This window comes from Ochotona princeps, chromosome 4 (assembly GCF_030435755.1).
Source record: "Ochotona princeps isolate mOchPri1 chromosome 4, mOchPri1.hap1, whole genome shotgun sequence".
Classification (NCBI taxonomy): Eukaryota; Metazoa; Chordata; class Mammalia; order Lagomorpha; family Ochotonidae; genus Ochotona; species Ochotona princeps.
The window spans coordinates 45,873,491-45,944,668 of NC_080835.1; the positions used below are offsets into that span (position 1 = coordinate 45,873,491).

The window sequence follows — 71,178 nt, forward strand, 5'->3', positions numbered from 1 at the left end:
TTGGACAGAAGATCTTCCTCTCTGTCTCTCCTCCTCTCGGTATATCTGACTTTATAATAAAAATAAATAATTTTTTTTTAAAAATTAAGAAAAAATTAAAATGTCAGTTCTCCATAAACTGGGTAGTTTTAATGCCCTTCCTATTTTTTTTAAGTCCAGCAAGATATTTTATAGATATAAACAAAATCATTATAAAACTTATATAGAAAGACAATGAAGGGGCCCGGCGCAGTAGCCTAGTGGCTAAAGTCCTCGCCTTGAACGCACCCGGGATCCCATATGGGCGCCGGTTCTAAACTCGGCAGCTCCACTTCCCATCCGGCTCCCTGCTTGTGGCCTGGGAAAGCAGTTGAGGACGGCCCAATGCATTGGGACCTTGCACCCGCGTGGGAAACCTGGAAGAGGTTCCTGGTTCCCGGCTTTGGACTGGCGCGCATCGGCCCGTTGCGGCTCACTTGGGGAGTGAATCATCGGATGGAAGATCTTCCTCTCTGTCTCTCCTCCTCTGTGTATATCTGGCTGTAATAAAATGAATAAATCTTTAAAAAAAAAAAAAAAGAAAGACAATGAAGGTAGAACAAATTAAAAATATTTGGGAAAGCAGGGGAGAGTATGAAAATTAGTTCAACCAATTTCAGTAATAAATAGTGGGTAGCTGTTGAGGGAGGAACAGACACAGAAATCAGTAAGGCAGCATAGAGATTTTATGAATAGACTCACAAAAGAAGCGTCTGCCCAAATGACTTTTGGCAAAGGTTCTAAAGCAACTTAATAGAAGAAAGATATCCCTTCAATACATGGTGCTAGAGCTTTTGGACACAGATGGAGGGGGGAAAAATCTTCACCTAAGTCATACTTTAAATAGAAATGAATTAAAAATATACTACATTCTTTTGTTTTAAAAGACTTATTTGTTTGAATTGCAAGCTTACATAGAGAGGAAGAGACACACAGAGATTGCCCATCTGCTGGCTCATTCCCCAAATGGCTTTAATAATCAGAGCTAGACCAGCCTGAAGCCAGGAGCCTGGTTGGTACTCCATCTAGGTAACAGGTGAGTATGTGGGATACTAGTGATGCCGGCAGGAGCTTAACCCAGTGCATCACCACATTGGTCCCATGAATTACATTCTTCATTGTAAAACCAAAACTTTCACTGAAGAAGAAAAATCATCATGGTCTAGAGTTAGATAAAAAGATCAAAGACATGGTCCACAGAGACTAACAAATTAAAATTTGTTTTAGCCCATTTTTCTGTTAACCTAACAAAATACCACAGCCTAGCTAACTTATTTTTTTTAAGAATTATTAATTTTTATTGCAAAGGCAGATACATAGAGAGGAGAGACAGAAAGGAAGATCTTCCATCCCATGATTCACTCCCTAAGCCGCAACGGCCGGTGCTACGCCGACCCGGAGCCCCAGGAACCTCTTCCGGGTCTCCCACGCGGTGCAGGGTCCCAAGGCCTCGGGCCGTCCTCAACTTCCTTCCCAGGCCGCAAGCAGGGAGCTGGACGGGAAGTGGAGCGCCGGGCTTAGAACCGGCGGCCCTATGGGATTCCGGCGCGTTCAAGGCGAGGACTTGGGTCGCTAGGCCACGCCGCCGCGCCCGGCCTGGCTAACTTATAAGGAATAGAGTCATTGCGAAAAAAAATTGTCAGATATACTACTTTTCTGCCCGGTCGTCTAAATTATACGTCACCAAGCGAGTACGGTATCATATTTAGGCGAGGAGAATTAAAAAAAACTTTCAAGCACCTCCCCCCCACACCAAGTCGGTTCAAATCTGACTGATTGGTAGGCTAGCCAATCAGGACAATTGAGAGTAAATTACCCGGAAGCCAATGGCGTCCGAAGGTTGGAGCCTGCGCAGATCACCCAGACGTGACGTCCTCGAGGATGGCGGCAGCAACCACCAATAAGAAGGGGCGGCTATTTCAACGGTCCAATCAGAGGCGGGCGGCGGCAGAATCTGCCAATGGCGAAGGCGCGGAGGCGGGATTAAAAAAGCGAAACCGGAGGTAGGCAGGCGGATCCGTTGGTTCGTTGTTCCGTTCTGCTCGTGGACGCCGCCGAGGCAGCAGCTTCGCGCTCTCTCTCCTCGCACCGCCGTCATGTCCGAGTGGGAGTTTCCCGAAGAGCCCGAACAGCTGCGGAAGCTCTTCATCGGAGGCCTGAACTTCGAAACGACCGACGAGAGCCTGCGGAGCCATTTTGAGCAATGGGGAACGCTCACGGACTGTGTGGTGATGAGAGACCCGAACACCAAGCGCTCCAGGGGCTTCGGGTTTGTCACCTACTCCACCGTGGAGGAAGTGGATGCGGCCATGAACGCCAAGCCACACAAGGTAGACGGCAGAGTGGTGGAACCCAAGAGGGCTGTCTCCAGACAAGATTCTCAAAGACCCGGTGCCCATCTCACTGTGAAGAAAATCTTCGTGTGGGGTATTAAGGAAGACACCGAAGAGCATCACCTCCGAGATTACTTTGGGCAGTTTGGAAAAATCGAAGTGATTGAGATCCTGACCGATCGCAGCAGCGGCAAGAAGAGGGGCTTCGCTTTTGTGACCTTTGGTGACTACGATTCTGTGGACAAGATTGTCATTCAGAAATACCACACTGTGAACGGCCACAGCTGCAACGTCCGGAAGGCCCTGTCCAAGCAGGAGATGGCCAGCGCTGCTAATGCCCCACGAGGTCGAAGTGGTTCTGGAAACTTTGGTGGTGACTATGGAGGTGGCTTTGGTGGCAATGACAACTTTGGTCGAGGAGGAAACTTCAGTGGTCGTGGTGGCTTTGGTGGCAGCCGAGGTGGTGGTGGTTATGGTGGCAGTGGGGATGGTTACGACGGATTTGGTAATGATGGTGGTTATGGAGGAGGCGGCCCTGGTTACTCTGGAGGAAGCAGAGGCTATGGAAGTGGTGGCCAGGGCAGTGGCTATGGCGGTGGCTATGGCAGGAGTGGCAGCTATGACAGCTATAACAATGGCAGAGGTGGCTTTGGCAGTGGTAGTGGAAGCAACTTTGGAGGTGGTGGAAGCTACAATGACTTCGGCAATTACAACAATCAGTCTTCAAATTTTGGACGCATGAAGGGGCGAAACTACGGTGGCAGAAGCTCTGGCCCCTATGGTGGTGGTGGCCAATATTTTGCCAAACCACGAAACCAAGGTGGCTATGGCGGTTCTAGCAGCAGCAGCAGCAGCTATGGCAGTGGCAGAAGATTTTAGTGACTGCCAGGAAACAAAAGTTAGCAGGAGAGCAGAGCCAGAGAGTGACAGGGAAGCTACAGGTTACAGCAGATTTGTGAACTCAGCCAAGCACAGTGGTGGCAGGGCCTAGCTACTACAAAGAAGACATGTAGAGAATACTCCTGTGTATGGGCAAAAAAAACTCGAGGACTATATTTGTGACTAATTGTATAACAGGTTATCTTAGTTTCTGTTCTGTGGAAAGTGTAAAGCATTCCAACAAAGGGTTTTAAATGTAGTTTTTCTTTGTTTTCTTTTTTTGCACCCATGCTGTTGATTGCTAATTGTAATAGTTTGATCATAACGTTGAATAAATGTTTTTTTTTTTTAATGTGCTGTGTAAAGTTAGTCTACTTTGAAGCCATCTTGGTAACCTTCCCCAAAAGTGTAAAGTCGGAATTCATCAGGGTGATGCCAGGTTCCCATTGGAACCATTACACATGGCTTGGGGGGAGGAGCCGTTGTCCTCATCCTGGCAGTTTTCTGTTGTGACCTCCTGAAGCTCACCATTAAGAGCCACCCAGGCAGAGTCTTGGGATTATTTGGTTATAAAAGTGATTGTTGGTGCATCCTTTGCAGTATATTTAAATTGAATAATGGCACCAAATAAAAGTACAGATGGAAATTTAAAAAAAAAATAGAGACAGATGCCTGGCACAAAATTAAGAGGTTTCTGATGCTTCTTAGGTGCCCACATCCCGTATCAGAGTGCTTAGGTAAGTCCCCATTCCAGCAGCCTGTTAATGCACAGCCTAAGAGATGGGAGGTGACGGATGAAGCGTTCACGTCCCTGCTATCCATGTGAGAACTGCAGATGGAGTTCCAGGTTTCCAGTTTTGGTCTGGTCCGTGGGTCAAGTGGAGGAACTTGGGAAACTCCCCTGGTGGGTCATAGCTCCTGCTGGTGAACACATGGTCCAGACCTGGGGGTTGGACAAGTGGGCAAAGTAGCTCCAATGGCTCGCCAATGTGTGGGTTGGTAATGGAACAAGGTGGACCGGGCAGGTCTGAGCAAACCTTAGCTCACAAGCAAAATTAGAAATCAGGATGGAGCTCAGGTCATGCCAAGCTAGGCTCTTGCACCTGCTGGTCTGCATGAGCCAGGAATGCTAACCCACAGCACCTAAGGCAGGGGCCAGGACAGGTGAGGGGCTGTGCCAAGCTGAGAGAGCAACCAGTGGCATGCGCGTGATCTATAACTGGGGACAGGCCCAGTTGGGGAGCTAAGGGGACACCCTAGCTGGGTTGAGATTCCCACTGGTGAGGGTGGGGGGTGCTTTCTAATCTGGATATGGCTGTAGTCTCCCTTGGCACAAGTGTGGGCTGGGACTGGATGCACCAAGCCAGGCTAGACTCCAACACCATCAGATACTCTGGAGAACTAGGGTAGATGTGAGAGGGACTAAGTAGGTCTCAGCCCCTACTGAGCCACGTGTGAGCTGTGTGTGTGTGTCGATGAGCCATGGCTGGGCTGAAACATCCAACAGTAAGAACCAGATTGGGTTGAAGGCCAGTCAGGAAAGGCCACTCTTCCCACTAGGACAGGAGGTGAACTGAGTAGGGCTAGTATGCGCGAAATCTGGCACTAGGAGAGGTTCTGATGGAGGAGTCTGGGCAATTTTCTGGCAGGACACAGTCCCTGCAGGCAAGCGCAAGAAGCTTATAGGAAACAGCCCACAATAGGCCATGGAAAGTTACCCACCAGCATACATTTGGCACAGGTTGGGGGCAGACCAGGCTGAACCAGTTCACATCACCCACTGCGAATTCGAGCACCAGAACAGAGTGTGGGTCGAGCCACGTTCGGTCGCGACAAAAACCATTGCACATTACGAAATGTCAAGGTGAGGTGACCCATACCAGATGTGGCTGCAGTGCCCAACAGCACACCTGAGAACCAGGGAGGGAGGGGGCGGAGCTGGCAGGGGGAATGTGGTGGGCTCCACTGCTGGACAGCCACTTCCACTGGAGAGCATGGGTTGGGATGGGAGCAGACCAGGCCAGGCAGGGCTGCAACACCTGTGGGCCTCATGTGATCTAGGTTAGGGAAAAGCCAGCTTGGGCAGACTGTTCCGACTGGTGCAAGCAAAAATTCGAGTGGATTGGGCCCAGCGCAATAGCGTAATGCTTAAGGTCCTCGCCCTGAATGCTCTGGGATCCCAGATGGGTGCTGTTTCTAATCCTGGCAGCTCCACTTCCCATCCAGCTCTCTGCTTGTGGCCTGGGAAAGCAGTCGAGGACAGCCCAAAGCCTTGGGACCCTGCACCAGTGTGGGAGACCTGGAAAGAAGTTCCTGGTTCCTGGATAGGCACAGCACCAGGTATTGCAGCCACTTGGGGAGTGAATCATCGGACGGAAGATCTTCCTCTCTGTCTCTCCTCTCTGTACATCTGCCTTTCCAATAAAATAAATGAATCTTAAAAAAAAAATTAGAGTGGGTGAGGGTTGGTTGGGCTTTGCCACAGCATCAACTGGCAGGGGTTGGCACTGGAGGCTAAATCTGTCAAATTAAATCCCAGAACCGGGCCCGACGCGGTAGCACATGCCAGGATCCCATATGAGTGCCAGTCCTAATCCCTGGCAGCCCTGCTTCCCATCCAGCTCCCTGCTTGTGGCCTGGGAAAGCAGTCAAGGATGACCCAAAGCCTTGGGACCCTGCACCTGCGTGGGAGACCCAGAAGAGCTCCTGGCTCCTGGCTTCAGATTGGTGCAGCACCAGCCATTGGGATCACTTGAGGAGTGAACCATCGGACAGAAGACCTGCCTCTCTGTCTCTCCTCTCTGTATTTCTGCCTTTGCAACGAAAATAAACATTTTTTTAAGAAAATTAAGTTCCAGAACCACCTGGAGAGTGCATAATCCGGGAATGGGAGTGGCCTAGAAAGGAAATAGTGGGCTTCTCCCTCTTGGGTTACCACTCATAGTGGAGAGCACAAAAAGCAGGATTGGAGCAGGGGTGGCTGGACAGAATGGCACACACCAGTATGTGTGTGGGCTGGATAGTGGAGCTAGTTAGATTGAATTAGGCTTCAGTGCCATAGACATGTATGAGCGTGGAATGGGATGTGGGACAGACTGGACTAGTCTGCTGTACATACTGGCAAACCAGGGTAGGGAACCCGCCTGGTAGGGGTCATTGTGGGTTGTTCCAACTAGGCTGCAGCTCCCACTGGTTTATGTGAGGGGTGAGTGTGTGGTGGGTAGAATCAGGCTGGACTGCAACATCCATTGGTTCCAGTGGAAGACAGGGATGGAAACAGAACCGACCCAGCAACAGCAACCACCAGCTGATTGAGTCAATGAACTGTACCGGGCCCTGTACTTGCAAGTACATACAAGAATCTGGTCTGGGATCACCTCAGACAAAGTTTCTTTTGTGATCTCCCCAACTGAACTGCCGGACTCAGAACCCATGGTCGGTCATGGAGTGCAAGAAGTGCCAAAGCCGAGCCTCCTCAGAGGCTCAGACAGAGCAGTGGAGAGCATAACCAGGTGCACATAGAGGATATGGCAGTCTATCAGAACCTGCAGAGGATACCTGGCACCACAACAGAGGACAGAACAAATCAATCAACCACCCCAGGCATATGTTAGCAGTGAAAAACTGGGCAAATGGAGATTCTAAGGTGGACTATGTCAATCAGTGGATTCTGCAACAACTTCATCGTGCTTGGAATAGTGAGATTGGCAGCAATTCAAAACTGTTGAACTATCAAAACCACTTGAGCAAGACCCTAGGAGCATGCCCCACATCAGGGACCTGGGGTGGGTGGGAGACTGGGTGGGGCTTCTCCTTTTACTTACCCCTTTACCCCAGATACAGGAAAAAAAAAACAGTGTGGAAATAATAGTCTTACCCACTTTCCTGAAGCCCTTGAACCTTTTTGCCCTAATGAACTATATAAAGATTGTCAAAAATAAAGAAAATTAAGTAAGTAAAAATTTTTAAAAAGTGAACCAGTGAATGGGAACTCTCTGTCTCTGTATTTCAAATAAATTAATTAAAGAAATAATACAATGCATAAAATAAACTCTGAGGCATTCACCTTAGAAAATGGAAACTCATGCACAGCCAAAAAGCTGTACACAAATATTTGTAGAAGTCTAATTTATTATAAACAAATTGTAAATATCAAGAGGCCCTTCAGCAAATGAATGGCTAAACAAACCGTGGTCCACAGTACCATGGCATACTACTCACAATAAAAGGGACAAACTACATAATCTGGGTAAATCTGCAGAGAATGATGCTCAGTGGGGGAAAAAAATCCAAGCTAAAAAATGTTACATAATGTGTGATTCCATTTATAAAACATTGTTAACATTGTTGAAATTGTAAATTTATAGAAACAGAACAGGTTAGTGCTTGCCAAGGTTAAGCAGGGGCAAATGTGGACGAGCTGTAAGTGTGGCTATAAAAGGGCAACCGCAGAGATCCTCGGGTGATACACATACCTAACACAACATTCATAATCGTAACGTTTTAAGATATTTTGTCAATCAATTCAGAGGAAACCAAAGGCGCAGGCATTTGATCTAGTCTGAAGCTTTGGGGACACTTACAGCCCACATCAAAGAGCCTAGCTCTGAAATCTGCTGTGCTCCCAATTCCAGCTTCCTGTTTATGCAAATCCTGGTGATATGCACAGCATGTGATAGCTTAAAGAACCGAGTCCCTGCCACTTGCCTAGAAAACCTTGCTTGAGCTTTAGGCTCTGTCTTTGGCCTGGTCCAGTCCCAGCTGTTGGAGGTATTTAAAGTGCGTGTTAACAGATCAATCTCTTTCTCTCCTCTCCCGCACCCAGTTTCAAACAAATAGAAATGAATAACTTTTTAGAATAATGGAAAGCCATTTATTAGGGAAAATGGAAAAGCCTCAGAACTGGCAGTTGATAAACTTATAAGATGCCCAGCCTCACTGGAAATCAAAGAAGCAAAAATGAAAATGAGTTCTTCATCTATCAAACTGCAAAATTTAAACAGTGGGTTATGCAAAGGAATGCTGGCACAGTTATGGGAGACAGGGACTGCTATTCTTGGAAAGTTAAAAAGTTCCAGGCTTGTTTCCTGCACAATGGCTCAATTGGCTAATCCTCCCCACTCAAGTGCCAGGATTCCATATCTGGAACCAATTCAAGTCCCAGCTGCTCCACTTCCGATTCAACTCCCTGCTTGTGGCCTGGGAAAGCAACAGAGGATGGCCCAAAACCTTGGGCCTCTGCTCCCACATGGGAGAACCAGGAGAGGCTCCTAACTCCTGGTTCCGGATTGGCTCAGCTCCAGTTGTTGTGGCTACTTGGGCAAGGAGGAGAACTGGCAGATGGCAGATCTTTGTCTCTGTCTCTCCTATCTCTGTATATCCGCCTTTCCGATAAAAATAATTCAATCTTTTTTTTTTTTTAATTGGAAAGGCGGATATACAGAAAGGAGGAGAGACAGAGAGAAAGACCTTCCGTCCAATGATTCACTCCCCAAGTGGCCACAATGGCTGGAGCTGAGCCAATCTGAAGCCAGGAGCCTGGAGCCTCTTCCAGGTCTCCCATACTGGTGGAGGGTCCCAAAGCTTTGGGCTGTCCTCGATTGCATTCCCAGGCCACAAGCAGGGAGCTGAATGGGAAGTGGGGCCGCCAGGACTAGAACCAGGGTCCATATGGGATCCCAGCACATTCAAGGCAAGGACTTTCACCGCTATGTTACTGCGCCGGGCCCAAAATAAGTCAATCTTAAAGCAAAAGAAAACAAAACAAAAAACCCTCAAAGATCTCTCTTTCATTCTCTAACTCTGCTTTTTAAATCTTTTATAAATAACAATAACCATATTTGGGCCCGGCGCAGTAGCCTAGTGGCTAAAGGTCTCACTTTGCACACACTGGGATCCCATATGGGTGCCAGTTTTTGTCCCAGCTGCTCCACTTCCCATCCAGCTTCCTGCTTGTGGCCAGGGAAAGCAGTTGAGGACGGCCCAACGCCTTGGAACCTTGTACCTGTGTGATAGACCCAGAAGTTGCTCCTGGCTTCTGGCTTTGTTTTGTCTGAGCTTTGGACATTGCAATCACTTAAGGAGTGAACCAACCAATAGAAAATCTTTCTCTCTCTCCTCTCTGTAAATTTGCCTTTCCAAATTAAAAAAAAAAATTATAGTAAGCAATGGACTATAATGCAAGTTGAGGAGGTTGAAAATGGCCTTACGCATCTGGGACCAAATATCCGTTCTAGGAATTCATTCATACAGTCCTGAAAATCGTACTAAGGGTTGGATTCCTTTCAACAGCTAAGTGATTTTATCTCATTGTCTGGTTCACCCTATCGCCCAAAGAACTACAACAGCCATGGCTGAATTGTGCCAGGCCAAAGCAAGGAGCCCAGAATTCAACCCGGCATTGAACTAGGAAGCAGGAATCCAACCACCAAATTCATCACTCACTGTCTGCCAAGGTGTGCCTTAGCAGGAAGCCAGACCTCAAGCGGAGGCAGGACTGGCTCTCAGGCAAGCACTGTGAATAACAGCCAGCCCCTTGATCACATACACCTGTATAATAAAACAGAAGCTGTCATTGACACAGTACCTGAAAAACGTGATCCAATTTTCATGTAATGATGCTACGAGGCCTTGAAAGGCTAAACATTACAGACAATACTGAACTACATGGGTCTAACATTCAATGCTGCTGATACTTTAATACATCCCCTTCTCCTTAGCTGTTCTGTTATAAAGCTCCCAATGAGGAACTACAATACAAGGGTCTCCCACAAAACGTGTTTTTGAAGACAAGGGAGGACGCAGAACTACAAGCTAAACACCGGCAGGTTGTAGCCCGCGGAAAAGCGGGCGCCATCACGAAGGGCAAGGACAGAAAGCCAATGTTGTGGAGCCACGTGCCCACCTGGGACCCCGTTCAGCCAGGCTCAATCCCGGCCTGGCCAAAGCCCCTGACATGCTGCTACCAGGTGTGGAGAGGGCAAGTTTTCTTCCCCATTTCCAATGGGAATTCAAGGAAAACAGGAGGTATCGGGAAACAAAGGGGTCGAAGGCAACAGCAGCCAAAGTTCGCTCTCTGCACTCTCTTCCGGATACCAGGAATCCATTCAAATCGCCTCCGCCTGGGCACCTTGCCAGAGCTCCAGAAAATGCAGAGTCCTGGATTCCACTCCCGTCCCATAGGACCATCCATTCTATCTGACAGCACCCGGGAATCTGGATTCTAAACAAGGGACCCGGTGAACAGGGACCCGGAGCAGTTTGAGAACAATGGCTTCATCCACCGCAAAGACTGGGCCCAAGCCGCGGCCGCCAAAGCAGCAGGGCTGCGCCTCAGCCGAGCTTGGTCCTCTCCCCAGTCCCGCCCCACTGCTCTGCGCGGATTGGTGGCGGCGAGCAGCTCGGGCGCCGATTGGGTGGCGGCGCAGCCGTTCGTGGCGACTGTACGGTTCGGCTGCTAATTTTAAGTTTAGATCGGGACCGCCCCAGTAGCGCGCGCGATCTCTATGGAGGTGGCTGGGGTGATATCCCCGAGCTGAGAGCATCACCCTGTCCCCGCGCCCCTCTCTCCTCTGTATTGTTTTTCACTCTCCTCTCTGTCCCTGCCCCCTCCAGTCCGCGACGACTGGCTCTTGACCCTGTTCAGGCCTCGGCGCGGGTGAGGGGAGGAGCCGCTGAACAATGCGCCCTGTAATGGCCGCCGCGAGGAGCTGTCTAAAATGGCGGTCGCAGGCTCCGCTGGGCCGGCCAGGCGCGGCCAAGACCGTTCTTTGTTACTGATGGGGACGAAACAGGAAGACGGTGCTGGGTGCTGAAACGTTTCCGTGGGTGGTGCGCGGAGGCGACTGCCCCAGGACACGAGAGGAGTCCCGAGGGAGGGCTGGGCTGTGACAGGAAGCAAGCCTCAGCGAGGACGGTCTGCGGGTGGCGCGCGCATGTTGACAGGGACGCCCTGAGGGATGGCGGGTCCGGGTGGCGCGTCCCGCAGTCAGTCAGGCGCAGGAAGGTGCTGTCTCCACCTCCTGAGCCAGCGGCCTGCATCTCCTGCCCTGCCCTGCCCCCGAGGGTGTCGTGCACAGCTAAGGCCCCCGAGGGCTGGGGAGAAGCGTTGTGTTACCTGTCCGTCTGCCTAGAAAAAGGGACCAGAAGAAATGGGTGGGTTTCCCCTCCTTTTCCGAAAGAACTTGACTCTCAGGAGAGGCCAAATGATTTGGGGAACTACCTTTTCAGGGATAGGAATGAGGCCCTTTCCGGAAACAGAGCTTGGTATAGTCCTTGTCATCCTCTGGCCGCGAAGGAAAGGGTGAACCGGCAGCTGCATCGAGTTCTCTGGTGCTATTCGCCTGGAGACTGAAGGGATGTATATTTGCTGCTCTTGCTCCCCACGAGCAGTGGGGACTTCTGTTGCTGCTAATGTGACGCCCTTGGCTTTCTGGCAGTTGTAACCCATTGTTCATCCGTTTCTGTCTGCACCACCCGACTCCTGGCACCAGACTTTGTTAGTGCTTGGGAATTTACCAAAAAAAAAAAAAAAAATCAGGAAAACAAAAGTATTGGCCTGTAGGCTATGCATTCAAACTTTTTGGCCTCTATACTTAATGTTTCACTTGGGTGACAACCTGTGTCTGTGAAGTTATTAATAGTCCGCCAACTCTTTGGTTTGTTTTGAGATTAAATGAGGAATTTAGCAGTTACTAGCACATGTTAAACAATGACTACTGTAATTATTGGCTTATTGAGGGCACAACAAATAGGCAATAATTTGATGTAACATTAACATATAGGACTCAATATAAATTTAATGTGCTTCTTAGAATTAGATGCTGTGGCCCGGCGGCGTGGCCTAGCGGATAAGGTCCTTGCCTTGAAGGCACCCGGATCCCATATGGGCGCTGGGTGTAATCCTGGCAGCTCCACTTCCCATCCAGCTCCCTGCCTGTAGCCTGGGAAAGCAGTCGACAGAAGATCTTCCTCTCTGTCTCTCCTCCTCTCTGTATATCTGACTTTGTAATAAAAATAAATAAATCTTTAAAAAAAAGAATTAGATGCCATTTTTAAAAAATGTTTCCTCCTTAAAGCCAGGAGTAGGGGAAAACCTTGAAGTTGGATAATTACCAAAGCATTAAACAACATGAAAATACCAGCATTTTAATTGTGCTAGATGATAGGCATCTTTTGTTTCAGACCAAGATCTGCATTGGAGTGAAGAATCATTTACACTGCCTAGATCTAAAATAAACTGTAATGAGCGGTCATCTTGGAAGTTTGTAGTAGATTGTGCTTAATGCAGTGTCTAACATTAATTTTTCTCATTCTAGGCTGTTGGTTACCCCTTTCCCTCCTCATCTTCTCCTTTTATTCTTTTGAAGAGTCTGCATTTCAAGCTGCCATGATGGAGAATATTGCAGGAGGAAGTGCTCCTTATTTCAGGTATCTTCTTTAGATGTTAATAGGAACACACTGATTCAGGATCTAACATGAGATCACAAAACATACTCTGTAACCAGACTATTGTAAGATTTAAATCGAACGGAGCTGTATTTGTATAGTTAGCAATTAAAAAATTGCTGCTAGCCTTGAAGGGAGGAGAATTTAGATATAAATAACATCAACAATAAATACAATAGCAATAGGCATTAAAAAATTTAGAGATTCCAAGATCTGTAGATCTTGATTGGGGTTGGTAAATTATAGCCTATTTTGCACATAAAAATTAATTCGAACATTCTTAGACCCATTCTGGTTATTCTAGACAATATGTATGGTCTATCGCTGCTGTCATGCTACAGCTACAGAGTTGAATAGTTATCACCAAGGCTGAATGATTAACAAAGCCAAAAATATTTATTTTATGGCCATTTATAGAGAAGATTCCTAACCCCTGCCATGAGACATATTCCTAAAGGTCTCTTCCTTGTATTTATCAGCTCTTCATTATTTTTTAGAAACACAGTTCTCTAAATGTATTTTATAGAAATTCATATTCTCTAAGTGTGTGTGATGCCAACTGTTGTTTTTCTTTATAGTTTAATGTTTATTAAATATAAGCTTAAGTTTACTAAGCTCATTTCTATAGCTTTTATTTTTATGCGATAATCTACCTTTAAGAAAGGTGTGCCACTCCTGAGAGCACCAGGAAGTCGCGTGAGAAACCACCTAATACATGAACATGTGATGTTCTATCTACGCGTTGATGCATAGGCAGCCTTTACAAGTTAACTGATTTATTGCCATATATCATCTTTTTAATGATTGGTCATCTTCCTTGTATCTGTCTTGTAATTTCAACACATTTGTGATACTCAGTGTCTTCTCTAAATTAACCATGTTTTGTACCACAAACTCATTGCCCATGGATCTATTGCTGAAGCAAGGAAGGCTTAAACTAGAAGTAGAGTCTTTCTGTTATCAAGTTTATCCGAATGAAATGATCAAAAGATGGGATTATTACAAAGTGAGGATGAACAGTTGCAGCCTTCAGGTTCTAAAAAGTCAGAAGGTGAGATTTCCCAGGTCAAATTTATGTCTAATTCCAACAAAATAACAACATTTAGTAAGAAACCAAAACGATGAAAATATGATGAAAGTTATTTGTCTTTTGGATTTACTTACTTTGCAAACGGAGACATACCTCATGCTCAGTGTGTATCATGTAAAAAAGTTTTATCAAATAGCTCTTTAGCCCCTAGTAAGCTTCGAAGACATTTGGAAACCAAGCATGCAGCATACAAAGACAGAGACATTAGCTTTTTATTTCTTTTTTTTTTTTTTTAAGATTTATTCATTTTATTACAGCCAGATATACACAGAGGAGGAGAGACAGAGAGGAAGATCTTCCGTCCGATGATTCACTCCCCAAGTGAGCCACAACGGGCCGGTGCGCGCCGATCCGAAGCCGGGAACCTGGAACCTGTTCCGGGTCTCCCACATGGGTGCAGGGTCCCAATGCATTGGGCCGTCCATGACTGCTTTCCCAGGCCACAAGCAGGGAGCTGGATGGGAAGTGGAGCTGCTGGGATTAGAACGGGCGCCCATATGGGATCCCGGGGCTTTCAAGGTGAGGACTTTAGCCGCCAGGCCACGCCGCCGGGCCCCCCATTAGCTTTTTCAAGCAACATCTTGATTCACCAGAAAATAATAAACCCCTAACACCTAAAATTGTCGGTACAGATAATGAAAGTGCCACAGAAGCATCGTGCGATGTAAGTTACCATATAGCCCTGAGTGGAGAGGCTCACACAATTGGAGAATTACTTATCAAACCTTGTGCAAAAGATGTAGTGATGCGGATGTTTGATGAACAGTATGGTAAAAAAAAAAAAAAATAGATGCAGTACAGCTGTGAAACAGTACTGTTGCACGTCGGATAAAGGATCTAGCTGCTGACATGGAAGAGGAGCTGGTTTGCAGACTGAAAATCTGTGACGGGTTTTGTTACAGCTAGATGAATCAGCCGATGTTTAGGACTTGCTGTGCTGCTTGTGTTTATTTGTTACCGATTTAATAAGTCCATTGAGGATGATCTACTCTTATGTGAGTCTTTGCAAAGTAATGCCACTGGTGAAGAAATATTTAATTGCATCAACAGTTTTATGCAGAAACATGAAATTGAATGGGGAAAATGTGTTGATGTTTGTAGTGATGCTTCTAGGGCGACGGATGGGAAAATTGCTGAGGCTGTAATCTGGATAAAATATGCAGCTCCCGAAAGCACCAGTAGTCACTGCCTGTTCTACAGACATGCACTAGCAGTTAAAATAATGCCTACATCTCTGAAAAAAATGTGCTAGATCAGGCAGTCCAAATCATCACTTATATTAAAGCTCGACCACATCAATCCAGACTACTAAAAATTTTATGTGAAGAAATGGACACTCAACGCACAGCGCTTCTTCTAAATACAGAGGTGAGATGGCTTTCCCAAGATAAAGTTCTCATAAGACTTTTTGAGCTTCAACGTGAACTATTAGTTTTCATGGATTCTGCTTTTCGACTATCTGATTGTTTAACAGATTCATCTGGGCTCCTAAAACTTGCATATCTTGCAGATATTTTTACTAAGTTAAATGAGGTTATTCTGTCAATGCAAGGAAAAAATGTGACACTTTTTTCAGTGTTTGATAAAATGTCATCATTGTTAAGAAAACTGAAATTTTGGGCCTCATCTGTAGAAGAAGAAAATTTTGATTGTTTTCCTACACTCAGTGACTTTCTGACTGAAATTAACTCCACAGTTGATAAAGATATTTGCAGTGCTATTGTGCAACACCTAAGGGGTCTGCGCTCTACTCTGCTAAAACATTTTCCTGTAACAAATGACAGTAATGCTTGGGTTCGAAATCCTTTTACAGTAACTGTTAAACCAGCCTCTCTAGTAGCACCGGACTATGAGAGCATGATTGATTTAACATCTGATTCTCAAGTGAAACAAAATTTTAGTAAGCTTTCCCTAAATGATTTTTGGAGTAGCCTAATTCAAGAATATCCCAGCATTGCAAGACGTGCAGTTCATGTACTTCCTTTTGCAACAATGCACCTATGTGAAACAGGGTTTTCATATATTTTTTTAAAGATTTATTCATTTTATTACAAAGTCAGATATACAGAGAGGAGGAGAGACAGAGAGAAAGATCTTCCGTCCGATGATTCACTCCCCAAGTGAGCGCAACGGCTGGTGCTGCGCCAATCTAAAGCCAGGAACCAGGAACCTCTGCCGGGTCTCCCACACAGGTGCAGTGTCCCAAGGCTTTGGGCCGTCCTCGACTGCTTTCCCAGGCCACAAGCAGGGAGCTGGATGGGAAGTGGAGCTGCCGGAATTAGAATCAGTGCCCATATGGGATCCCAGGGCGTTCTAGGCGAGGACTTTAACCGCTAGGCCAGGACGCAGGGCCCAGGGTTTTCATATTATGCTGCAACCAAAACAAAATACAGAAAAAGACTTGATGCTGCACCTCATATGAGGATCAGACTTAGCAACATTATACCAATATTAAGCGTATATGTGATAAAAAGACACAAAAACACTGGTCTCATTAAGATTGTAGGGTTTTGCATGTCTCTTGAAAACTAAACAAATGTGAGATGAAAATAAAAGATAATTTACTTCCACTCTGGTATTTGAGGTCTTAAATGAAATACTCAGCTTTTTTTTTAATCCTACTTAGATTTTAAGAAAGCTAAAGAATCAAAAATTTAATCACATTGTATTATTATTGTTTTTTTTTTCCCTTTATACATCATTTCAAAGGGTTACATGATTATAACTGGAAAATGATGGCTCCACAAGTTAAAGTCCCAATATCTACCAACCTATCTAGCCATGCCTACACTGCAGCTTTCTAGTCCTGGGGAACCTGTTGCTATTCCTTAAACAGATCACATTGTTTCATTCATTTAGATCTTGGAAAAAAAATTGTTTTACCTTCTTACATTCTGACTCCTATTTGCTGTTTAACACTTTCACTTAATTTAGGGTGTTCCATTCCCTATAGCTTTCTTTTTTTTTTTTTTAAAGATTTATTCATTTTATTACAGCCAGATATACACAGAGGAGGAGAGACAGAGAGGAAGATCTTCCGTCCAATGATTCACTCCCCAAGTGAGCCGCAACGGGCCGGTGCGCGCCGATCCGATGCTGGGAACCTGGAACCTCTTCCGGGTCTCCCACGCGGGTGCAGTGTCCCAAAGCATTGGGCCGTCCTCAACTGCTTTCCCAGGCCACAAGCAGGGAGCTGGATGGGAAGTGGAGCTGCCGGGATTAGAACCGGTGCCCATATGGGATCCCGGGGCTTTCAAGGCGAGGACTTTAGCTGCTAGACCACGCCGCCGGGCCCGCTTTCTTTTTAAACCATGTTTTATATTATTGTATTTTTTTTATACATCTCAACTTAAGTGGGCTCATGATTCCCAGTGTTACTGGACTAAGTTCTTGGTTGTTATCTAACTATGTCTACATTATGTAGCAAAAGCCTTTATTCAAGTAGTGCTTAATAAAGGAAAAGAGCATGTTAATGAGAGTGAACCAACAAAAAATAAGAGTAGGAGTTTCCTACTATTCTCTGATTGGCATGTGTTTATGATTCTGCCTTGTAGCATGTTATGGCTCAGTTATTTTATTTTATTTTTTTTATGTGATACATTTTTTTATGGACAGGGATTCCCCCCGCCCCTTCCCACACCCTCCCCCCACAGCGGATTGTTCCACCTTGTTGCATTTCCATAGTTCAAATTCAGTTGACATTCTTTCATTGGAGGTATTTACCAAGCATAAAGTCCAGCATCTTATTGTCCTGGTAAGTTCAATGGTTTCTTGGTGAGACCATCTCTGGTCTGAAGGTAGAGCCGGCAGAGTATCATCCCAATCAATTAAAAGCCCCAACATAATATTTCCAACCATTTACAACATTGTGGCATTAATTGACATGGTATTGATTAACCAATATGTTAATAGGAAAATGCAAGTTCTCAACCACAACCTGTGACTTCTTCATAGACATTTCAATTTTGGTTTATATTCAACCATGTTTTATACACCTTAAAATGGCTATAGATTGCTATTCAGCTGTCTCATGCCTATTTTAATTTTATTATTTAGCAGCTTATAGCATTGAAGCATGTTTTTGCTGAACCTGGCTGTTTTTCAGGTGGTCTAACTCTATAATTCTAACAGGATATATGTCAACAGTTTAGGTGAGCATGTTTAGGAGGGGTGTGCAGAGAAATCTTCAGTACCCCAGAGAGGAGTAACTAATCTTTTTGTCCCACCCAGTGAGTTATAAGTGCATCCCCGCTGGCTTTTCCTGTTTCTAAGATTTCTTTGTTGTTCTCTGTCTATCTATTCTAGTTTTGTTTGTTTGTTTGTTTTGAGGGGTTTCTGGAGCGATCCTGATGGTTATTACGAGAGGGGGTGGGGACCCAAAATTGGAAGCAGACAAGGACCAGAGAAAGCTCCTCTCCCTAGTCCTGAAGGAAGTTTACTGTTCTTCTGTTTCTGCGGACCATTCAGGGCTCCTGGTTGTCATTCCGATGACCTTGGATCCTGCAAGGCAGGATTTGGGCTTCTTCCATCCCATGTGGTAGATCCAGATGGGGGTGGGTGACCTCAGTTCTTGGTCTCCGAAGGCACTCCAATTCATCATGGTCTCTTTGGCAGTTGGGATGTAGTCCTTGGTGCTCGTACTGATAGTCCTTGGTGAGGATCTAGGAGTCTTCAGGGTTGGGATAAAAGCCTCCTCCTGTCCGCCTGCTCCACTCTGGGGACCCCTCCCTGCTCTGTGTGCATGACCTCCTGTTAAGAGGTTGTTAGGATTACTCCTGATTCCCCCATTTGCCTTTGTAGTTTTGCTATTGTCTAATGCTAATTCGAGTCTGTTGTCTATGAGTTACCAGTTATGATCCTGATAGGTTATATTTCCCGTCTTCCTCACACCTTCTAGGGTGATGTAAGATTTCTCTGCTCTCCCTCCCCATTTCCAAGTATCATGGGGCCTTACAAGTACATTAGGTTTTACAATTCTTTGATGTAGATCATAAGCAATCTGGCTCAGTTATTTTATTAAGTAGATTTTTTTTTTTTCAAAGATTTTATTGTTATTGGAAAGCCGGATATACAGAGAGGAGGAGAGACAGAGAGGAAGATCTTCCATCCGATGTTTCACTCCCCAAGTGAGCTGCAACGGGCCGGTACGCGCCGATCCGATGCCGGGAACCAGGAACCTGTTCCGGGTCTCCCACGTGGGTGCAGTGTCCCAATGTATTGGGCCGTCCTCAATTGCTTTCCCAGGCCACAAGCAGGGAGCTGGATGGGAAGTGGAGCTGCTGGGATTAGAACCGGTGCCCATATGGGATCCCGGGGCTTTCAAGGTGAGGACTTTTGCCGCTAGGCCACGCCGCCGGGCCCTATTTTATTAAGTAGATTTGACAGCATCTACTGTGCAGCAAAAGTCACTGTGGAATGTGGGTTTTGTGATTTGAACTGAACTGTGGAGGAAGAGGGGAGGAATGGGAAGAACATTTTCATCTATTTCTTGCAGCCTGTATAGATTATTTGAAATTTCCATGAATTCTTGAAATGCTATGAAAGATTGTTCACTGACTTTGCTGTCTCTGAACACTTCCCATGTCACATTATGTAACATAAGTCAGTGTTAAATATTTTATTTTACTCCTGTAGCCAAGAGCTACTGTAGATAGCCATTATTTATTTAATCTTACTAATTGAAACTTGCCTCCTGTTTGTGCAGTAGAGTTACCTTCTCTTGTAAGACAGAAAGTGGTAAAATGACTAGGTTCAAGTGCCTCTTCTTGAATTTTGGTTATCTCATCTATAAAATTATTATACTTCCTTTGAAGGGTATTGTGAAACTTAAATGAGAATATAAACCTCCTCTAACAGTGAATAATAAGGAGTAATTGTAAAATATATATTCTCTGCCATGCTAAATCATGTCTCACTTAACTTTGACTCTACATTTTTAGTATGTGACCTACTCTGACCTAAGGCAGCAAGGTTAAGCATATCTAACCCATGATTTGTTTCTTTTTTCACCCTACTAAGTACACAGTTATCTGTCAAATGCCTTAGTAGTTGCATTGTATGTCATCAATAATCTTTAAAAGTATATTTATTTATCTTTATTTGAAAGGTAGATTTTACAGAGGAGAGATAGAGAGGTCTTCATTTGCTGGTTCATTCCCCAGATGGCTACAACAGTCAGAACTAACATAATTCAAAGCTGGCATTCTGGAGCTTCTCCTGGATCTCCTCGTGGGTGCAGAGTCCCATGGGCCATCCTCCACTCTTTTCCTATGCCATAAGCAGAGAGTTGGATTGGAAGAAGACCAGCTAGGAATTTCAGTACCTAAAGATGGGTCTAGTGCCAGGTACTGAATTGTAGATTATCATAACCTGTTTTAGTTATCATAACTGAATCTCAAACAGAAGATTCTTTCCTTCATGTTTCAACTCTGCCTAGCCTTCAGGATTGGTTTACCTACTCCATAAAAAATAGTGCAGAGTAAAGAGCACTAACAACAACCTCTGTTTGTTTTCATGCTTTGTGCTTCTAAAACCCTGTGGCTGCCATCTACCAATACAACATTCCTGGGACTCCAAGAAAATAGCTTTTAAACGAAATAGTAAGTAGCATTCCACTTTTTTTGTGAAAGCGCTATTTGAGAACTTTATATACACCCTCAAATGACAGTCTTCGTGCCTGTGTAAAACAGTAAAGTTCCCCCTGGTATAGCCAACCTCAGAGGACTTCATCACTATTAATGCATGTGTTTCGATAATTGAAATTGGCTTTCATTTCCTTTTAGAACTGACTGTCAGTCTTTGTCACCACACATAATTTATACTAATCAGTTCTTTTGGGTCATACATAAAACTTAACAATTTCTTTTTTTTAAAATTAGTTATATTGAATTATGTGACACAGTTTTATAGGCACTGGGATTCCTCCCACCCCTTCCCAAACCCTCCCCCCATGGTGGATTCCTCCACCTTGTTGCATTACCACAATTCAAGTTCAGTTGAGATTCTTTCATTGCAAGCATCAACCAAGCATAGAGTCCAGCATCTTATTGTCCAGATAAGCTCAACGGCTTCTTGGGGAGACCATCTCTGGTCTGAAGGTAGAGCTGGCAGAGTATCATCCCGATCAATTAAAAACCCCAACATAACATCAGCAACAATTTATAATGTTATGGAATTAATTGACCTAGTATTGAGTAACCAATATATTAAAAGAAAAAAAAATGCAAGTTCTTAACTACATCCTGTGACTTCTTCATTGACATTTCAATTTTAGTTGATATGCAACTGGGTTCTATACACCTTAAAAAGGTTATATATTATTACTCAGCTGTCTCGTGTCTATTTTCATTATAGTATTTATCATTTTATAGTGTTGAAGCATAATTTTGCTGAACCTGTTTTTCGGGTAGTCTAGGCTGGCTTATAACTCTAACAAGACATATGTCAACAGTTTAAGTGCAGAACAGTTTTAGGAGGGGTGTGCAGAGAAATCTTCAGTACCCTAGTGAGGAGTAACTAATCTTTGTGTCCCACCTAGTAAGGTATAAGTGAATCCATGCTGACCCTGTCCTGTCTGATTCTAAGCTTTCCTTGTTCTCTATCTATTCTAGATTTGTTTGTTTGTTTGTTTTGAGGGGTTGTTGGAGCGATCCTGATGGTCATTGCCAGAGAGGGTGGATCCCAAAGTTGGAACCAAGCAAGGACCAGAGAAAGCTCCCCTCCCTAGTCCCGAAGGAAGTTTATTGTTCTTCTGTTTCTGCGGACCGCTCAGGGCTCCTGGCTGTCATTCCGATGACCTTGGATCCTACGAGGCAGGATTTGGACTTCTTCCATCCTATGTGGTAGATCCAGATGGGGGTGGGTGACCTCAGAGTTCTCGGCCTCCGAAGGCACTCCATTTCTCCGTGGTCTCCTTGGCAGTTGGGATGTAGTCCTTGGTGCCCGTACTGATAGTCCTTGGTGAGGATCTGGGAGTCTTCAGGGTTGGGATACAAGCCTCCTCCTGTCCACCCACTCCACTCTGGGGTTTCCCCCCTCCCACCCGCTCCATGTGTATGACCTCCTGTAAAGAGGTTGTCAGGGGCCCGGCGCTATGGCCTAGCGGCTAAAGTCCTTGCCTTGAAAGCCCCGGGATCCCATATGGGCGCCGGTTCTAATCCCAGCAGCTCCACTTCCCATCCAGCTCCCTGCTTGTGGCCTGGGAAAGCAGTCGAGGATGGCCCAAAGCTTTGGGACCCTGTACCCGCGTGGGAGACCTGGAAGAGGTTCCAGGTTCCCGGCTTCGGATCGGCGCGCACCGGCCCGTTGCGGCTCACTTGGGGAGTGAATCATCGGATGGAAGATCTTCCTCTCTGTCTCTCCTCCTCTGTGTATATCTGGCTGTAATAAAATGAATAAATCTTAAAAAAAAAAAAAAGAGGTTGTCAGGATCGCTCTTGATTCCCCCATATGCCTTGTAGTTTTACTATTGTCTAATGCTGATTCGAGTCTAAAACTTATCAATTTCTTACATTAAAAGTGTCAAATTTAATTTCTGCTTTTAAGTTTTATTTATTTTTATTAGAAAGACACATTTACAGAGAAGGAGAGACAGAGAGAAAGATCTTTGATGAAAACTGGAATCCATTTGGGGTGCCGGCACTTACAGGTGGTGAATTATCCAGTCAAGCCATTGTGTGGGCTCCTCATATCCATTTTAAAAAGCAAAGCATTGGGCCTGGCAGCGTGGCCTAGCAACTAAAGTCCTCACCTTGAACACGCTGGGATCCCATATGGGCACCGGTTCTAATCCCAGCAGCTCCACTTCCCATCCAGGTCTTTGCCTGTGGCCTGGGAAAGCAGTCGAGGACAGCCCAAGGCTTTGGGATCCTGTACCCTGGTGGGAGACCTGGAAGAAGCTCCTGGTTCCTGCCTTCAGATCAGTTCAACTCCAGCTGTTGTAGCCATTTGTTGAGTAAACCAGTGGGTGAAAGGATCTTTGTCTCTCTTCTCTAAATCTGTCTTTCCAATAAAAATAAATAATCTTAAAAAAAAATTAAAGAGAAAAATGAAATTGTTTTGACCCAGTATCAAACATTTGTTTCCCACGTTACATGTGATCATCCAAGGGTATATGTATGTACATGCATGTACTCAACAAAGTTTCATAAAATTGTATTTGACTTTCCGGGTGATGAAGATTCCAAAAACAATTTAATGACCTATTTTTAGCTTATGATCAAATCTCATAATTTTGAAAAACTTGCATGCCATTGCTCTTAGAAAAATTCTTGAATATGCTGGCTCTGACCTAATACAAGGCAGTGAAAAGTAAGGGCAATGTTATAGAGACATTGGGGAAAGATGCCTTTTGGTCCTCAAGAAGAGATAAGTGCCCTGCATATGTGGGAGCTGAAATACTGCAGCTTTCTACCTGTCAGCCTGTGGCCAAGGTCAACACATCAGGGCAAAACTAAGAAACTTAAGAAAGTCAGTCAGAAGCCCAACTAAGCATCTCTATTTATTATTATTATTACTTAGGCTAATAAATGTCCTTTAACATTCAAGAGTGTTCAAGTTGATTTTTCTGTTTACCAAAGGCAAAAATCATCCTAATATAGTAGTCAACAGAAGAAGAATTATGACACTAAATTTTATTTGTGAAGTTACTGTGATGATGAGTCCCATCACCAACTAAGAAGTACTGAATGCTGGTAATTCAGCCCTCAACCATAGTGTTATTTGAAATTCTGCCACTGGTGATATTTTTAGATCAGAGCTAAATTGATAATGTGGATTGGCATTTTAGCATCAAATGCCGATTCATTTAGCATAGTGGCAATAAAATAAATTTGTTCATTATCCTTTATTTTTTTGAAAGCCAAGATTAGGATGATAGATTTTTTTTTTTGGGGGGGGGGAGCGGATATACAGAGAGGAGGAGAGACAGAGAGGAGGATCTTCCGTCCGATAATTCACTCCCCAAGTGACTGCAATGGCTGGAGCTGAGCCAATCTGAAGTCAGGAGCCAGGAGCTCTTCCGGGCCTCCCACACGGGTGCAGGGTCCCCAGCTGGATGGGAAGTGGAGCTGCCGGGATTAGAACCGATTCCCAAAATGGGATCCCGGTGTGTGCAAGGCGAGGACTTTAACCACCAGGCCACCGCACCAGGCCCTTATTAAGTGATATTTGCAGAGGAAATTATCAGCCAGCAACTGATTTATCCTGTATCTTTTGTTTTTTTTTCGGTCCTGTATCTTAGAAGTGGCTATCTGGGCAGGTGTGTCTGGTCTGGAGTTAGGGTATATCTATGTCCCTTAGCAGTTTGAGTCCCAGCTCTCGTTCCCAATTATAGCTTCCTGATGAAGCAGACACTGAGGGTGAGAGTGATTTAGTCCCTCCTGCATACATGAGTTCCTAGCTCGCATTTTTGGCATTTGGGAGATGAACAAATTAGAACTCTCTCTGTCTTTATCTCTTTGCCTCTTAAGTCATTTCTTTGAAGTGACTTTCAAAGTTGTAACAGGTTCCCTAAAGGATTGTTCCTTCCTGTTAATATTGGAGTAACATTTACCCACATAGGACCAGTCTCAAAAAGTTTGGGTGTTGCGGGAACCTGCAAAAGCTCCTGAGAAGATCCAGCAATTTGGGAACTATGCATTGAAAGATTCTCCATCCTGAGAGCAAGGACCATATTTTGGGCCTGCTTTCATTCCATGCAAGACCATGCTGTTCTCTGTCTAGTACTATCAATTTGGACAGTTATTCACGTTTGTCATAGAAAAGTGTGTTAATCAGACAGAACTATAGTCTATAAAAATGCCCATATTTGGCTTATTTTATTTTTATTGAATAGAGGGAATAAATTCTGAGTCTACAAAAATACTAGGACAGAATGATTTAAGAGATGTTGGGTAAATTCAGATTCCAATATATTTTCTGTACTTCCAAAAGAAAGACAACAGAGAATACTATGGAGGAATTAACCTGGAAAATGATAGAAGAAGTTCTAGTATTACCAGAATATAACCTAAATATTTAGTGCTATTTGCAGTTCAAAAAATACTGATCAAACATTATATAAGTGCATCTTATTTTTAGCCAGGTTAAATCGGCAATTTCCATCAACTTTATATATATATATATATATATATATATATATATATATATATACACAAACTAATATGGACTCCTTGTTTTCATAATTACTGTGCTTGTTTTTTAATTTTTTGAAATAAAGTACAACTTATTTTTCACCTACCTTCCTCTAATGTCAATAAGATTATCTGAATCGGGCCCAGCGTGATAGCGTAAGGGCTAAAGTCCTCGCCTTGAACACGCCAGGATCCCATATGGGCACTGGTTCTAATCCCGGTGGCCCCACTTCCCATCCAGCTCCCTGCTTGTGGCCTGGGAAAGCAGTCAAGGATGGCCCAAAGCCTTGGCACCCTGCACCGATGTGGGAGACCCAGAAGAGTTTCTGGCTCCTGGCTCCGGATTGGCTCAGCCCCAGCTATTGCGGCCGTTCGGGGAGTGAATCATTGGACAGAAGATCTTCCTCTCTGTCTCTCCTCTGCTTTGTATATACATCTTTCTAATAAAAATAAATAAATCTTAAAAAATTATCTGAAAAATTAACATTAAGTACAATACCATTAGCTATAAATTAAAAATATACCAATGTAGCTTGTACAGAGGCTTCCAGGCTAATCCTCTCCCTGCAGAGCTGGCATCCCATATGGGCTTGGGCACAAGTCCCAGCAACCCCACTTCCCATCCAGGTCCCTGCCTATGGCCTGGGAGGACAGGGAAGGATAGCTCGAGTCCTTGGGCTCCTGCACCCATGTGGGAGATCCAGAAGCAACGTGGCTTTTAATCAGTTCAGCTGTGGCTGTGGCAGCCATTTGGGGAATGAATCAACAGGTAGAAGATCTCTCTGTCTCTCCTCTCTGTAAAAAATGTCTTTCAAATAAAAGTCTTTGTAAAAATACACCATGTGTAAATTAGAGCAAAAAAACAATGGGAATTATATATATATATATACACACATACACAGTAAGACAAAGGAGACAGGAAGATACTATATCCTTACTTCTACAACTGGTCTTCCGACCAATGTTTACAACACTGTTGCACCAGCTGTCATGATCATTTTGCCAGTACCACAGCTGGTTGAAATTTTCACCTGATGCGGTGATCTTCATTCTGGAGAAATTTGAGTCTTTGGTGTTTCTGCTTGAGTTGAATTGACACAGTCTCCTAGGAGATGACCCAAAGCAACCCCTGAGGGCTCGCTCCCTTGCCCCATTCTGCAGATGGCATGAAGAGACCTAAACTATCAAATACTAGTGTAAACTTCCAGTTAAATGGAATCATTTCTTGTGTTTTATGAGGGAAACATTGCCTATTTGGTTATCAAGACCTCTAAATAAGCAAACCTCAGAGTAGGACGGCTAAAAAGCAAAACATTTTATAAGTGGGTCAGTAGGAATAATAGTGAGAGAAGTTTATCTCATTACTGAGTTCCCTATCTGATACAGAAAAGAGAATAACAGTGTCTCAGGTTGGCCGCTGGTTCATAACATAAAGTACTGTGAGACAGGAGCTGGCAATATTTTTTATGTAAAGGGCCAGGTGGTACATATCCCAGACTTTAAAGGCGGCATTGGTTATCTGTCTTATATTCCTTCTTTCAATTTACATCCTTAAAAATGTAAAAACTGCTCTTAAAGGCTGTATGGAAACAGAACACGAGCCATGTTTCCCCTTGGACTATTGCCATATGGAAGCTCTGCATTCTTGGAAAACATTCCCTTCCTGCTATTACAGGAACTGACTCTTCAAAAAGCCATTCAGAAGTTTCTAAAGACCAACTGCTTCTGGCTAACAGACACTGAACAGTAAGCCTAGTGAATCTTACTAGTTTAATATCTTGAGTCACCAGGGATTTATACTATTGTCAGATAATCCCGTAAAAGTCAGGATGCTTCCCTTCTCCCTGTGCACAAGTCTACCCTGGTAAATAGCTATATGTCCCTTTAGGGGAAAGCTAGAAGATGTATGCATCATACTTTTAATGTACTACCAAAGTCCTTTCTTAAAGAAACAGCATACTCTACCCAAAAGCTTCTTGAGTCTATGAATTTCCCAGGACTGGAAGAAGACCATTATTCTTAGTGATATATAGTCAGGCCTCCGTTTTCCTGGACTGGATTTTGTTCCTTTACATAACGCTCTAAATCCTTAGTGAGCTACCCATCAATTTTAGTGCTAGAACTGATCAATTAGCCACCACAAAAGATTTCTGTAGATCAGACCTTTAAATCACGAGTTTCACTCTACTTGATAATTGTATCTAATGTGACCATGGCAGCTATGTTGTGCTATCATGCCTCTGCAACCTTAGGGTCCCCAACCATTACTGAAATTGAAAAACTCAGGTCAGCATCATCAGATACAATCTTCATTGCTAACTATTACAAAAATGTTCAGGGATATTTGTATTATCCCTACCAAACTACTTTATTCATTCTGTGGTATGAAAATAACATGCTGTAAGCCCTGTTAGGGACTCAGGAGTGAATGATCCTATGAAAGTAACCATTTCAATCTTGTTTTCTTCCCAAGCCTTTGAGACTTTTCAACATTATATCAAGACATTTATGGTAACTCTATTTAATTTCAGTAAGCAACTGAATTTAGTTTTCAGTAACCCTATTGAGCATAGCTAGAACACTCCTAGGTACCTGAACTAGTATAACTCTAGAATATCTAGTAAGTGTACTCATATCAATAGACCAAACCCAATGTTAAATGATATTCTTCTTTCTTTGGTCTTTCACACTTCATAGCCTATTACACATATTCACAAGCTATTTCCTAAAGCAATTTAGCTAAATCCTGCTATTCTTCTGACATAATCCTTCTCTTCCCAGATGTATTCTTTAATTGGTCTAGAGCTTTCCAGCTCTGACTCAAATGCATAGGTCTGTAGTTAGGAAATAGAGTGGAGGAAAAAAATGGATACCTCTTTGAAAGATAGACTTGTCTTTACTGTTTTATGGAAAATTACCCAAAATTTAGTGACTGTAATGAAAAGCTTTGATTCCCATTTTTCAATCTAGAATCTAGAATTAATTTAGAAGAGTGACACTGGCTCAGATTCCCCCATAAGGTCTGTAGCAAAATGTCAGCCAGGAGCAGTCATCAGAAGGTTTGATGGGAACTGGAGGCCCTGCTTACAAGTACCTCACTCCCAGGCCTGGGAAATTATCCTAGGAAGCTCGGTTCGTCACCACATGGCATGTCCTCAAAGCATAGCACCTGACTCAGATCCTAGTGAGAATAAGGAAACTGCAGTATCTTTTATGACCTTGCTCCAGAAGTCATATACATTTAATAGACTATACAATGGGGCCTTTTTGGAGACTGGTTACCCTAAAGTCACAATATGGTTTTCAACAAAAGTAAGGCCAGGGGATGAAGGAGACTGTCACTGTAGGTAAGGGTATTCAATGGACTTTAAAAAATTATTTATTTGAAAGGCAGAATGACAGAGAGGGAAAGACAGACCGTATGTCCACTGGCTCATTCCCCTAATATCCACAATAGCAGAGACTAAAGCAACTAAACCTCCATCTAGGCTTCTCACATGGGTACTAGGGAACCAAATACTTGGGTCATCATCTGTTTTCCCAGACACATTAACAGAGCTGATCAGAAGGGAAACAGTCGGGCCCAGCGCTGTGGCCTAGCGGCTTAAAGTAGTTGCCTTGAACGCCCCGGGAACCCATATGGGCGCCGGTTCTAATCCTGGCAGCTCCACTTCCCATCCAGCTCCCTGCTTGTGGCCTGGGAAAGCAGTTAAGGACAGCCCAATGCTTTGGGACCCTGCACCCATGTGGAAGACCCGGAAGAGGTTCCAGGTTCCCGGCTTCGGATTGGCGTGCACTGACCATTGTGGCTCACTTGGGGAGTGAATCATCGGACGGAAGATCTTCCTCTCTGTCTCTATTCCTCTCTGTATATCTGACTTTGTAATGAAATAAAATAAATCTTTAAAAAAAAAAAAAAAGAAGGGGGCTCGGCAGCGTGGCCTAGTGGCTAAGGTCCCCGCCTTGATCCCATATGGCCGCTGGTTCTAATCCCGGCAGCTCCACTTCCTCTCTGTCTCTCCTCCTCTCAGTATATCTGACTTTGTAATAAAAATAAAATAAATCTTTAAAAAAAAAAAAAAAAGAAGGGAAACAGAATCTAAACCAGCACTCCATTATGGGATGCCAGAGTTACATGCAACTTCTTCTTTTTTTTTTTTAAAGATTTATTCAGTTTATTACAAAGTCAGATATACACAGAGAGGAGGAGAGACAGAGAGGAAGATCTTCCGTCCAATGATTCACTCCCCAAGTGAGCCGCAACAGCCGGTGCTCACCGATCTGAAGCCAGGAACCTGGAACCTCTTCCGGGTCTCCCACGCAGGTGCAGGGTCCCAAGGCTTTGGGCCGTCCTCGACTGCTTTCCCAGGCCACAAACAGGGAGCTGGATGGGAAGTGGAGCTGCCGGGATTAGAACCGGCGCCCATATGGGATCCCAGGGCGTTCAAGAGGAGGACTTTAACCTCTAGGCCACGCCGCCGGGCCCACATGCAACTTCTTAACCCTCGGTACCACAACTGTGACACCACTCTGTGGATTTTGAAAACACAGGATACTATTTTTGCAATTTCAATCTTTTCCGATCAATGCCCTAACTTACATATCAAAGAACAACTAAAACTGTTAGTTCTACCTTGGTCGTAATTCGGCATTCTTCTGGATCAGATTCTGCTTGTAATTATTAGATCTGTGACTATAAGTGATAAGGGTTTTTTCAGGTCAATTATAGAAAATATCTGATGTCCTTAGCTAAGAAATTAACATCTTAAGCCACCAATTTTCTTTTTAGCACAAATAGAAGCAACCAGCACAACCGCTGCCCTTTGTTCCTTTTGCATTTCAGTCTATCCCAGCAGACAGATGGTCCACCAAATCCTTGCCTTTAAGAGGCATTTCATTCCATGTAACAAAAGAGGATAATTATTTAAGCAAAAACAGAATGTACTTGAAAAATTTATTATACCACTACTTTTGTTTGTTTTAAAACTTTATTTGCTTATTTGTTTATTTAAAAGGCAGTTATAGAGAGAGGGGTGGGGACAGACAGAGTGAGCTTCTATCTGCTGATTCATTTCCCAGATGGCCACAACAGCTGGGACTGGGCCAGTTAGAAGCTGAGAGCCTGAAACTCCATCCAGATCTCCACATGGATGGCAGGGGCCCAAACACTCTTTGTTGATCTGCTTTCCAAGGCACATTAGCAAGGAATCGGGTGGGAAGTAGAGCAAGTAGGACTCAAACCCGTACTCATATGTCAGCGTTAACTGTGCCACAGTGCCACTCCAGAATGTATCTGACAACATAACTAAAAAGTCCGTGCATAAATGTGGATACAGGTATTTAAATCATATCTGTAGGACTTTGTCCCTCGCCATCTCGTCTCTGCCTTCCTTTGTTGTATGTATTCCCAGGAAGACTGCATGTGAGGGCAGAGATAACATCTGGCTTACTTCTTATTAGCTTAGTGATTCACATGGGTAATTTCAGTAACTGTCCACTGTGTACCATAAATTACCAGTTCTTCAAATGGTTATCAGACTCTGATTACCTTCAGATACAACCACCACATCCCTATTTCATGGAAAGTCAGTTGCTTGTAATTCTTTTTATCACATCAATCAGTGTTCAGCTGTGTAACAAAATACTATATAGTTTAGGCAAAAGGAGATTTAAAGGAAAACATGAATGCTTGAAAAACCATTGAGAGAAGAAAACTCAAAGATGAATTCTGGAACAACCTCCAGTATTCACACCATTCTCAGGATTAAAAATCTCCAACTCCCATTGCTGTGGGAACTCACTGCTATCATTGCTCACCACACAACCGTGTTAATCTGTGCTACTACCACAAAAAACAACAGCTCCAGAATCACAATACTTCTGACAAGTCCACACGGTAAGAAAGAATCTATGTATCTTTCCTCATATAGCCTAATTCTGAGTTTATTTCTTACAAGATGTGTTGAATTAAAGCATGTCTGGAATTCTAATTGAAATAGTCCAGGAACTATCATTTGTTAGCTTTCTTTTTTAAAAAAAGATTTATTTATTATTTATTTTTACTGCAAAGTCAGATATGCAGAGAGAAGGAGAGACAGAAAGGAAGATTTTTCATCCACCTACTTGAAGTCAAGCAAGTCAGACTTCATAGATCCCCATCTGTTCCTAACCATTCCTGAATATTCCTGATTTTTACCTTTAGCTTTGATTTCTTTCCTGTTAAGTTTCTCTTCTACTTGTCTTTAAATACATCCTCCTCTAATCCCTATAATACCTTAGCCATCTTGTTTCACAAAACATCACATTTTTCATTTAATTTTCAGTGTCTTTCTTCCTCCCAAAGCTTCTAGGGACATGAAGGCAAAGACTGTTTCTACCTTCCTCATTAATATATCCCCAGTCCCTTAGCACAATGCCTGCATTCTGTAATTGGTATTCAGTAAATATGCTGTGCCCAGTCCAAGGAATATTCTTTCACACTTATCTCTATTCTACATTAGTAAATAACAAATTTTATCTATTGTTAGTGTGTCTGTTTATTTTTTTTTCCAAAATCAGTGTTATTAAAATATAATGAGGAGGGCCCCGCATGGTGGCCTACTGGTTAGTCCTCACCTTGCATGTGCTGGGATCCCATATGGGCGCCAGTTCATGTCCCGGCTGTCCCGCTTCCCATCCAGCTGCCTGCATGTAGCCTGGGAAAACAATCAAGCACAGCCTAAAGCCTTGGAGCACCCATGTGGGAGACCTGGAAGAAGCTCCAGGCTCCTGTCTTCAGATCAGCGAGCTGTAACTATTGCGGCCATTTGGGGAGTGAATCATTGGATGGAAGATCTTTCTCTCTGTATCTCCTTCTCTCCATAAATCTGACCTGCCTTTTCATTAAAAAAAAAATATATATATATAAAATGAGGAGCCAATGTTGTGGTGCAGTGGTTATGCCAACATCTGTAAAGCCAGCATCCCTTCCCATTGCACCAATTCGGGTCCAGGTGTTGCACTATTTCTGATCCAGGGTCCTGCTAATGTACCTAGGAAGACAGTAAAGAATGACTTGAATACTTGGGCCCTTGACACCTATTAGAAGACCACATGCGATTTCCTGCCTTCAGCCTATCCCATCCTAGGCTGTTGTGGCCATCTAGAGAGTGAACTAGCACTTCCTCTCTGTCACTCTGCCTTTTTTTTAAAGATTTATTTATTTTATTACAAAGTCAGATATACAGAGAGGAGTAGAGACAGAGAGGAAGATCTTCTGTCCAATAATTCACTCCCCAAGTGAGTCGCAACGGCCAGTGCTGTGCTGATCCGAAGCCAGGAACCTGGAACCTGTTCTGGGTCTCCCATACGGGTGCAGGGTCCCAAAGCATTGGGCCGTCCTCGACTGCTTTCCCAGGCCACAAGCAGGGAGCTGGATGGGAAGTGGAGCTGCCGGGATTAGAACCAGTGCCCATATGGGATCCCGGGGCATTCACGGTGAGGACTTTAGCTGCTAGGCCATGCCGCCGGGCCCAACTCTGCCTTTCAAGTACATAAATATTTTGTGAGGTCCTCTAAAATAATTAATAATAACAGACTCCAAAAAGCTCTACAAAGAAACTACCAAGGGCCTGGTACGATGGCTCAATAGCTAAATCCTTGCCTTGCATGCAACGAGCACCAATATGGGTGCCAATTTGTATCCCAACTGTGCTCCATCTAGCTCCCTGCTCATGCCCTGGGAGGTCAGTGGAGGATGGCCCAAAGTTCTGGGACCCTGCACCTACAAGGGAAACCCGGAAGAAGCTCCTGGCTTGTGATTGGCTCAGCTCTGGCTGCTGTGGCCATTTGAACCAGTGGAGTGGAAGATGAACCAGTGAACCAGTGGATGGAAGATCTCTCTCTCTGCTCTCCTTCTCTCCATAAATCTGACCTGCCTTTCCAACAAAAACAAATATTTTAAAAAAGGAAGAAAGTACCAAAAGAGAAGAGTTTCTAAAACATAGCTTTCCTTCTGGCACAGACTGCCCTTAGTGTGTTCTACAGCCTCCTTGTTGGAGCCACTTGCCTGGAGTGTCTGCCCATGGTCCCCTTCCCTATGATCGCACACGTGCAAGCCTGGGCAAAAGTGCACGAATGAGATAGTGGGTCTGTTTTAGGGTGAACTGCTAATCTGCTCTTCTTGTGTGTGTCCAGGTAAATCAATAAAGGCAAGCCCCTTGAGTCAGTGAGAGAAAAATTGTGCACTGCATCTGTCTAATCATGCCCATTCTTCCTTGTTATCTCCCTTACAGAGATTATGATGCCAAATAAAAGTTAGAACTCTGCAAGTCAAAATAAAAATCCATGTATCATTCCTGCTTCTAGGTTTTCTAGTACAAAAAGAAAAGGTTTGAGAATATATTAGTCTGTTCAGGCTGCTATGACAAAATATTACAAAATGGTGGCTTTCTTAAAAATGCTTATTTTCAAGTCAGTCCTCAGCCTAGTACACTACTTCTTCGCTCTTGAGTCTTCATGTCTATCCATGGTTTAAGGTATTGTGATATGATCCCTTGGCTCTTTTCTGATTAACCTGTTAGTATAAGTGGTGATATGTCATTTAGGCTCTGGAATCCACGCTCCTTAATCTGAAATCCTGTTACTACTGTGTACTCACTTCTCAATGCTTAAGTTTCCTTGTCTGTGAAACATATCCTAATATTAGCCACCTGTTGTATAGTGGCAGAATATTTTGAATATAGTTTGAAACATAGTGACATGGCCTTAGGCAGCTATTTCAGGGTTACAAGTTTAGAAGCCACACCTCTCCTGCTTTTGTGATCACTTTTGCCCACCTCTAAGTCAAATGATGCTCACCTATTATTGCCTGGAACCTGAGGAGGGGCGGTGTAGCATTGTTACATAACCACTTCCCAAGCCCCTTAAAGCCCTAGTTGAGGAGGCTCGGCCTCTTACTCTGTTGCTTTGTCACATGCTTCATTGCTGGGCTCTTGCCCTTGTGAGTACCTACTTGCTCTGTTTCCTGTGGATGGACTCTGAGAACAGAGGTAGCCCCCGAACTTGGCCCATGTATGTCTGTATTCCTCAAACTTTTTTTCACTGCTTGGGTGAGTCAACAAAGATGCAAATGCTAAGATGTTTTGTATTTCTGATTTGTGTACATTCAAGAGTTTCAGGAAAGGTGAGGCCTAGGCAGACGACTAGCATTAATGAAATGTGGGCAGACAAGCCAGGAAAAAGTGAATTAGGTTGTGGATGTCAGCAGTTTGATTATAAGCACATCCAGGTTGTTTGTACTGCATCTCTTAGGATAATTTATATTGCTCAGGAAGCTGAAACCAAGGTCTTCAGTTTAACACACAGATTTCACAGTAATGACCATTTCTTCCTCTCAGGGTTTCAATGATTTGCTAATTTCTGTTATCACCACCAGATGAATGGTTGCCTAGTGACTGCAGCTAGTATTGGTGAGGTACAGCTCCAAACATGGTGGTGGTTCCTAGAGTGAAGTTGGGCATCGCTGTCGCCAATCCTGGCTAACTAAGATTTCTGCAGACATCCTACATTTGTGTCCAGCATGATCCTCTCCATAACAGTAGTAAAGTCTGTATGAAGTGTTTATTATTAGGAACTCATCCATGACATCGTTAAAGACAGACCCACGTTACTTTTACCAGACTAGTAATTCAGCAAATGCTTGTTTGAGGATTATAGCGCTGTAGATAGTGAGCCAGGAAGAATGTGGAGATGAAGCAGACACTAATGCTGACTTCCGTGAGTGGCTTTTGATCTATGGATAGTAATGATGGCAAAGGGCAGCTGTGTATCTAAGTATTCCCTCGCCACTGTTCTTACTGACTTTTGAAAGCAAGAAAGCTTATTTGCCTACTGACTTCTACTATTATGTATTTTTAAAATTATTTTTACTGAAAAGTCAGAATTACACAGAGAGAGAAACAAAGAGCTTCCATCTGCTAGTTCACTCTCCAAATGGCTGCCACAGCCAGAGCTTGGCAGGTCTGAAGCTGAGAGCCAGACCTTCTTCTGGGTCTCCCACAAGGGTGCAGAGGCCCCAGGACTTGAGCCATCACCTACTGCTTTTCCAGGCTACTAGCAGGGAGATGGTACAGAAGTGGAGCAGCTGGGAAATGAACTGGAGCCCATATGGGATGCTGGTGCCATAACCAGAGGATTAGGCTGTTATGCCACTGCACCTGCCCCCAATGTTACTATTTCTTTTTTTAAGATTTATTTATTTTTGTTGGACAGGCAGATCAGATTTATGGCAAGGACAGAAAGCTCTTCCACCTGCTGGTTCATTCCCCAGATGTCTGCAATGGCCGAGACTGAGCCAATCCAAAGGCAGGAGCCAGAAGCTTCTTCTGGGTCTCTTGTGAGTGGAGGATCCCAAGCTTTTGGGCCATCCTCTAGTACTTTCCCAGGCTACAAGCAGGGAGCTGCATCACAGTTGGAGCAGCCAGGACCAAAGCCTGGCTGGGCTCCCATATGGAAGGCCAGGACTTGCAAGGTAAAGATTTAGCCACTGAGCCATTGTGCTGGGCCCTAGTGTTATCTTTTGGAAAAAAACAATTAAAGATTTATTTATTTTATTTGAAAGGCAGTTATGGGAGGTGGTTTGGGGGCGGGGGTGGTTGGAGGAATGCAAACATACAAAGAGAGATCTTCCATTTGCTGGTTCATCCACCAAGTGACCACAATGACCAGATCTTGGCCAGGCAAAAACAAGGAACCTGGAGCTTTATCTTGGTCTCCCAAATAGGTGCAGGGCCCAGGAACTTGGGTCATCTGCTGCTGCTTTCCCAAGCACATTAGCAGGGAACTGGAACAGAGGTGGAGCAATCAGGACTCCCACCATCACCCTATGGAATGCCAGCATCACAGTAGCAGCTTAAGCCACTATGCCACAATGTTGGCCCCGGAGTGCTTATATTATCTTAAAACTTGTTCTCTTTAAAATATTAGGATATTTTATCATCCTCACCTCCCTTATCTCTGTTGAATTTGCTATAGATGATAAAAGTTACATCTTATCCTATTTTCCTATAAATAGAAAGAAAAAAGTACCTGTCCCTTTCCCAAATTCTCAGTTCTCAAGTTCTCCAAAATTACAACTTTGTACCTTGAACTGACAGTGGTCCTGTTCCCCTTCTCTGGCTTTGATTTGTTGATATGCCAGTGTTTATGTTTGCCCTTTGGCAGTCGTGCGATATGGAAAGGTAAGCTGTAATCAGAAAGGGCAGTGAGGTTACCATTGAATGTCTGCAATTATTTTAAGTCCTTTGGTGCCAGTTTTCCAAATTCAGCTGCATTTTATCTCTGGCTTGTGATTATAGTGGAAGAATGCAGAAAGGAAACAAAACTTTTAAAATGTTCTGTCCAGAATAGAACAGGTAAAGAATCCATTCCAACACAAACTATACAGCTCTAAGTATAAGATGGTGCTCAAGAATTTTTTTAAAAAATTGCAATACATTGAAGTAACTAAAAGAACATTTTTTTGCTCTGGTTTATCTTTCTCCACTCAAAATAGTTTTCTGTACTCTGATAGAATAGGCCTTGAGTCTCAGCATTAAAAGAGCATTAAAATAGTGATGTACAGTGCTGTAGGATAAAGATTAGTGTCCAGACAGCGTTGGGTGGGTCAGCATTGTTTTACCCTCCTGTGTTTGCTTTCTCCTTTGAGTTCCTTGATGATTCACAAATGTTCTCTCCACCCTTTATCTAATCAGCCACAATGAAATGTAACTGTCGACCAGAGAACAGTATGTGTGTATGCAAGGGAAGTTAAGTATTTGGTGCAACAGCAACCAAAATTCTTCCCCATTATTTTCAAACCTCCCTTCTCTTTTAGAACTATTATCTCTTTATAAAGTCAGTCATTATTCAACCAATGATAAAGATTTTAGTAAATTTACAATTCAATAATCATATAACTCACAAAAATTGTACCAAAATTGTCAATAATTAAGTTATCATACTTTAGGCAATTTTTAAATAAACCAGAGTAGTCACATTTATATTCAACTTGATGAGGATAAATGGGGAGAAATCCCATACTCTACAAAATTGTCGCGTAAAATTCAAAAATTCAAAATAAAAATTCAAAAAAAAAAAGGAGAAGAAATGAACACTGTTTTGTATTTCCATTTGAATATCAAAATTTAAGATCTGGAAAGATACAACTGGTTAAGGTATAAAAGCTGCCAGCTGCTTCACTTGGCATCTGAAAACTTTCCCATTTTCTCATGTTATCTTTCCCATTTCTACTAATATTTTCATTGTAAAATTAGCAGTTATAAAACACTGGATACCAAGTCAAGACATGCTGGAATTCTAAATCATATTTATAGATCAAAGAAATTGTCACCTCCCTCATTAAAGTCATCCTTCAGGTTAACATGTAGTCAAATTACTAGAAATAAAAAATACCTAAAACTATACGGTAAGTACAATTTTGTTTCTCTGCCAAAATCTGACCATTTATTTTTTATTTGGAAGGCAGAGTGATAGAAAGAGGACAGAAAGGGATCTTTTTTTTTTTTTAGATTTGTTTTATTTTTAATTGGAAAGGCAGATACACAGAGAGGAGAGACAAAGAGGAAAATCTTCCATCCACTGATTCACTCCCTAAGTGGCTGCAACGGCTGGAGCCCGGCGGCATGGCCTAGTGGCTAAAGTCCTCGCCTTGAACGCCCCGGGATCCCATATGGCCGCTGGTTCTAATCCCAGCAGCTCCACTTTCCATCCAGCTCCCTGCTTGTGGCCTGGGAAAGCAGTCGAGGACTGCCCAAAGCTTTGGGACACTGCACCCACGTGGGAGCCCCAGAAGAGATTCCTGGTTGCTGGCTTCGGATCGGCCCATTGCGGCTCACCTGGGGAGTGAATCATTGGATGGAAGATCTTCCTCTCTGTCTCTCCTCTGTGTATATCTGACTTTGTAATAAAATAAATAAATCTTTAAAAAAAAAAAGAAAAAGAAATATTTTAAAAAATAATAATAATAAAATAAATAATAAAACAAAATAGTAAATAATCCAGAGCTGGAAGTCCACTCTAATGCATATGAATATATATACTAATTCTTACAGTAACAGAATAAACAATCCATCTTTTGGTGTTACAAACACACACCCTAGTAACTTAGACTTTAAATGTCTTACAAACTGCACTTCCACTTGAAAAATCACCTGCAACCAGGAATTCTAAATAACTTACTTTTTAAAAATTAACCATCAATGTTCCATAGAAAGAGATTAACTCTAACTTTCCTAAGAGAAACTCTACCCAAGTTTTCCAACTAGCTCATCTATTAGAGTACTCCAGAAAAAAAAAAAAAAATCGTGTGTGTGAGAGAGAGAGTGAGAGAAACAAAGCAAGAGATTTATTTTAAGAAATTGGCACACTTGTGTGTGAATCTGATAGCAAATGGGGTAGGCCAGCAGGCTGGAGACTCAGGAGTTGCAATGTAAATTCAAAGTCAGGGGCTGGGGCGTGGGGTGAGTGTTCAGTCCTTGTGCTGTGGCCTCCAACTGACTGGATGAAACCTACCAGTTTATGGAGGTTAACTATTTTACTTATAGTTCACCAAAGGTTAATCTCATCCAAAACACCTTCACAGAGGCATCCAGAATAATGTTTGACCAAATATTTGGGCATCGTGATCCAAACAAGTTGACCCTTAAAGTTAACCACCATAGTTATCTTAATTACATTTTTGCAACTCAGGTAAATGAGTTAGTGGCATTAAGCTACATACATTATGTTAATTCTGAATATTATGTACTCCACTGTATTTTTAGATTGACAGAATTGTTTGCATTGATCATGTACAATATGCTGTTTTAAAGTATATGTGTATCATGGCTTGACTAAATCTAGCTAACATGAATTAATTACCTCATACAGTTATTTTTCTAAGAATATTTAACATATACTCTCAGCATTTTTCAATACTTTCAAGAATCATAATATTATACAATAAATCTCGAGTTTGTCTTAACTGAAATGTTAACCAATATTTCCCTAATCTTTACTCCAACGACTCTATGCCCAATAACTGTTTTTTCAGACCATTTTTAGGTTTCACAAATGAGATCAAGCAATACAAAGCTATTTCAATAAGTTCGTGAGAAATTATATTATGAAAGAAATGGCATGCATTTCAAGAATTTTGCACCAAAATAAATTTATTTTTAATTTTCACTTTTCCATAAACTTTTTGCAGGATCCTGGGTATTTGTCTTTCTATCAGTTGGGAAACCTGCATCCCATGTATGACTGCCTGAATTCAAGTCCTGGTTTTACTCCTTTTTCTAGCTTCTGGCTGACAGCAGGTGATGCCTCCTGCACTGGGTCTCTCTGCCAGCCTTGTGGAAGACCTGAACCTAGTTCTTGGCTCCCATCCTGGCCTAGCCCAGCCATTGCAACATTTAGGAATGAGCCAGTGAATAGCAGCCCATTTTGACTGCCACGCTGCATCTTTAAAAAAAAAAAAAGAAAAAAAAGTTACTCTTCGTTTCATTAACTTTCTAAAAACCATTATTTATTTATTTATTAAAGATTTATTTATTTTTATTGGAAAGGTGGATATAAAGAGAGGAGGAGAGACAGAAAGGAAGATCCTCCATCCGATGATTCACTCCCCAAGTGAGCCGCAATGGCTGGTGCTGTGCCCATCCGAAGTCAGGAACCTCTTCCAGGTCTCCCACGCGGGTGCAGGGTCCCAAGGCTTTGGGCCATCTTCGACTGCTTTCCCAGACCACAAGCAAGGAGCTGGATGGGAAGTGGAGCTGCTGGGATTAGAACCGGCACCCATATGGGATCCCGGGGCGTTCAAGGCGAGGACTTTAGCCGCTAGGCCACGCCGCCGGGCCCTAAAAACCATTATTTATTCCTCTGAAAGTCAGTTACAGACATACACAGATCTTCTATCTACAAGTTCACTCCCCAAGTGGCTGCAATGGCCAGAGCTAAGCCAGGCCTCAATCAGCAACCAGGAGCTTCATTTGTCTCTCACATGAGTAACAGGGTAGGCAGGCACATACACATACACACACACACCCCACACCCCAACCACCTCTCACTGGCTCTTCCACACCATTAGCAGAGAGCTGGACAAGAAGCAATGAATCCAGGAAACAAATTGGAGCTTATATGGGAAGACGACACCAGATAGTAGTAGCTTTACCCCCATGCCTCAATGCTGGCCCACACTAACTTTTTCTATTGTTTGTCTCTATTTCTTTTATTTCTATTCACTCTGTATTCTGTTAACAAATATAGGAACCAGCGTGGTGGTGTAACAGGATACTCCACATACAACCCAGTTCCCTGCTAATGCCTGGGAAAGCAGTGAAGAGAGGCCCAATGCCTTGGACCCCTGCATTCAAGTAGGAGAGAAAACAAACAACAAACAACTTCTGGCTCCTAGCTTCAGACTGGCCTAGCTCTAGCCATTGCATTTATTTGGGGGGGGTGAACCAGCAAACAGACATCTGTCTCTCCCTCTCTCTTTCAAGTAAAATAAATAAATCTTAAAAGGCAGACAGAAATACAAAGTCCAAGAAAGATCACTGGAATACAGTGAGGAATACAGGTGAGATGAAGAATATAGACATACATGGGCCATCTTCAGGGCAAGTGAGCCAGGAAGGGAATACATTTTTTTTTTAAGTTACACAGAAATCACTTCTCCAAACCTTAGCGTCTTCATCTATAAACTGGAAATAATATTTCTCCTGCATACAAAGGCATTCTTTAAAATGTGAACTCGGAGTGCTGTTGTTAACACAGCTGGTTAGACCACTGCCTGCAATGCCTGTGTCCCGTAGGAGCATTTGAGTCCTGGCTGCTCTATTTCCAATGCAGCTCCCTGATGATATGCCTGGGGAAAGATGGCTTACATGTTTGAGCCCTTGCCAGTCACATGGAAGACCCAGATGGCGTTCCAGACTGCAGGCTTCGGCCTGGTCCAGCAGTCCTTGGACAGTGAACCAGCAGATGGAGGATCTCAACTTCTATGTCTTTCCCTCTGTTTTAGTAACTCTACCTTAATGTTGCTGTGTGGGGAGCTTGGTACACTGGGAAGCTATGGTTCTGCCACCTATGAACTCACTTTCTCTGTCTCCATCTGTAAAATGGGAGAAATGACACATACCTTTGAGGTGAGGCTCAATCAACAATGTCTTCCTGGGGCCTGGCACAATAGTGTAGTGGTTAAAGGCCTCGCCTTGAACACGCTAGGATCCTATATGGTCGCTGGTTCTAATCCCAGCAGCCCTGCTTCCCATCCAGCTCCCTGCTTGTGGCCTGGGAAAGTAGTTGAGGATGACTCAAATCTTTGGGACCCTTCTCCCACATGGGAGACCCGGAAGAGCTCCTGGCTCCTGGCTTCGGACTGGCTCAGTTCCAACCGTTGTGCTCATTTGGGGGAGTGAACCATGGGATGGAAGAATTTCCTCTCTGTCTCTCCTCCTCTCTGTATATCTGACTTTCCAATAAATAAATAAATAAATACATTTTTAAAAAAGAGTGTCTATTCCTGTAGTCCGTAATTATTTATTCATGTTTATTTTATACCAAGCATTATCTAAAACCCTGAATCTTAGTTTCCAAAATATTTGGGACCCAGAGGTCAGTCATCTGTGAAAACTCGAAGGGAGATAACATTACAGACAAGATTCTTGTTGTCCTTGAACATATGTCCTTATGCAGTCAAGGAACAATAGCCAGAAAGATGCAAAAAATCATTTCAGGTTCAAGCACTGTGGTGCCACAGGTTAAGCTGCCACTTACACCTACAATCCCTGCAACTCTTTCTGATTAAAAAAAAAAAAGATGCACATATCCCATGTTGGAGTCTGTTTAATATATACCTCCAGCTCTCTGCTCATGGGGTCGCCGAGAGGCAGCAGATCTTACCATCTATGTAGGAGACTTGAATGGAGTCTCTGGCCTCGCCCAGGCCTTGCCACGGGGACATCTGGGAAGTGAACCAGTAGATGGATCACACTCTGTTGAACTGTCTTCCTCTCAAGTACATTTTGTAAGAGTTGTTTTAATTCAATTATATAAGCTTGATATGTCCGAATAATAGAAATAGGACTAGTGTGACTTAAAGTAAAGTAATCACAAGGTCACAGTGATATTCAAAGGCCAGATTGTGTAAAGTTATGTAAACTATGATAAGGAGTTTTAGATGTTATGGTACAGGTAATATATATCCATGATTAGAGGGCTTTAAGTATGAAAATGGCAATATTTGACTTACATCTTTAAGATTTATTTTTATTGGAAAGGCAGATACACAGAGAGGAGGAGAGACAGAGAGGAAGTTCTTCCATCCCATGGTTCACTCCCCAAGTGAGCGCAACGGCTGGAGCTGAGCTAATCTGAAGCCAGGAGCCAGGAGCTCTTCTGGGTCTCCCAATGCGGAAGAAGGGTGCCAAAGCTTTGGGCCATCCTCGACTGCTTTCCCAGGCCACAGGCAGGGAGCTGGATGGAAAGCAGGGCTGCTGGGATTAGAACTGGCGACCATATGGGATCCCAGCGTGTGTTCAAGATGAGGACTTTAACCACTACACTATCGTGCCAGGCCCTTGATTTATATCTTTAAAAGATGATTGGCACCTGAGTAGAGAATATACTGGAAAACCAGAGAAGAAGTTGAGGGACCAGTTCTAGGAGACTACTGCAGTAATCCAGGGTAGAGGAAATGACAGTTAGGTGAAAATGTCAACATAAATCAAAAGAAGTTGACTGATTTAAGGTATATATTGAAAACAGGGGACTGGCATGGTGCCTCAACAGGCAAAATCCTCCACCTGCAAGAGCCAGCATCCCTTACAGGTACTTGTTGGTGTCGCTGTTCCATTTCCAGTCCAGCTGCCTGCTCATGGCCTGGGAAAGCAGCAGAGGATGGACCTAGGTGCTTGGGACGCTCCACCTGCATAGGAAACCCTGAAAAAGTGCCTGGCTCCTGGCTTTGGATCAGCCGAGCTCAGGCTGTTGCAGCTGGAGTGAACCAGTGGATGGAAAATTCTTCCTCTGTGAATCAACAGTTCCAATAAAAATGAACGAGTCTAGCTTTGCGCAGTGGCAGTATCGCAGCCAATGAGGATTATCCAAGTCGCAATTATTGCTAATTGAAAACTTTTCCCCAAAATAAATGAATCTATGGGAAAAAAATACAGCCAACAGAACATGTGATGGATTGAATTTGGAAGATGAAAGAACTAAGAATGATTCAGAGGGTTTTGGACTTAGCAACCAGTAAATGGTGAACAATGGAGGAAAAACTATTCTGAACATATTAACTGCAAATTATCTGTTATATGTATTCAAGGAGAAATTTTAGTGTGCACTTCAAAACAGATATACACATTCACAGCATGCATGGAAGAAAAGTGGACCAGATATGGAAATATGAATTTGGAATCATCCTCTTATTGCTGGCATTTAGTCATAAAAGATTATCTTGGGTGGGCCTGGCACACTGGCCTAGCGGCTAAAGTCCTCGCCTTGAATGCACCTTTCAGTTCATTCTACACCAGCCACAAGATTAATTTCCCTAAGACAGTATTCTGTTCAACTGCAACTTACTGACTTTGAACTAAAACTGGTAAGAATTCTGCTCAGCTCAAGAATTTTCTTTGCCTATAATCCCAAAGAAGATGGCGACAGCCTCATCTCCTATTATTTCTTTCATGGAACAGCATTTTTTTAAAAAAAAGATTTATTTTTATTACAAAGTCACATACACAGAGAGGAGGAGAGACAGAGAGGAAGATCTTCTGTCCAATGATTCACTCCCCAAGTAAGTGCAATGGCCGGTGCTGCGCCGATCCGATGCCAGAGGCCAAGAATTTCTTCCAGGTCTCCCACGCGGGTGCAGAGTCCCAAGGCATTGGGCCGTCCTAGACTGCTTTCCCAGGCCACAAGCAGGGAGCTGGATGGGAAGTGGAGCTGCTAGGATTAGAACCGGCGCCCATATGGGATCCCAGCGCGCGTTCAAGGCAAGGACTTTAGCCACTAGGCCACAGCTCTGGGTCCAGAATAGCATTTTCTTTTCTTGGTTGTTCAGTTTAGGATTGATTCTACCCTTTCCTGTCCTTACCTGGTGTTTTTTTTTTTTTTTTCTTTGTCTAGATGGTGAGCTCCTTGGAAATTCCAGGGCTCCACGTCTAATCATATTAATCATAGTAGTCATATTAACCCCCCAACTTTTCTTCCATGCATTACAATCTCATATGATACAGAACATTGCTGTTGTAATCAAGCAAAATGGGAGTACAGTAGCAGAACATAAAGAATGATATACATCACAAGGAAGGAAGCCGTCTGAAGCCAGTTACCATGGGCCTTTAACTAAGGAATCTGGGTGTTACTTTGTTAGAGGGGAGCTACTGAGGATTTTGAGCTGGACACTTGTACGTGGATTTCTGGAGTGAACAGGTTGAGGACTTAAATGAGGGTAGCCTCAAAATTGCAAGTGATGGAGTAAGTGTCGGAATGAAATTTTCAGAGGTAGTAATACCAGCCTAACTGGCTCCAAGAGAGAAGGTGACTGGGAGTGGTGAGAACATACCAACAGAAGACATAATGTAGGGCCAGAATATGAAGCACCTGAAAGCCTGGCCAAGTGTACAAGCCGAGCTCCTTGGGTCCCAATGCCTGCTTCCCTAGTGGGGAAAAGCCCATATCTTTTCTAGACTTGGTTTCCCTTTCCGCAAGATTTTCTTCAGCTGGCAACTTTCTATGATGCCCTGACCTGCTATTGTGATTCACAAACTTAATAGCCCATTGGTAACATCTGGAGAGCTTTACAAGCCAGATTCAACTCCTAGAGCTTCAGATGTACTGCCTGGATCCCAACCTGGACACTGGGATAGTTCAGAGGTCTCCAGGTGGTTCTAAAAGGTAGCCAAGGTTGAGATCAACTGATGTAGGAAACAGTGAGACACTGATTCTTTTTTTTTTTTTTTTAAAGATTTTATTATTATTGGAAAGCCGGATATACAGAGAGGAGGAGAGACAGAAAGGAAGATCTTCCATCCGATGTTTCACTCCCCAAGTGAGCTGCAACGGTGCGCGCCAATCCGATGCCGGGAACCAGGAACCTCTTCCTCCAGGTCTCCCACGCGGCTGCAGGGTCCCAAAGATTTGGGCCGTCCTCGACTGCTTTCCCAGGCCACAAGCAGGGAGCTGGATGGGAAGTGGAGCTGCCGGGATTAGAACTGGCGCCCATATGGGATCCCAGGGCGTTCAAGGCGAGGACTTTAGCTGCTAGGCCATGCCGCCGAGCCCGAGGCACTGATTCTTAACCATGGTAGTATGTTGAAAAATGTATATCAAGGAAGACTAATATGAGTATACAAACTAAAGGGAAAAGACTGTACATAAACCTTTAGAATTTTTCAGTACTTTGGGAGAAAAGCTAAAGCATCGATTAGCGTGCCAGCAATGACATTATGGGGAAGAAAATGATTGCAAGAAACATTTACATAGAAATACCACCAGGACTCAGTAACTGAGTATCAAGCCTCATAAAAATTTTCCCTAAAACTACGGTTTTTTCCTATTTACTAACTTCAGTGGTGAAAACCTTTTCTAATTCTTAAAGTTCAAAAATAAATTGATCTGGGCCCGGCGGGATGGCCTAGCGGCTAAAGTCCTCACCTTGAACGCCCCAGGATCCCATATGGGCGCCGGTTCTAATCCTGGCAGCTCCACTTCCCATCCAGCTCCCTGCTTGTGGCCTGGGAAAGCAGTCGAGGACGGCCCAAAACTTTGGGACCCTGCACCTGCGTGGGAGACCTGGAAGAGGTTCCAGGTTCCCAGCATCGGATTGGTGCAGCACCGGCCGTTGCGGCTCACTTGGGGAGTGAATCATCAGACAGAAGATCTTCCTCTCTGTCTCTCCTCCTCTCTGTATATCTGACTTTGTAATAAAATAAATAAATCTTTAAAAAAAATAAATTGATCTAACAGCAATAATTATATGGGGGGTAACCAGCCTATCCGTATGGCAAGGGTGTAGATGAGGAATTGTACTAGAAACTTCACAGCCACATCACATCCTTCCACTATCAGATGGAATTGCCCTGGGCAGCGCTCTGTAGCTCTCTTGAAAACTGCATTAAGGTTTGGGTGCTTTTAACACCACAGCTGTTTTGATTGTTAAAGCAAGCTTGAGTCAAAGAGAGTCCAGCCCTTTCCTGGACACTGATCTTTAAGTCATGCAAGTTTCTCTCTCTCTCTCTCTCACACACACACACACCATCCCTTTTTGATTACACAGGGTATCAAGAACTGCATGTTCAAAATGGAGTTAGACACATTAGTATTGCTTAATGACTCCATTTTTACACAACTAACATCACAAACACAGTACCCGGCCTCTAAAACATTACCTGAGAAGTACAAACAGTTCAACCTGCCGCGCTCCTCCCCCCCCCCCCCCCCGTTTCTTAGGGTTGGTCGTACATAAAACACACAACGGAAATCTCTGATGAGATTAAAGACGCAACAAAGCAAAACTCAGGGGCTAACAATTCAAGGTCCTCCAATCGGCTGCGGTCTGAAAACACTTCCCAAATTAGTCTGGTTTACTCCGAGTGTTCCGTGGTGACCCCAGGCCGGACATTCCTTTGAGGAAGGCTGCTGGTGTAGGGCACAAAGACCATAACCTCCTTCCTTTCATCTCTTTCTCATTCACTATGCCGTGGGTGGCTCAATAAGGAAACGAGTAAAGCTATTTTTCCTCGCACCGGGGTGCATATTTAACTCTCCCCGACTCTCTCCCCTCCAAAGCCCCGCAGCCCCCAGGCCGAGTGACCCCGGCGCTGCACCCCATGGGCGCCAGGCCTCGAGCCGGCAGGCCAGCCCCAGAGGGGCCAGTCCCGCCCCAGAGGGGCCAGGCCCGCGAGGGGCAACTACAGCTCCTGGGGGCGCCCGGGAAGTCAATGCGCGCACACCACACAAACAGGAACGGGGTAAGGTAAGAGACGGGCCAGTTTCCCCCACAATGCCTGGACAGAAAACGAGGCGGAGGAAAGGGAGACTTGCACAACTCCAGCACGGGTTACGGACTCGGGGAACAAAGAAACCGGGCAGGAAGATGAAGCGACCACACCAACGCAGACTCCATAGGGCCCTACGACTTTACGCAAGCCGCCCGCGTCTCGCCAACGCTGAGCTCGCCCTTACGCCACTGGCTGGGGCTCCGAGGCTTCGCGAATACGACTTTGCGCACTGCGGCGGGGCTGCACCGCAACCGAGCTTGGGCCCGGCGGCTCCTCCCCGAAAGCCTGCGTGGATTGGCGGCGGACGGCAGCCCGGCCGCTGATTGGGTGGCGAGGGAGCCATTCGGGGCGGCCCTGGTGGGTTCGGCTGCCCCAGAGTGATAAGTTCGGATTCAGACACGCCTCACGGCCAGCAGCGAGCCGGAGCTCTATGGAGGTGGCCGCGGGAAGCTGGTGGTGGCTGCAGCAGCGACTCCTCTGAGCTGAGAGCTTCAGGCCGTGCCCGACTCCTTCCTCCCCCTTCCCTCCCCCTTTTTTGTTTTCCGTTCCCCTTCCCCCTCCCTCCCCCGTCCCCGACGACCGGATCCCGACGAGGCGGCTGCGGTGGCAGCTGCTGAGTTCTCGGTGAAGGTGAGTGGAGACGCCGCCGGAGGCGCCGCCGAGCGCAGCGCTCTAAAATGGCCGCCGTCCCGGCCGCTTCTTAAGCCACACAAAATGGCGGCCGCAGGCGGAGCCGGGCGGGGCGGCTCTTTTTGGAAGCATTTCTTCTGTAGTTGGGACAGTTGGGAATTTTAGGCTTCTTTTCCCATTCCCCGTTGCCGGCGGCGGAGAGGAAGGAAGACGGCCAGGTTGGCGCGGCCGTCGGCCGGTCCTTGGCTCGGACATGGGGCGGGCGGGCCGAGGCGCGGGAGTGCTCGGGCGGCCTGGCGGCGTGGCGGGGACCGCGTGCTCGGCGGCGGGAGGGACGCGGGCGGGCGGCGGGGCCCGGCCGTTGGCGCGGGACCGGCGAGACGCAGCAGTCCCGGAGTCCGGCCTCCAGGCAGGGAGGAGGTCGGTGAGGGAGGCCACGGCCGGCCGGGCTGCCGGGCCTGGGGAGGGTCAGCGCCGCGGCCGAGGCCACGGGAGCCACGGCCGGCCGCCTGGCAGCCCCTTCGGGGGGCAGGCGAGGGTGCGGGCCCGCTCTCGGGCGGCGGGTGGCCGGAGAACAAAGAGCCGGGCGGCGGGGCGGCCCCGGCTGCTCCTCCCCGCCGGGGAAGCCGTCGGAAGCACTTCCCTGCTCAGGCCTGGTGGGAGGAACCCACTGCTCTTTTGTTCCCAGGAATGGAGAGACGGGGCGGAGGTTGCTGCTGCCATGTTGCGGCCCTGGCCTTCCGCCCGCCCGGGGTGGCCGCTGCTGCGCCCAGGGCCCGGCGCCTCGGCCCTCCTGTCCTCGGAGGGTGGGCCGGGCAGAGCCGCCTGTTGCCGGGCGCGGGGTGGGCGCGTGGCGGGCGCGTTCCCCGTGCGTGACCCGCGACGGCCGCACCCGAGGAGCGCGGTGCGCGGCCTGGCGGGCGCTAGAATGTCGCTGTTGGGAAACGTTCGTTCTCTGCCGCTCGGGGTGTTCTTGTACTTCTGTGAAAGCTTTTCTCGGCATTCTTAAACGGCGAGGGTTTTGCCGGTGGCTAAACAGTCAAATTCGGTGTTTGTGTTTTGAATCCGTTCTATTTTAGTCGTAGACCTGCTGTGCTGTGAAAGGTCAGTCAGAAGCAGGCCCAGGGTCTGAAATAAACTGTAATTGATGAAGGCTTCATGACCGGGTAGCCGTGTCTGATGTCTGCTTTTTCTCATTCTAGGTTTTGCATTTCTCCCAACCCCTCCCCTCCCCTCCCTATCCATTAATATTATTCTTTTGGAGATTCTTCGTTGTCAAGCCGCCAAAGTGGAGAGTGCGATTGCAGAAGGGGGTGCTTCTCGTTTCAGGTATGTGGAGGAATTGAAGTCCTGAAATTTTCATTGACCAGTTTCTATTGAAGAGCTGCTTACAAGTTTTTAAAGTGAGACGAGTTTTTTAGAACATTAAAGGAAAGCTTATCCCTTTTTTCAACAGTGCTTCTTCGGGCGGAGGAGGAAGTAGGGGTGCACCTCAGCACTATCCCAAGACTGCTGGCAACAGGTAGGGGAAGGTGTGAGAACAGGGTCTGCGAGCCCCGGGGGTTCGGGGTTCTCCTTGCATGCCAAGAGTTCTGTGGGCTAGATATTCCAAAGTACAGAATGCTAGCTCTTTATCTAATGGGAGTTGAGGTTCTCATAAACTTTTTTTTCCTTGTTCAGATTTTTACCACTTCCCTGAAATGAGCAATTGTCTCACTAGATTGGTGTTGGTCAGCTGCTGTGCATGTCTTGTCCTGAGGCATTTAGAAAGGGGTGGTTTGGAGCTGTGGCTCCTGGTATCCAACATTGGTAGCACCTGGGAACACGCCACGGGCACTAGCCCAAGCCTGCAAACGTAGAAACCAGGGTGGACCCAGCAATCTGCTTTAATAAGCCCTGCAGGTGATTCTGGTGACACTACTTTGGAGAACCAAGTCTGATGGAGTAGTTTTGTTGTAAGGGAATTTATTCTTATTGGAAAGGCAGAATTACTGGAAGGAAAAACAGAAAGATCTTCCATCCGCTGTTTCACCCTCAAAATGGCTGGAACAGTTGAAGCTGAGTTGATCTGAAGCCAGGAGCTTTTTCTGGGTCTCCCACTCCGCTGTTCAAGCAATCCTGCTGCCTCCCAGGGTGCACCTTACTGGGAAACAGGAGTAGAGCTGGGTCTTGAATCTTCCAATGTGGAAAGTGTATGTCTTAACTGCTGGGCTGCACAGTCCTAAAGAATTACCGCTGAAGGTGGTATTTGGTGTGTGTACACCATGTTTAAAGTTTTTTAGTTGTTCAGTTTTTTTTTTTTTCCTTTCCCTTTGATCAGCGAGTTCCTGGGGAAAACCCCAGGGCAAAACGCTCAGAAATGGATTCCTGCACGAAGCACTAGACGAGATGACAACTCCGCAGCAAACAACTCCGCAAATGAAAAAGAACGACATGATGCAATCTTCAGGAAAGTAAGAGGGTAAGTGTTTATCTCTTTTGTTGTAAGGAGGGATGTATAGGTTAGCTTTATTCTGGTGTGTGCTATACTAAGAAGGCATGTTCTTGCCAAAAGAAAATGGAGTTAAATGAATAACGTGGATTTTTAAAGCACTGGCTCTGAACTGAAGAGCAGCACATCAGTGTTTTGAGGCTTGTGGTTGCAGTCTATCATTAGTTGCATACCACAAGCCTGTTGTGCTGACATCTCCCTTGGCCTGCAATGTGACCCAGTGAACTAAGCAAGTTCATGGTCTAGCCCTGATAATGAGGAAACACGCTCTTGGCGGAGAGAAAAGTTCGCCAGACAACTAGAAAACCCCAAAATGGCACAGACACTATAAATAGTGATGGTTTTTTCAACATCTCTTGGAGGAATAAGAAGACATCTAAATGATCATATTGTGAAATTTTTTCAGCTGAGCAATTCTGTGTGTTGGCTGACACTTGGCAATGTTTCTTTTTCCTATAGCATACTAAATAAGCTTACTCCTGAAAAGTTTGACAAGCTATGCCTTGAGCTCCTCAATGTGGGTGTAGAGTCTAAACTCATCCTTAAAGGGGTCATACTGCTGGTAAGTTAGAAATTTTGGCTTAACTTGCATATTTAACCTGGGTTTTTTTCCCCACTTGTATTTTTTTTTTTTTAAAGATTTGTTTATTTTATTACAGTCAGATATACAGAGAGGAGGAGAGACAGAGAGGAAGATCTTCCGTCCGATGATTCACTCCCCAATTGAGCCACAACGGGCCGGTGCGCGCCAATCCGAAGCCGGGAACCTGGAACCTCTTCCAGGTCTCCCACGCGGGTGCAGGGTCCCAAAGCTTTGGGCTGTCCTCAACTGCTTTCCCAGGCCACAAGCAGGGAGCTGGATGGGAAACGGAGCAGCTGGGATTAGAACCGGTGCTCATATGGGATCCCAGGGCTGCTCATATGGGATCCCAGGGCGTTCAAGGCGAGGACTTTAGCCGCTAGGCCACGCCGCCGGGCCCTCCCCACTTGTATTTTATGAAACCCTGATGCTTGAGCTAGATGTGGTTTCAAATACTGATAGTGAATATTTGTTCAAATGCACCAACTGGAAGAGCAGAGAGGAAGTAGGTGTGTATTGGTGGTACTAAGCTGGAAGTTAGGTACATCAGCAGCTGCTCATTTGTTGTCCTCTTGTGGAGGATACTGTTTTATTCTTGGAAATTGGTTATGTGATAGTTAATAGGATTCAGTGATTTCTAGCTAGCAAAACTTAATTGCTGTGTGTAGGGATGACAGCTAGGCTAGAGAGCAAACATGCCTCCATCCAGTGAGAATACTCAAAGGCTGCAATAGCCAGTCTAAGTTTAGGTGGGCTGGAACTCATTCTGACTCCACATCCAGGGGTGTCAGGGACTGCAGCTGTCACCTGCCTCTTTGGAGGGGTGCATGCTGGTGGGAAACTGGGTCACACGCAGAGTAGCCAGGCATGTGTCCTTGGAGGTGTCTTCACCACTGCACCTAATGACACTTAGTACACTGGAAAAGCTAGTGCTTAAATAGGTGGGTGTTTTTTGGGTTTTTGTTTATTTTTGTTGTTTTTCTTCAGTGTTGCTAAAGCATTTTACAAGAAACGTCGATTGCACAGTAAACCTTGAGAAGGACGCTTTTATTTCAAATTATTATATAAGTTTGGCATGGAAAAGTGGTTTGTCAAGAGAATCTATGAAATTTATAATCCTAAAGAAAAAGTGCTGTTAGAAAAGGTTATTTCATGGAAGTTTGTGATTTAGGTGTATTTAATTTTATAGATTGTGGACAAAGCCCTAGAAGAGCCAAAGTATAGCTCACTGTATGCTCAGCTATGTCTGCGATTGGCAGAAGATGCACCAAACTTTGATGGCCCAGCAGCAGAGGGTCAACCAGGACAGAAGCAAAGCACAGTAAGTGGTCATTTTTATTTGCTTAGTTTATAATTGATTTGACTTTGTCAGTAAAGCCTTAAAACTGCCCTTTGTTTCTAAAAACAGACATTCAGACGCCTCCTAATTTCCAAATTACAAGATGAATTTGAAAATCGAACCAGAAATGTTGATGGTAAGAATTTGAATATGAATACTAAATGCTGGTATGTTTTCGGGTTGTTTATGAGCTTTGACTTAGGCTTTGTGCCTTGCTTTGTTTTGTTTCAGTCTATGATAAGCGCGAAAACCCCCTCCTCCCTGAGGAGGAGGAACAAAGAGCTATTGCTAAGATCAAGATGTTGGGAAACATCAAATTCATTGGAGAACTTGGCAAGCTTGATCTTATTCATGAATCTATCCTTCATAAGTGCATCAAAACAGTAAGTGATGGCATTGAGGGTTACTGGGTACATCACTGCTTGGGAAGAAATGAATCCATTTAACACTTTGCAAGAGGGTGGTCAGTGTAAGGGAGTACATGGTTCTTAACGAAGAAGGGCTGCGCTTACTAGATGACTGGTAACGCAGTCAGTGCGAACATCAGAGATGCTGTCTGCACCAGAGTAACTAAAGAGAACATGTTTCATTCTCTTGGTAGCTTTTGGAAAAGAAGAAGAGAGTCCAACTCAAAGATATGGGAGAGGATTTGGAGTGCCTCTGTCAGATAATGAGGACAGTGGGACCTAGATTAGACCATGAACGAGCCAAGGTGTGTATGTTGCTGATGGAAACTAGCAGTTTGTCTTAGATTTTGCTCAAATTAAGCAGCTTATTTTTGTGATTCCATGGCAGAGCCGTGTTTAGTCTTACTTAGGCTATAATCTGCAGATGGTTTAATTGAATACATTGGCTTTAGCTCTTCTAATTGCGTATTTTTGTCTTTATCAGTCCTTAATGGATCAGTACTTTGCCCGAATGTGTTCCTTGATGTTAAGTAAGGAATTGCCAGCAAGGATTCGTTTCCTGCTGCAGGTAAAATCGATGTCTTCAAATAAGTTAGTGAGTTGAGTGTTTTGTTTTTAAAATAGTAAAAAATATTTCTTTTTTTGTAATTATAGGATACCGTAGAGTTGCGAGAACACCATTGGGTTCCTCGCAAGGCTTTTCTTGACAATGGACCAAAGACGATCAATCAAATCCGTCAAGATGCGGTGAAAGTAAGGTTATTTTAAGTGCTTTTAACACAGGAGTTAAGACTTGGCTCAACTTAGTGATTGAATTTGATTGATGTGTCATGTCATTTTTGAAAGAGGTTTGGAGATAGTAGCTAGTAGTCTAATGTTTTGCTAGTATTTGAATTTGTTTGAAGTAAAATGGGTTCCAAAGACAAGGCGCTTATTGGCTTTATTTCTGAAGGATCTAGGAGTGTTTATTCCGGCTCCTATGGCTCAAGGTATGAGAAATGACTTCTTTCTGGAAGGACCATTCATGCCACCCAGGATGAAAATGGATAGGGACCCACTTGGAGGACTTGCTGACATGTTTGGACAGATGCCAGGTAATTTTGAATGGAACTAGTGAAACTAAAGATAAGTTAAACGTTTTAGTAGTATAAAGTTTTAAGGTTTGTCCATGTACACATTTTAAGGTAGCGGAATTGGTACTGGTCCAGGAGTTATACAGGATCGATTTTCACCCACCATGGGACGACATCGTTCAAATCAGCTCTTCAACGGCCATGGGGGACACATCATGCCTCCCACGCAGTCGCAGTTTGGAGAGATGGGAGGCAAGTTTATGAAAAGCCAGGTAAGAACATTTTAAATTAGTGATTAGACAGCAAGTGTTAAATCTTTCAATAAATGTCGGTTTTTAAAACCAACTTTTACATCTGTGACAATTTATTTCATACTGAGTAAAATGCTTGTCATTAAGATTAGTAAAGTACTAGTAAGATTACATCTCATTATTTGAAGGTTAGATTTTTATTCTTCCCTGTTTCATCTTTTACTTTCTCTGGACAAAATCAGTGACACTTTCCTCATGGCTTGGCTCTTCCTTTTGGTACTTGATTACCATATTTTGTGGACCCACTTTTTATCTAGACCTTCTTCTTTTCTGAACTAGGGGCTAAGCCAGCTCTACCATAACCAGAGTCAGGGACTCTTATCCCAGCTGCAAGGACAGTCGAAGGATATGCCACCTCGGTTTTCTAAGAAAGGACAGCTTAATGCAGATGAGGTACATTTGCCTATGTTACTTGTATACCATAGTGTGTCAATTCAGAAGTGTATTGCCCGATGATTATAAAAAGATGCGTTAAAAGGACTTATGCTGGATTCTTTTTTTTTCCCTTTTTTGTTTTTACTCTTTCTCTTACTTTTCTATACTTTTTCTTTCTTTGAATGTCCAGCGTCCTGTGAACGAAGATTATGAGATATGAGGGCAAAGTCGATTATAGTCTTCAATAGTTAGAGCAAGGGAAATGGTTATCAAGATACTGTTGATTTCCCTGTAAATAGGGTGATTTAACTACGAATACAGCAAGCTATTTTCTGAATAGCAGTTAATTTTTGTTTTGAGTATATTAGTCATGCTAATTTTGGGGAAATTCTGATAAAAATGAGATAAAAGTATCTTAACACTTGTGTGGATCAGGTCTTGCTGGAGAAAACTATTTAGATTCTATATTGTGCATAGAAGTACTTGTTAGCATGGTGCATTTAAATGCACCATGCTTTCACATTGCTAACTTGGGCATCTTTCAATTCCAGATTAGCCTGAGGCCTGCTCAGTCGTTCCTAATGAATAAAAATCAAGTGCCAAAGCTTCAGCCCCAGATAACTATGATTCCTCCTAGTGCACAACCACCACGCACTCAGACACCACCTCTGGGACAGGTATGCAGCCATGTCCCCTAGTTCCCCAGTGCTTTGAAAAGGCCTGGAGACATGGGGTTCTCTGTTTCCTCTAACTCCATTTTGGATAGGTATTAATTGAATATTTGCCAATTGTGTTTATTTTTTTAGACACCTCAGCTTGGTCTTAAAACTAATCCACCACTTATCCAGGAAAAGCCTGCGAAGACCAGCAAAAAACCACCACCATCAAAGGAAGAACTGCTTAAACTCACTGTAAGTTTCAAGTAGTTTTGTGAATGTAATTCTTGTGGTATGTTTGGGATAGAAAAGGTGTTAAAGATACTTGGGTTGGTTCTTTTCAGGAAACTGTTGTGACAGAATATCTGAATAGTGGAAATGCAAACGAGGCTGTAAATGGTGTGAAAGAAATGAGGGCTCCTAAACACTTTCTTCCTGAGATGTTAAGCAAAGTAATCATCCTGTCACTTGACAGAAGTGATGAAGATAAGGAAAAAGCGAGTTCTTTGATCAGTTTACTCAAACAGGAAGGAGTAGCCACAAGTGACAACTTCATGCAGGTACAGCTACTTCTGGAAAGTAAGAATTTGTTGCAGTCAGTGTTAAAAATGGAATAGACTAATGGTATTTTAATATTCCTTTAAAGGCTTTCCTGAATGTATTGGACCAGTGCCCCAAACTGGAAGTGGATATCCCCTTGGTGAAATCATACTTAGCACAGTTTGCAGCTCGTGCCATCATTTCGGAGCTGGTGAGCATTTCAGAACTGGCTCAACCACTGGAAAGTGGCACCCATTTTCCTCTCTTCTTACTTTGTCTTCAGCAGTTAGCTAAATTACAAGATCGGGAATGGTTAACAGAACTTTTTCAGCAAAGCAAGGTCAATATGCAGAAAATGCTCCCAGGTAAGAAAATGCCAGCTAATTTTTTAAAGACTAAATAGAAACCAGATTTGCAGTAAAACGAAAAACTGATGGAAATCTTGGTTTTTTGCTCAGAAATTGATCAGAATAAGGACCGCATGTTGGAGATTTTGGAAGGAAAGGGACTAAGCTTCTTATTCCCACTCCTCAAATTGGAGAAGGAACTTTTGAAGCAAATAAAGTTGGATCCATCCCCTCAAACCATATACAAATGGATTAAAGATAACATCTCTCCCAAACTTCATGTAGATAAAGGATTTGTGAACATCTTGATGACTAGGTAAGGAGCAGTTATGTGTGGAGAACTGATAGTGTGCAAGGCAGGAAGCCCTCGGGGCTGTCTTTGAGTTAGAAAGGTCATGGATTTTAACATCGCACTTCTTTTTGTCTAGCTTCTTACAGTATATTTCTAGTGAAGTAAACCCACCCAGCGATGAAACAGATTCTTCCTCTGCTCCTTCCAAAGAACAGTTAGAGCAGGAAAAACAACTGCTGCTTTCCTTCAAGCCAGTAATGCAGAAGTTCCTTCATGATCATGTAGATCTCCAGGTCAGCGCCCTGTACGCTCTTCAGGTTCACTGCTACAACAGCAACTTCCCAAAAGGTGAGACTGTCCGTCCTGGAGGGCGAGTGGGGCGCTGGCAGCACACAGCACACTCAGTGACCAGATTGTGGTCTCTTTTAGGCATGTTACTCCGCTTTTTTGTTCACTTTTATGACATGGAAATCATTGAAGAAGAAGCTTTTTTGGCTTGGAAAGAAGATATAACCCAAGAGTTTCCAGGAAAGGGCAAGGCTTTGTTCCAGGTAGGTCTTTTTTTATTGAAGAAATCTGATTTGCTTTCTAAAGTTTGGTATTATTTTAAAGGGCTTTCTAAACAGAAATACAGGACAAAGGTGGTGCTCCTAGTTTGTCTTCTCCCTATGTCATTGATGTAAGGGTGTGAGGTACCAAGATTTCCTAGAATTTACAGTATTTACATAAGAGGAGAGACTGCAAGTTTGCATAGAGAAGTCACGTGCCATGGAATTGATGTACCCCTACCCTCCGTTGTTCCTGTCCTTCCTTCATAATCTTAATCTTTGAAATGGCATACTTTGAGTTTTATAATTGCAAACTTAATCCTCCCACACTTGGCTTTAAAATTTAATTTCTGTGTGGATTGCTTTGGATTTCTCAGGTTAATTTTCTACTATTAAGTGCAGCTATAGTCTTGGGGGAAGAGCCTAGACAGTCCTAGACAGTGGGAGCAGTCAAGGGGCATATTAGTCATCACTTGGAGAATGGCATAACACTGCTGCCTGTGCTGCCGCATTCCCAGGTAGTTCTGAGGGGCAGGATTGGAGAAACACTAGACTTTGTAGTGTTTTCTTTACGCCTGGGTTCACAATTCCGCCTTGTATCCTTAGCCCTATTTTGGTGGAATATAACCCAATATATAACTTGGGGTTATAAAATAAATACATGGGTAGTTAGTCCTATCTTTAAAACTTGGGCTTTGAGGTTTCTAAATCTGATATCTATACTTAAGTAAACTACAAATCTGGTTTACAGGTGAACCAATGGCTAACCTGGCTAGAAACCGCTGAGGAAGAAGAATCGGAGGAAGAAGCTGACTAAAGAACCAGCCAAAGCCTTAAATTGTGCAAAACATACTGTTGCTATGGTGGAACTGCATTTGACCTAACCACTGCGAAAATTCATTCCGCTGTAATGTTTTCACAATATTTAAAGCAGAAGCACGTCAGTTAGGATTTCCTTCTGCGTAAGGTTTTTTTGTAGTGTAATGTCTTAATCATAGTCTACCATCAAATATTTTAGGAGTATCTTTAATGTTTAGATAGTATATTAGCAGCATGCAATAACTACATCCTAAGTTCTCAAGCAGAGGCAGTCTATTGCAAGGACCTTCTTTGCTGCCAGTTACCATAGGCTGTTTTTAAGTTAGCTAAAAAAAAAACTGAATAGCAACACTGAATACTGTAGAAATGCACTTTGCTCAGTAATACTTGAGTTGTTGCAATATTTGATTATCCATTTGGTTGTTACAGAGAAATTCTTAACTGTAATTGATGGTTGTTGCCGTAATAGTATATTGCCTGTATTTCTACCTCTAGTCATGGGCTTTATGTGCTAGATTTTAATATCCTTGAGCCTGGGCAAGTGCACAAGTCTTTTTAAAAAGAAACATGGTTTACTTGCACAAAACTGATCAGTTTTGAGAGATCGTTAATGCCCTTGAAGTGGTTTTTGTGGGTGTGAAACAAATGGTGAGAATTTGAATTGGTCCCTCTTATTATAGTATTGAAATTAAGCCTACTTAATTTATCAAGTCATGTTCATGCCCTGATTTTATATACTTGTATCTATCAATAAACATTGTGATACTTGATGCAGTTTTGCAGTTGGTTCTAAGAGTTCATCCAGATCCTGGTTGCTGCTGTCTTAGCCATAATAAGGCTGGGTCTACCTGAGATTGTAGAAGGTTGACTGCAAGGTCCTGATTCTGGCCCTTCTGACCAGCCCTTCCCAGTTAGCCCAGCAATACTTACCCAACTGTTAGCGAAACTGGGAGACTTCTGACTAACAAGAGTTTCCTGGTCAGTTGCTGCAATGCAAGCCTGTTGTCCACAAACTTGAAAGACCAAGGGATGTGCGCCCTGTGGGAATATACAAGGGGTCTTCAAAAAGTTCATGGAATTTGGGGAGAGTTCTGTTGCAGTGGTTGGGTCATTATGGCCTAGTTTCATATACTTCAGTTCCCTGGGGAAAGCAGTAGGTATTGGCTCTTGCCCAACACCCATGTGGAAGAGCAGGGCAGAGTTCTAAGTCCTGGGTTTGACCCAGCCTGTCAGGGCCATTTGGGGAATGAAATGGGTGTAGATGTTACTGTTTCAGTGGTGGGGTGTGGAGGGAATGAATTTATTTGAAAGGCCAAGTTAGAGGAGTAGAGAGGTTTACTCCTAAATGGAGCCAGACCAGGCAAGGGCTAGGAGCTGCTTTCAGATCTCTCCTTTGGGTGCAAGAAGTTGGGGCCATCCTTTGCTGCTTTCCCAGGTGTGGGACCAGGGAACTGGATCAGAAGTAGAGCAGCCAGGACTCAAACCAGGCCCCATATGGGATGTTGGCATTGCAGGCCGTGGCTTTATGTACAGCAGCAACCTGGTCCCCCTCCTTGGCATGATAAATTTTATTTTTGATATTTTTTACATATTTGAATATGGTATGAAGTGGCAAGGGCCAGAGGAAAGCGGGTGTTGGCCATTGTTCTGATATTCTCTTTTTCCTTCCTGTGTCTGGAGGGGAGGGGAAAGAGAAGAAGCCACACCTAGTCTCCCAAGCATCCCAGGGTAGCTGATGTGGGGTGTGCTCCAAGGGTCTTGCTCAGCTGGTTTTGATAGCTCAACAGTTCTGTGTTGCTTCCAATCTCGCCACTCCAATCACTAAGAATCTCCAGAATCCACCAGCTAACATAGTCCACCTTAGGGTCTCCGTTTACCTAGGTGTTCACTGCCAACATTTGACTGAGGTAGTTGATCGATTTGTTCTGTCCTCCATCGTTTGTTAATGGTACCAGGTGTCCTCTGCAGGCTCCATTGTACTGCCATATCCTCCATGTGCATCTAGATATGCTGTCCACTGCTCCATCGAAGCCCCCAAGGAGGTCCAGCTCTGACACGTGCATTCCACGGTCAGACCATGGAACCTGCAATTTCCTCCATGGTTGGAGTTCTGAGTCCAGCGATTAAAGTGGGGAGATTTCCAAAGAAACTTCATCTGAGGTGATCCCAGACCTGATGCTTTTGTGTACATGCCAATACAGGGTCCGGCTCAGTCTGTTGCCCAAATTGGCCACACATACACTTGCTGCAATTGCTGGTCAGCCCTTACACAAGCCAGTGGGTGCTGCAGTCCAGCCCAATCCTGCCCACCGTAGACTCAGCCCCCACCTAAACTAGTGGGAGTTGTATCCTAGTCGGAGCAACCCACAATAACCCCCACTAGGCCCACCTCCTGCCCCGATCCTGTTGCTTGCCAGTATGTAACAGACTAGTCCTATCCCACATCCCATTCAGCTCTCCTAGGTGTCACTGGGCATTGAACTCTAGTTCAACCCACCCAGCCCCATTATCCAGCCCACACATCCTGACAGGTGCTCCTGTCTAGCCATGCCAGTCCTAGTCCCGGTTCTTGTGCTTCCAGTGGGAGTGGCAACCCAAAAGGGAGGTACCCACTGTTTCTCTAATGGTCCACTCCCACTCCCGAATCTTGCACTCTCCAGGTGGTACTGCAGTTTAGCTTGACAGAATTTGCCTCCAATGCCAGCATCTGCCAGCTGATGCTGTGGCAAAGCCCAACCAACCCTCACCCTCTCTTGTTTATGCATGCACCAGTAGGTACAGTCCACCCAACCTGGCTTGTCCCCATCCAGTTTTCATGCAAGGCCAACAGGTGTTGTATCCCTGCCCAGCCTGGTCTGCCCCCAATCCCAGCTCTCACACTAATCAGCCCTCACTTTTTTTTTTTTTTAAGGGAGATTTATGGTAGTATGTTTGGTTAAGAGTTGAAGAGCTTCCATTGTATTTATTTTACTATCTTCACCGAGATTGCAGAACCTCTTACTCGTGCAGCAAAACTGAAGGTCCCCAGTCACTACACTGTTGCCCAGGGCAGGATCATCTTGGCAAGCGCTTGCTGGTACCTTTTCTCCACACACCCCTCACCTTGAGAGTCCCTCCTGTATCACCACGGGGAAGCCTTGACCTTCTATCAGCCCTTGGATCCAGTCATCAAATCACGTTGGCCCTGCCTTTCAAGCAGAGACAATTTGTCTCAACTGCTTTGATTTTTCAGGAGGCACTGCCGCAACTGATAGTTGCCCGCCTTGTTCAGCCCTTTGCCACACGTTCTGAACAGCAGTGTGAAATATTTAAAAATTCCTGCTGCTTAGCCCAAAACAAAAAAAACTGTCCACCTAGGTTTCTAAGTCAAAATACCAAGTCGGTCTACCTAGCTGCTCCACTTTTGAGCCAGCTCCCTGTTGATGTGGCTGAGAGAGCAGCAGATGACAGGCCAAGTGGTTGGGTCCCTGCCGCCCACACATGGGAGACGCACATAGACTTTGGCTCCTGGCTTTGGCCTGGCCCATCCCTGATCATTTTGTCCAGTTGGAAGAATGAGCCAGCAGACAAAAGGTGCCCCTGTCTCTGCCTTTCAAGTCGGTGTAAACACATTTTAAGCTTGCTTACGGAAAGCTAGTCACAGAGCACCCCAACATCCTAGTCCTTCATTGGATAACAGATGCACCCCCTGCTGGGCGTTGCCCATGTCCAGCCCAGACCTGTTGGCATCATTAAGCTTGCAGACCACTAGCTGCGTCTGCTGGGGCTGTCCGTCGATTGCAGCATTAACAGTCAGCCATCCCTCTTGGTTTTTCTGCAGTTTGTCTCCTTTGAAGACCTTAACCTGCAGTCAGTGCTGCTGTCTGCTCTCTTGACACCGCTAACTCCACTTCCCAGCTGCGGGCTGTTGGCTTCTTGCTGAGGCCAGTTCTAGTAGATCAAACTCCAGGGCAGCCAGCTCCTGGGTACTCAGGTGCAAAATCCATGACAACTCCAAAACCAGCACTCCCGCCACTGAATGACGCCCACATCCAAGCCCCACGAGAGTCGTTCTTGACTTGTCCCAGTCACCATGCCGCCTCTCAGGAGAGCTGTTCGCTGTGTAGTTCTCCATCACCACCCCTTCACCCAGGCACCTCATTGTGCCTGCATTAGCCTAGTCGTTTTCCACATGGTCTCCTCGGCCTGTCTCACTCTTGCAGTTCCTTCTCATTACAGTCCTGCTGCTGCCTCGCTCCTTGGATGGCTCCCAGCCTCCCTCCAGATACAGTTCATATTTCTCACTCTGCCAGTCATGGCCCCAAGTCTGCTGTTGGCTCGCTCTTAACATTTCTTTCCAATTTGCTGTTCCCTCCACCTGAAACATTCTTACAATTCCCATCTCGTCCCCTCCCTCAGTATATTACCATTTCAGGTGTTAGCAAGCATGTCTCTTGGAAAGCTTGCCCTCTGCCCAGGCTGAGTCCAGAGTTTGTACCAGTCAGGGTCCTTGGCTGCAAAAACAAATACAATATGGGCAAAGTAGAAAAGCTTTCTGAAACACCACATAGGGAATCTACATAGGGACCAGCACTGTGGCAGAGCAAGTTAAGCTGCTGCCTTCACTGGTGTAGCATCCCAAATGAGCATTGGTTCGAGTCCCAGCTGCTCTACCTCCAGCCAAGCTCCCTGCCAATGACTACATCTTTATAATTTTTTGTTTGAAAGAAATCTACAGAGAATCAGGCTGGTAAATGAGCAGGGCATAAGGGAAGCTGCACAGCCTGAGCTGCAGAAACCACCTGGCCAGGGCGGGTGGGCAGTGAGGCCCTGAGCGTGTCCTCCCAGCATCCCAGTGAATCCCCTGGTGAGGCCAGAGGCCCAGGCAGAAGGCACGGATGACAGAACTGGGACCATGCATGTCTGCCCCTCCTGGCCTGGCATCTGAAGCAGAGCCAGGAGCTGGCCGTTGGGGTCCCTGTTACAGGCAGGTCCTGACTCCCACTTTGGCTTCCGGTGGGGGCAAAGGACTGGAGGGGGCTCTGTGTACAGAGCTATGCATGTGCCCAGTGATCGCACACCCCGACCCAGCTCAGCCCTGTCCACTTCCGAACAAGCTGGGGTGTATCTCTTAGTCACTGCCATCCTCCCAGGCCAAGGGGTCAAGTAACAGGAGTGGAACGCAGTAATGAGTGCAGGTTTTATGGAACCTGGGTTTGATCCATTTGGGGAAGTGGGCCTGTCACAGGACGAGAAGACAAACTGAAGTTCAGAGTCCACGGAGTGCTGTGTGCAAGGGTGGCTGCCAGCGCTGAGGCACTGGATGAAGGGAAAACATGGACGCCCTCAAGCGCTGCTGCCAACCGACACACACAGCTTCCCTGGTCAGCTCCACCCAGGGCACGCCCGCGGGCAGGGGAGTGCCTCCTCGAGGGGGCTGCCCAGTGCTGGGAGCTGAGGGAGACCTGGGCTCCGCCCTCAAAGGATCGCCCCTCTCCAGCGGGCAGAAAAATGCTGAGATGCAACAAGGCGTGGGCCTCCCTTGTGACGGCACACTTGGCCGTGAGGGCCATGAGGCCAGCCGGGGCCACCTCGCCTCAGGACCAGTCTTCGCAAGGGACGTCCACGCACAGAGCAGACGCCGGAACAGGCTGCCCAGGCCGCCTTACTCCCACACCTGCCCTGGACCAAGTGCAGAGCGCGGCTCCCCAGCGCCATCTGCCGGCTCCCTCATGCAGTGCCGCCTAGAAGGCAAGGATACACATCCCAAAGGCAAACCAAGACCTAGTCCAGAGAGCCTTCGGGCGCCAACTGCGCAGGAAGCAAGCAACCCCGGGACCGTGAGGCGGTGAGCCCCCATGAGGCACAGAGGGTCGCAGCTCTGTATTCCCATTCACGAGTTTGCGGAGCCTGGTGAGTACCTCCTGTGTGCTACCAACAGAGGATGGGCAGACAGAGTGGAGTGCTGTGTGGGACCGGAAACAAAACTAAAAGACCAGGGAGCCACCGACCTGCTGCTGGCAGCCCTGCCAGCCTTGGCCGTCCTGGGCCCGTCCTGCCCCTGGCCTCCCCCTCTTCCTCTCATAAGATGCACTCTTCCTGTTTGGAGGGGGGCGCGTTAAGGACCTCTTTTTAGCTTGATCACATCTGCCAAGCCTTGGTTTCCAAATAAGGTCATACATAGGGAGGGCTTCATCGGGAAGCCACCTACAGGCAGACATCCAGGTGAAGTGGGCCTGAGCACCTACCAGGAGGAGGATGCCGGGCTGAGCAGAGGTGGCACGGGGTCCTAGCTGGACCACGCAAGGACTTTGGCTTTCACACTAGATGCACTTCCTGAATGTTAGTGACTACCCAGGCCACCCCACGCCGGTCCTGGCTTGTAGCAGGTGGTGATAATTCTTGGACATCTGTTCATCGAGTCAGGCAGGACTAGGGAGACAAGGCCAGCCGCCCCCTTTCATCTTCCCTGCATTGCACCTGCCATGGCACATCCTTCACTATCGCCCCAGAAAACAGACAGCCTTCATCGGCTCATCCAAGATCTTCCACTCACATGATCTGTTGGGTGCTGATTCGAAGTGCTGGGTTACATACACATGAAAATGCCCCTGGGTTGTCACTGAAAGCCACCACTGTAACTCAGGAGTTGGTCCCCATCACCACTGAGAGCTGGGCTGTAGACCCTAAGAGAGAAGTAATCAAACTCCAAATTCCCACTATGGGCTGTGAAAACATATGCTGAAGTCCTACCTCTTGGGAACTTTCTGTGATTTGGGGTACAGGGGGTTGAGCCACCACTTGTAACACCAGCATCCCCAGGATGCTGGTTCAAGTCCCAGCTGCTCCAGCTGCCTACTAATAGCCTGGGAAATCTATCCCTGTCTCACCCAATGGGTCCATCCAGTGGCAGGTGGACCAAGTGTTTGGGCCTCTGCCACCCATGTGGGAGACCCAGATGGAGTTCCAGGTTCCTGGCTTCAGCCCGGCCCAGCCTTGGCTGTGGAAGCGCTTCGCACAGGCCGGAGGCAGCAGGAAGGGTGAGGAATCAATAAATGAGAGACTGGTTTCTCTGTTTCTGCCACTCTGCTTTTCCAATGGATGGATCAATGAATCATTTTTTCAAAAACATTTATTTTTATTGGAAAGGCAGTTTCACAGAGAGGAGAGACAGATACATTGTTTTACTCTCTGAATGGCTGCAACTGCCTGAACTGAGTCAATCTGAAGCCAGAAGCCAGGAGCTGCTTCTTGTTCTCCCATGTGGGTGCAGGGTCCTTAAGAAGGAAGTTGGATCAGAAATAGAACAGCCAGAATACAAACTAATGCCCATGTGGAATGCTGGCACTAGCAAGCAGAGGATTAGCTTGTTGAGCCAATGAGTCGGCCCCACATAAACAAATCTTAAGGGGAAAAAGGGATGAGGTCATTAGGAAGATTGGGAAGGACCCTAATTCAATCTGATGGTGCCCTTACAGGAAGAGCACAGATCCCTCCACCCTCTCCCACCATACCCAGGGAGCAAACATCTGATGCAGAAACTGGAGGGGTCCCTCTACCAGCCCAGGAATGCCAGGGTGGCCAGCAGCACCAGAGGCTATGGGGGACACAGAACAGACTCCCTTCAATCATCTGACTTAAAATGCTATATGGGGGGCTGGCGCATGGGCTCCGGTTCTAATCCCAGCAACTCCACTTCCCATCCAGCTCCCTGCTTGTGGCCTGGGAAAGCAGTCGAGGACAGCCCAAAGCTTTGGGACCCTGCACCTTTGTGGGAATGTGGGAGACCCAGAAGAGCTCCTGGCTCCTGGCTTCGGATTGGCGCAGCATCGGCTGTTGCAGTCACGTGGGGAGTGAATCATCGGGTGGAGGATCTTCCTCTGTCCCTCCTCCTCTCTATATCTGACTTTGTAAATAAACATATATAAGTCTTTAAAAAATGCTATACGGGGTAGGAGTAAGGACATTAGGAAGACCCCCATGTCCTGGCAGTACTTTACATGCCAGCCTCCCACCAACTCACCCCTGGGAAGCAGTGCTGGTGGCTCAGCTGGCTGCCTCCCTGCCTGCATTCAGCTCCCAGCTCCCAGCTCCAGCCTGGCCCCAGCCCAGACACTGCAGGTATTTGGGGAAGTAAACCAAGGAGGGACAGCTTGGTTTTTCCCAATAAATAAACAAAACTATAAACATATGACAACTAAAAAAAATATTTGCCATGGCTGGTACGGTGGCACAACAGGCTAATTCCCCACCTTGAACTGCTGGCATCCCTTATAGGTGACAGTAGATGTCCAGGCTGCTCCACTTCCCATCCAGTTCCCTGCTAATGGCTTGAGAAAACAATGCAGGATGGCTCAAGTCCTTGGGAACCTGTACCCATGTGGGAGACCCAGAGAAAGCTCCTGACTCCTGGCTTTGGGTGGGGATGGACCCAGCTCCAACAGTTGTGGTCATCAGAGGTTTGATTCAGCAGATGGAAAATCTATCTTTCCTTATTTCTTTGTAACTCTGAATATCAAGTAAATTAAAAAATCTTTAAAAAAATAATTGGGGGGCCCGGCGGCATGGCCTAGTGGCTAAAGTCCTCGCCTTGAACGCCCTGGGATCCCATATGGGCGCCAGTTCTAATCCCGGCAGCTCCACTTCCCATCCAGCTCCATGCTTGTGGCCTGGGAAAGCAGTTGAGGATGGCCCAATGCATTGGGACACTGCACCCGCGTGGGAGACCTGGAAGAGGTTCCTGGTTCCCGGCTTTGGATCGGCACGCACCGGCCCGTTGCGGCTCACTTGGGGAGTGAAACATCGGATGGAAGATCTTCCTCTCTGTCTCTCCTCCTCTCTGTATATCTGGCTTTCCAATAATAATAAAATCTTAAAAAAAAAATTGGGAAAATGGTGATTATTAAAATTGGGCACAGCATGGTAGCCTAGTAGCTAAAGTCATTGCCTTGTATGTGCCAGGATCCCATATGAGAGCCAGTTTATGTCCTAACTGCCCCGCTTCCCATCCAGCTCCCAGCTTGTGGCCTGAGAAAGCAGTCGAGGACAGCCCAAAGCCTTGGGACTCTGCACCTGTGTGGGTGACCCAGAAGAGGCTCCTGGCTCCTGGCTTCATTTTGGGTCAGCTCCAGCTATTGCGGTCACTTAGGTGGTAATTTAGTGGATGGAAGATCTTTCTTTCTGTCTCCCCTTCTCTCTGTATATCTGACTTTCCAATAAAAAAATAAATCTTTCCAAAAAAAGTCACATACTTTCATGGGCCGACATTGAGGCACAGGCAGTAAGCTGCCACCTTCAATGCCAGCACCACATGTGGGTGCCAGTTTGAGTCCTGGCTGCTCTATTTCCAATTCAGCTTCCTGATAATGCACTTGGGAAAGGGGAGGGTGGCCCAAGTGCTCGGGCTCCTGCACCCACAGGTTGGGGGAGACCCAGGTGAAACCCTGGCTTTAGCCTGGCCTAGCTCTGGCTGTTGCAGCCATCTGGAAAATGAACCAGTTGATAAGTTCTTTCTGTCTCTCCCTTTCTCTGTAACTCTGCCTTTCAAATATAAATCTGCTTTTTCTTTTTAAGTCACAAGTTTTGTCAGGAGAGAAGCTAAGATACAGAATTCCAATCACTGTATTTCTCTGTTATCAGTCAGATTTTCATTCCATGAACAAATGACTGAAAGGAGCCACTTAGCGAGGCAGGAGGTTTGCTCTGGCTCATGGTTTTGGAGGTTCACAGTCCAGTATCAGGCAGCTCCCTGGGATTTCAGCTGCTTGGGGAAGCCAGAGGACAGCAGTGGGGGAGTGTGGGTGGAGGAGGGTCCCAAGGGCAGCCAGGCAGAGAGAAAGTGGTGGGGCCTGGGGCAGGTTCGCATGACCAACCTCTGACAACAGCCCTATAAGGGGACTGTGCTGACTCCACCTCCTGCCACCGAAACCAGGGTCAGTTGCCACTCTTAATCCATAAATAGAAGACTTGGGGGATCAAGCCTTTAACTTGTGGGCCCTTAAGGACACCTCAAGCAGCATTCAAACCACAGCCTTTCACCCCTGGTCCCTAGAAGTTCATGTCCACCTCACAATACAGATCACCTTCATTCCTTCCCTGCAAATTCCCCAAGTCTTGATAATGATCAAATCTACAGGCTCGGGCCTGACACCATAGCCTAGTGGCTAAAGTCCTTGCTTTGCATGCACCTGGATCCCATATGGGCACCAGTTCTAATGGCAGCACTGCTTCCCATCCAGCTCCCTGCTTGTGGCCTGGGAAGGCAGTTGAGGACGACCCAAAACCTTGGGATCCTGCACCTGTGTGGGAGACCCAGAAATAGCTCCTGGCTCCTGGCTTCAGAATAGCTTAGCTCTGGGCCCGGCAGCATGGCCTAGCGGCTAAAGTCCTCGCCTTGAAAGCCCCGGGATCCCATATGGGCGCCGGTTCTAATCCCGGCAGCTCCACTTCCCATCCAGCTCCCTGCTTGTGGCCTGGGAAAGCAGTTGAGGATGGCCCAAAGCCTTGGGACCCTGCACCCACGTGGGAGACCTGGAAGAGGTTCCAGGTTCCCAGCTTCCGGCTTCGGATTGGTGCGCACCAGACCATTGCAGCTCACTTGGGGAGTGAATCATCGGATGGAAGATCTTCCTCTCTGTCTCTCCTCCTCTCTGTATATCTGACTTTGTAATAAAAATAAATCTTTAAAAAAAAAAAAGAATAGCTTAGCTCTTACAGTTTAGGACACTTGGGAAGTGAATTATCGGACGGAAGATCTTCCTCTCTGTCTCTACTCCTCTCTGTATATCTGACTTTGTAATGAAATAAAATAAATCTTAACTACAGGCTCACCTGAGACTGCAGCCCAGCTCCTCCAGCTGTGAGCCTGTGGAGACCCAGGGACACATGTGCAGGACACAATAGTGGGCGGGCCCAGCAGAAAAATTCCCGTTCCACGTGGAAGGGAAAAGGAAACCAAGAAGATTAATGAGGCCAAAAGCAAGACTGAAACCCTACAGGATCATGTTCACTGTCCTGGGCACTCTGGGTATGTGTGGGGGGCTAGAAAGAGGGGTACAGGGTCAGCTCCCCCAGCCCCTAGGGCACAGCAGATCTCAACCCTGGCTTTAGTTACTGCAGGTGGCAGCTTCGTCCTTGTGTCCAAGTGGGGACTGGGCATTCCCACTTGACACTGTCCTTAGGTTGTGCAGACTCTGTACAGGGGGTCTGTCTCTGCTATTGGTCCCTGCCTGCGCCACCCCCCCCCGCCAGCCTGCCCCAAATATTCCTTTGCAATCCACATAGTGACCCCACGCCCACTGGTTCCTGAAGCCGCCACGTGACTCCCCAGTCCCTGCTCCCGCCCGACCTGGCTCACAGTTCTCAACTTTGCTCAGCTGGTTCTCACACTTCCAGTGTCTCCATTTCTGGGGCCTTCACTATGGCTTTGCACTGGGTATTGCCCACCAAGGGCTCGCACCCTGCAGTACAGTACCACCGGCCCATTGGGTCTCCCAGGCTTTCTTAAGGCAGCTGGGCCTGCCACACCACAGCTCTACTTTTCTGAGCAGCCCCAATGTGGACAACGCCGGGGTCTACCTCCAGCACAAGCCTCACCTGAGCTGCTGGAGCCACCCCAGCTGCAGCCAGGGAGCGCTGCGGAACGCAGGTGCTTGCTGCGCCGCCTGGGGTAATCCTTCCTTCCACCCTGCAGGGAGCGCGGCTTGGAAGATCTGATACACCTTCGGAGGTCTTTCTCCCATCTCTGACAAGCGGGCTTCCGCAGCCCACTGGCATGCAAACAAGCTTTCTGTAGGCTCAGGATGCTCTCACTGTGACACTTGCTCACAGCGGCCAGCCACGCCGCTACCCCAGCCCAGACACTTGATTGCCTCGAACTCTCCTCCACCAGACTCACCGGGGCTTCAACTCCAAGTTCAGCTCCCACGGGCCCAGGGCAGGAACCTAGCAGAGCCAGGCCTGTAGCCATGGTGGTTTCATTCCCAAGGGAACCCTCACTTCCATCAGAAGCATGGCCTTTGGAACCACACTTCTCTCTGTTTCTTGCTCTACAGTGCCCTCATCAGAACTGGCCTTTACAGCGTTCGCAGCTGGCTCCACCCAGCTCCTCCACGCTCTGCCAGCCTTTCCCCACAAAACCACTCCTGCGGCTGCACACACCTTCAGATGCGGCGATGCTGTAACAACCCTGCTCCTCGCTCCCAGCTTTCTGGCTCAGGCAGGTGTCCGTCATGGAAGCAAACACCTGTGAGGACGTGCTGGGAAGGCAGCGGCTTCTATGGCTCCTGGCATTGGGGTAGGGGTCCCATCCATGACCAGGTGGTCCCACTGGCTCCTGGGAAGGCAAGAGGCTGGAGGATGGGTCATTCACACCTACCTGCTAAATAACCACACTGGGTTAGGGTTCTGCCCTGAGTCCACTAACCATTATCATTAATTCGGTAATCATTAGCAAAGATTTGAGGGACCAAGCCTTTAACATGTGGGTCCTAGGGAGGCATTCTCATTCATGCTTTTTAGTGGGTTTAATTTCCTTTAAACCCCCAGCACCATATTTATTCTATTACACAGCAGTCAAAACTGGAGCTGATTTCCAAAGATGGGGCAAGCAAAACAGAGAGTGGAAAAAAACAAAACCAACAGGTTTTTTTAAGTGTGTTTTTGAGATGTAGATTTTTTTAAAGGTTTTTTTTTCTTTTCTTTTTCTTTTTTTTTTTTTTTTTTTAGGTGGACAGAGAAAGGAAAGAGACAGAGAAGAAAATTCTCCATTTGCTTGTTCACTCCCCAAATGACCACACAGCCAGAGCTGGGTCAGCTGAAGAAGCCAGGAGCCAGGAGCTTCTTCCAGGTCTCCCATGCGAGTACAGGGTCCCAAGGCTTTGGGTCATCCTCCGCTGCTTTCCCAGGCCACAGGCAGGGAGCTGGATGGGAAGTGGAGCTGCCAGGACACGAAGCAGTACTCTGATATGGGATCCAGGCACTGAGGCAGAAGCTTTACTTGCTACGCCGCAATGCTACCCCAACAATTTAAATTTAAAATAGCATGAATAGATATTAAGCTATTTCACCTACATCCTCAAGTTTACAGATCTAAGTAAATCTAATTAAATCTTTTGTGGGTGTGGGCATTTTTTTAAGGTATATTTGTTTATTTGAAAGGCAGAGTTACAGGGGAAAGACAGAGACCTTTTGCGTCTGCTGGCTCACTCCCCACTTGTCTGCAACGGCCAGGGCTGGGCCAGGTCAGGCTGAGGCCAGGAGCCAGGAGCTTCTAGGACTCCCACATGGGAGCAGGAGCCCAAGCACTTTGACCATCTTCCACTGCTTTCCCAGGCCATAAGCAGGGAACTGGATTAGTCTGGACTTGAACTGGTGCCCATAGGAGATGCCAGCACTGTAGGCAGAGGCTTAGCCTGCCACAGCACTGTGCCTGGGGTGGGCATTAGAGATACCATCGTCTCAGATCGAAGTGCTTGGGTTCAGTTTGTGGCTAAAGCTTCGTTCTAATGCAGACCTTGGGAAGCCATGCATGACTGAAGTAGCTGAGTCCATGCTGTTGGTGTGGGCGCCTCGCTTCTGGCTTTCGTTCAGATCAGCCCCAGGTCCTGTGAGCTTTCGTGTAGTGAACCAGAGAATAGGTGCACATACTGTCTCTTTCTCCCTGTCTGTTTGCCTTTCAAATTAAGAAAAACATTGTTGGGCCCAGTGTGGTAGCCTAGCTGCTAAAGTTCTTACCTTGAATGCGCCGGGATCCCATATGGGTGCCGGTTCTAATCCCAGCAGCTCCCCTTCCTATCCAGCTCCCTGCTTGTGGCCTGGGAAAGCAGTGAAGCATGGCCTACAGCCTTGGGATCCTGCACCTGTGTGG

The 71,178-nt window shown here is 45.6% G+C and overlaps 2 protein-coding genes, 1 non-coding gene and 1 pseudogene across 3 annotated transcripts; all 4 read left to right on the plus strand.

The window, feature by feature from the left end:
• Window positions 1-2,039: 2,039 nt before the first annotated feature.
• On the plus strand, window positions 2,040-3,582 carry LOC101526597 (heterogeneous nuclear ribonucleoprotein A1-like). The gene has a single exon (XM_004593783.3). The coding sequence runs from the start codon at window positions 2,115-2,117 to the stop codon at window positions 3,228-3,230; it is 1,116 nt and encodes a 371-aa protein (XP_004593840.1). The 5' UTR covers window positions 2,040-2,114; the 3' UTR covers window positions 3,231-3,582.
• A 1,504-nt stretch (window positions 3,583-5,086) lies between these two features.
• Window positions 5,087-58,102, plus strand: EIF4G2 (eukaryotic translation initiation factor 4 gamma 2). Its single transcript, XM_058662284.1, has 24 exons — window positions 5,087-5,094; window positions 10,477-10,672; window positions 47,698-47,974; window positions 48,757-48,883; window positions 49,011-49,076; window positions 49,875-50,015; window positions 50,505-50,607; window positions 51,815-51,946; window positions 52,034-52,100; window positions 52,196-52,347; window positions 52,566-52,676; window positions 52,856-52,939; window positions 53,026-53,124; window positions 53,324-53,465; window positions 53,556-53,716; window positions 54,035-54,148; window positions 54,682-54,807; window positions 54,937-55,041; window positions 55,131-55,346; window positions 55,433-55,691; window positions 55,785-55,989; window positions 56,102-56,313; window positions 56,395-56,516; window positions 57,265-58,102. Exons 1-24 carry the CDS (start codon window positions 5,087-5,089, stop codon window positions 57,328-57,330), a joined length of 3,291 nt encoding a protein of 1,096 aa, XP_058518267.1. The 3' UTR covers window positions 57,331-58,102.
• Window positions 42,985-43,091, plus strand: LOC118759539 (U4 spliceosomal RNA; annotated as a pseudogene).
• LOC118759639 (small nucleolar RNA SNORD97) lies at window positions 54,201-54,356 on the plus strand. Its single transcript, XR_004996324.2, has one exon. It is a non-coding gene; the product is annotated as a small nucleolar RNA SNORD97 (small nucleolar RNA).
• Window positions 58,103-71,178: the final 13,076 nt, after the last annotated feature.

Coding starts and splice junctions, on each gene's coding strand:
- LOC101526597 (XM_004593783.3), top strand. CDS start 2,115: ATGTCCGAGTGGGAGTTTCCCGAAGAGCCCGAACAGCTGCGGAAGCTC.
- EIF4G2 (XM_058662284.1), top strand. Junction 54,808..54,936: donor AGACACCACCTCTGGGACAG/GTATGCAGCCAT, acceptor TTATTTTTTTAG/ACACCTCAGCTTGGTCTTAA. Junction 56,314..56,394: donor CAACAGCAACTTCCCAAAAG/GTGAGACTGTCC, acceptor GGTCTCTTTTAG/GCATGTTACTCCGCTTTTTT.